Source organism: Helianthus annuus, chromosome 3 (assembly GCF_002127325.2).
Source record: "Helianthus annuus cultivar XRQ/B chromosome 3, HanXRQr2.0-SUNRISE, whole genome shotgun sequence".
Lineage (NCBI taxonomy): Eukaryota > Viridiplantae > Streptophyta > Magnoliopsida > Asterales > Asteraceae > Helianthus > Helianthus annuus.
In genome coordinates this window covers 122444012-122514813 of record NC_035435.2, presented here as the reverse complement: position 1 = coordinate 122514813, position 70802 = coordinate 122444012, and the positions used below count along the sequence as shown (strand labels likewise).

General features: G+C 36.6%; 6 protein-coding genes and 1 long non-coding RNA gene across 8 annotated transcripts; 2 read left to right on the top strand and 5 right to left on the bottom strand.

The window, feature by feature from the left end:
* Positions 1 to 26487: 26487 nt before the first annotated feature.
* Positions 26488 to 31240, bottom strand: LOC110878542 (vacuolar cation/proton exchanger 3). 2 transcript variants are annotated; one of them, XM_022126866.2, is made up of 13 exons: positions 31114 to 31240; positions 30920 to 31025; positions 30431 to 30667; positions 30270 to 30337; positions 30154 to 30182; positions 29764 to 29960; positions 29419 to 29631; positions 29215 to 29343; positions 28991 to 29107; positions 28164 to 28217; positions 27555 to 27671; positions 27276 to 27372; positions 26491 to 27190 (listed from the first exon to the last, which is right to left on the bottom strand). In XM_022126866.2, the coding sequence occupies exons 2-13, from the start codon at positions 30965 to 30967 to the stop codon at positions 27174 to 27176; spliced, it is 1323 nt and encodes a 440-aa protein (XP_021982558.1). In that variant the 5' UTR covers positions 30968 to 31025; positions 31114 to 31240; the 3' UTR covers positions 26491 to 27173. The 2 variants fall into 2 exon arrangements, with proteins under 2 accessions (XP_021982557.1, XP_021982558.1); XM_022126865.2 differs by having other exon boundaries at positions 26488 to 27190; positions 29215 to 29631.
* Positions 31241 to 34886: 3646 nt separating this feature from the next.
* On the bottom strand, positions 34887 to 37339 carry LOC110878541 (ras-related protein RABB1c). Its single transcript, XM_022126864.2, has 6 exons — positions 37113 to 37339; positions 36091 to 36230; positions 35832 to 35914; positions 35490 to 35694; positions 35343 to 35411; positions 34887 to 35222 (listed from the first exon to the last, which is right to left on the bottom strand). The coding sequence occupies exons 1-6, from the start codon at positions 37156 to 37158 to the stop codon at positions 35130 to 35132; spliced, it is 636 nt and encodes a 211-aa protein (XP_021982556.1). The 5' UTR covers positions 37159 to 37339; the 3' UTR covers positions 34887 to 35129.
* A 1817-nt stretch (positions 37340 to 39156) lies between these two features.
* Positions 39157 to 40043, top strand: LOC110876275 (protein FAR1-RELATED SEQUENCE 8-like). Its single transcript, XM_022124453.1, has 2 exons — positions 39157 to 39268; positions 39631 to 40043. The coding sequence occupies exons 1-2, from the start codon at positions 39157 to 39159 to the stop codon at positions 40041 to 40043; spliced, it is 525 nt and encodes a 174-aa protein (XP_021980145.1).
* A 1016-nt stretch (positions 40044 to 41059) lies between these two features.
* On the top strand, positions 41060 to 42146 carry LOC110876274 (protein FAR1-RELATED SEQUENCE 12-like). The gene is made up of 2 exons (XM_022124452.1): positions 41060 to 41920; positions 41987 to 42146. Exons 1-2 carry the CDS (start codon positions 41060 to 41062, stop codon positions 42017 to 42019), a joined length of 894 nt encoding a protein of 297 aa, XP_021980144.1. The 3' UTR covers positions 42020 to 42146.
* A 672-nt stretch (positions 42147 to 42818) lies between these two features.
* LOC110878540 lies at positions 42819 to 54198 on the bottom strand. Its single transcript, XR_002558055.2, has 3 exons — positions 54084 to 54198; positions 44452 to 44639; positions 42819 to 43005 (listed from the first exon to the last, which is right to left on the bottom strand). It is a non-coding gene; the product is annotated as an uncharacterized LOC110878540 (long non-coding RNA).
* Positions 45405 to 53798, bottom strand: LOC110878539. The gene is made up of 5 exons (XM_022126863.2): positions 53671 to 53798; positions 53144 to 53197; positions 50409 to 51552; positions 46174 to 46227; positions 45405 to 45677 (listed from the first exon to the last, which is right to left on the bottom strand). Exons 3-5 carry the CDS (start codon positions 51550 to 51552, stop codon positions 45661 to 45663), a joined length of 1215 nt encoding a protein of 404 aa, XP_021982555.1. The 5' UTR covers positions 53144 to 53197; positions 53671 to 53798; the 3' UTR covers positions 45405 to 45660.
* Positions 54199 to 55882: 1684 nt separating the features above from the next.
* Positions 55883 to 65410, bottom strand: LOC110878538 (probable glycosyltransferase At3g07620). The gene is made up of 4 exons (XM_022126861.2): positions 64990 to 65410; positions 64401 to 64666; positions 57364 to 57712; positions 55883 to 56774 (listed from the first exon to the last, which is right to left on the bottom strand). The coding sequence occupies exons 1-4, from the start codon at positions 65230 to 65232 to the stop codon at positions 56109 to 56111; spliced, it is 1524 nt and encodes a 507-aa protein (XP_021982553.1). The 5' UTR covers positions 65233 to 65410; the 3' UTR covers positions 55883 to 56108.
* Between the last annotated feature and the right edge of the window lie 5392 nt (positions 65411 to 70802).

Here is a 70802-nt window from a genome sequence, read left to right as displayed (position 1 = left end):
ACACAAATCAAATACTACAAGATTTACACAACAAACAAGCTTTTAACCATCACTTTTAGTGTTTTTAGTAGACTTTTATGCTTCATCTTGTAAGATTACGAGTTTTAACCGTTACATATCATTTTACCACTTCAAAATAGTTCGAGAAGGTGATTCAAGCAACTTACTACTAGCTCGAGGCTAGGGAAGAATCTAGACGTAAAATGAGAGGATAAAAGCAACGAGAAGAGGTCCTTCGCCTTCCGAGTGCACCAAGCCTCCTTATCCGTGATCCTTAACACTTGAATGATGTTGGAATGACTTGAAAGAAATTGAAAGATGGATGGTTGGTTGTGGTGTGGTTCGGCCGAGAGTCTCTAGAGGGAGAGAGGAGAGTGTTTGGTGAATGTTAGTGGTGAATGATCAAGTGTGTAATCTCTAGTTCTTATAGACAAACTTACGTCCTTTAACCATTGGATTTCATGTCACTTTGATATTAAACAAGTGTAATTAAATAATCAAGAAGGACAAAAGGGTGTCCCCCCTCTTGGGGACGGTTGGTTAAGGGGGGGGGGGTAGCTAGTTCATTTCTAACCAATTAGTTAGATAATAGTTAGGTTAATCTAGGTTAGTTAAGTGATTAACCCGGTTAGTAGTGTGTTGTGCTTTATGGCGGGTGTTAGGGTATTCAGTGACCCTAACTGGCTCAGAAAAAGATAAATAATGTTAATGGTAATATTTTCATGTTCTGGGTATAGTCCGGTTGTTCGGTTGGATAGTAATCCGTTAAAGCGCTTAAACAAGCTTTAAAGTGTCGTTAATATATATTTTTAGTGACACAACTTATTCCCGACACTTTGGAAAGTGTCTAGTAATACTTTTCTCATGTTTTGGCACTTTATTAGTTAACCAAATGCTGAATTTTGTGCTTATAGTACGTTTTAGGCACATCTGATCACTGTAACTTATTCCTAGAGACGCGGTTCTACAACCCTTGTATCCCTACACTCACCACTAGTGTAGTAAAATATTTCTGGCTCATACAGGCCTTAGAGGCAATATCTGCCTGATGCTGGCTTTATCAGCATGTTCAATAGGTTATCCGTTCATAGTGCTACTGTGCTTTTGTGCATCATATTTGTCACTAAGGTTCAGCATGTAAATAATGTAGTGACGGTAAACAGAGTATGATGCAAGTATGTACATGTATCAACATTCAAGTAGCAGGTTATCCACAATTTCAGATAAGCGCAGTAATTAAGCAGTAATTAATTATTAATTAAGTCGTACGGATACCTGGTTTAGTGAGGGTTGTCACATTCTCCCCCCATTAGAAAAATTTCGTCCCGAAATTTTAAGTTCTGCTTCTAGATGCAGGGTTCTTGGGAAATAAGTGGGGGTACTTCTCTTTCATCCAGTCCTCACGCTCCCAGATGAATTCAGGACCATGTCTGGCATTCCAACGAACCTTGACGAGCTTGACACTGCTCCGGCGGGTCTTGTTCACTTTCTAATCCGTAACCTCAACGGGTTCTTCAATGAAGTGGAGCGTGTCGTCAACATGAATTTCGTCGGTAGGAATGACAACGGTATCTTGCGTTGGACTCTTCTTCAAATTGGATACATGAAATGTATTGTGAACTCCATTCAGTTCAGCAGGTAAGTCCAGCTTGTAAGCTACTAGCCCAATTCTTTCCAAAATTCTGAACGGACCAATATATCGCGGATTCAGCTTTCCACGCTTCCCGAAGCGTGCCACACCCTTCCAGGGTGAGACCTTCAACAAAACCATATCACCTACCTCAAACTCTAGAGGTTTCCTTTTTCGATCAGCATAGGCTTTCTGACGGTCACGAGCCGCACTAATGCGATCTCGGATCTGTGCAATCTTATCTGTGGTTTCCTGGACCACATCAGGGCCAACCAACTGTCTGTCACCTGCGTCAGACCAACAAAGCGGTGACCTGCACTTGCGTCCATATAAAGCTTCGAATGGCGCGGCACCAATACTGGTGTGGTAGCTGTTGTTGTATGAAAATTCGACCAAAGGCAAATGTTTATCCCAGCTACCGCCCAAATCCATAACACACGCTCTCAGCATGTCTTCCAAAGTCTGTATCGTTCGCTCGCTTTGACCATCGGTCTGCGGGTGAAATGCGGTGCTCATATTCAGTTGCGAGCCTAAAGCTTCTTGGAAGGATTGCCAAATCCTTGATACGAACCTTCCGTCTCTATCAGAAATGATTGAGAGACGCACTCCATGGCGTGTAACAATCTCTCTCATGTAAATTTCGGCCAACTTGCTCGTATTATCCTTCTCTCTGATAGGTAAGAAGTGCGCTGGCTTCGTTAATCGATCCACTATTACCCAAATAGTGTCATGGCCTTTTGGCGTTCTTGGCAGCTTTGTAACAAAATCCATGGAGATTTGTTCCCACTTCCACTTGGGAATCTCTGGTTGTTGCAGAAGCCCCGAAGGCTTCTGGTATTCCGCTTTCACTTTAGCGCATGTTAAACACTTGCTCACATAAACAGCAACATCGCCTTTCATCCTAGGCCACCAATAATAATCCTTAAGGTCTTGGTACATCTTATCCGCTCCTGGGTGGATAGAGTACCGCGATTTGTGAGCTTCATCAAAGATAACCTTCCTTAAACCTCCAAACAGAGGAACCCAAATCCTTTTCTCAAAACATAACGTTCCTTCCTCGTTTGGCACTAATTGCTTCTCCATCCCACAGAGATATTCCTCTTCAAGGTTCCTTTCCTTAAGAGCTTCTTTTTGCGCGGCACGAATGCGCAAAGAAAGATCGGTCTGGATGATCATCTCTAAAGCCCTAACCCTTATGGGCTTGATCCTCTCTTTTCGACTTAGGGCGTCGGCGACCACATTCGCCTTCCCTGGGTGATACTTAATCTCGCAGTCGTAATCATTCAGCAACTCAACCCATCGTCTTTGCCTCATATTCAGCTCCTTCTGGTTGAATATGTGTTGTAGGCTTTTGTGATCTGTAAAAATTGTACACTTCGTACCATATAGGTAGTGTCTCCAGATCTTTAAAGCAAAAACCACTGCGCCGAGTTCCAGATCATGTGTAGTATAGTTCTTTTCGTGCACTTTCAGCTGTCGTGACGCATAAGCAATAACCTTTTGGCGTTGCATCAACACACAACCCAATCCTTGACGCGAAGCGTCGCAGTATACCACAAAATCATCTGTACCTTCCGGTAGTGCTAAGATTGGCGCATTGCAGAGCTTATCTTTCAAAAACTGGAACGCTTCTTCCTGTTTGATTCCCCAATCAAACTTCTTATCTTTCTGCGTGAGGAGCGTCAATGGTTGAGCGATCTTCGAAAAATCCTCAATGAATCTCCGATAATAGCCAGCCAAACCCAAGAATTGTCGAATCTCGGTTGGCGTCTTTGGCGTTTCCCAATTCTTGATCGCTTCAATCTTGGTTGGATCCACGTGGATTCCATCTCCATTCACCACGTGTCCAAGGAATTGTACTTCACGTAGCCAAAACTCGCACTTAGAGAACTTAGCATACAACTGTTCCTTCTTCAGCAGCTCCAAAATGGCTCTTAAATGCTGTTCGTGCTCAGCCTTCGTCTTTGAATAAATCAAGATATCGTCGATGAACACAATCACGAACTTATCCTAGTACGGCTTGCAAACTCTATTCATCAAATCCATGAATACTGCAGGTGCGTTTGTTAACCCAAACGGCATAACTAGGAACTCATAGTGTCCATAACGAGTTCTGAAGGCTGTCTTTGGGATACTCTCCTCTTGTATCCTTAACTGATGGTATCCAGATCGAAGATCGATCTTTGAATAAAAGCTTGAGCCTTGCAGTTGGTCGAACAGATCATCAATCCTTGGCAGAGGGTATCTATTCTTGATCGTCAGCTTGTTCAACTCTTGGTAGTCAATGCACATACGGAAACTACCGTCCTTCTTCTTGACAAACAAAACTGGAGCTCCCCAAGGCGAGAAGCTTGGTCGGATAAATCCCTTGTCTAACAACTCTTGAAGTTGTGTCGACAGTTCTTGCATCTCGGACGGAGCAAGTCTATAGGGTGCCTTAGCCATAGGCGCGGCGCCTGGAACTAAATCGATGTGAAACTCTACTTGCCTCAGAGGCGGCAATCCAGGCAAGTCCTCTGGGAAGACTTCTGGATATTCCCTCACGACAGGGATGTCTTCGATCTTTGGTTCTGCAGCTTTCTTATCTACGATGTGTGCCAGGAAGGCAGCACATCCCTTCTGTAAACACTTTCGCGCTTTCAGGCAGCTGATAATTCTTAACGGCGTATCACGCTTCTCTCCGTGAACCACAATTGTTTCACCATCTTCGGTTGGGATACGAACAACCTTTTCATGATAAACTATTTCAGCCTTGTTGCCTGATAACCAATCCATTCCTACCACCACGTCGAAGCTTCCCAACTGGACTGGTAGTAGATCCAGAGCAAACTCACGCTCTCCCAATTCGATCACACAACCCCTGATAACTTCATTGGCTTCTACTAACTTTCCATTAGCCAATTCGATCGAGTACGGAATATCTAATTTACTACCGGCTAAACCAAGCATATTCTTAAACTCTAACGACACGAAGCTATAATCGGCGCTAGTATCAAATAAAACGGATGCATAGCGTTGGTTTACAGGGAACGTACCAGTAACGACATTGGGATCCTGGCGCGCCTCCCTTGCTTCAATATTAAACACTCTTCCCCGGGCTTGGTTCAACCCTGGGCAGTTCCTCTTGTAGTGCCCAAGATCACCATAGTTGAAGCATACGGGTCTTTGCCCGTTTCCACCAGCTTGATTATTCCTCTGGTTACGATTCATAGCGCCCGCTTGATTAGCATTGTTGCCTCGGTTTCCATTACCTCCATTGTTTCCTTGTGGGCGATTTCCATTCCCACCCCGGTTGTTATTTCTGTTTCCGAATCCTCCCTGGCCTCCATGGCCAGCAGTGGCCCAACAAGTGTCCTTCAAGTGGCCAGGCTTTCCACATGCTTTGCATACTTTCACACTACAATGGCCAGAATGGTGGCGTTGGCAGGTATTACACTTGGGCTGGGTGCCCATATATCCTTTTCCTTTCTTTCCACTACCAGCTGTAACTTGAGCTGGCGTGCTTGTTTCTCCTTTCTTAACCACCCCGCTGGTGCCTTGCTTGAAGTTCGAGAACTTCCGCTTGTTACCTCCCGATGACTCAACGTGAGTCTCTTTCTTCTTTGGCTCAGCTTCATCAAACTTGTTCAGGCGAATAGCTTCCTCTGTGAGAACCACGCTCAGATCAATCGCCTCAGTAATTGTCGCAGGCTTGGAGGAGGTCACCATGCTTATGATTTGAGGAGCTAATCCCCAAATGAAACGTTCAATCCTCTTGAACTCTGGAGTGACCATATAGGGTACCACATGCGATAAGTCATGGAACCTCTGAACGTATTCTGCGATCTTTGGACCTTCCATTTTCAATTGCCAGAACTCAGTTTCCAATCTGTGGATTTCCGCGCGGGAACAGTACTTTTTGCGCATAAGTTCCTTCAATTCGGTCCAGGTTAGCGCGTAGGCAGCAGCTTCACCAAGTGTCTGTACTTGCAAGTTCCACCAAGATAGGGCTCCATCCAAGAATAGCCCAGAGATATATGTGACCTGCTGGTCTGGTGCACATTTGCTCATGCGAAGAACGGATTCAGTTTTCTCAGCCCAACGGACAAAGGCGACAGCACCTCCTGTGCCATCAAAGTTGACCGGCTTGCAGTCTAGAAACTGCTTGTAGGTGCACCCATGAGGTGGGTTGTTGTTGTTGCCAGTATTGCCCGAGTTGCTTCCACTAGTCCCTTCCTGAGAGGCGGCGTATTGTGCGATGGCAGCAGTGATGATTTGCTGGAGTTCTGCCTGATTGGTAGGCATTTGTGGTTGTTGACGTCTCGGCGGCATCTTCTAAAAGATGGGTTTACGTCGGTCAGGCCATAGTAAAACGTACGTATATAATGATAGTAATAGTACATAACATCTCATGTTATCAATATATCATTCACATAACATCTCATGTCACAAATATCATTCACACAACATCCCATGTCATAAAAATATAAATAATCAATCAAGCATCAAATATGATGAGAATACTGCGATTGTCATATATCGAGACCACATAGTAAGTGTACAAGTACATCACAGTGTCATACAATCATCAATCGACTAAGGGCTACATCACCCCAGTCCAAAAACTAAATCAAATCAGTGCCAATACAACAAATACATATCATCAAAAGTCAGAATCAAAATGTAGTCTCCAAAAATGCTGTGCAGTCAAAAGCAATCGCCGTCTTCTCACCAACGTCTACCCATACGGTACTGAGGAGCTCTACACAGATGGCGGTGGAGGAGGGGGAAAGTGAGTGTAAAACAAGCGACGCAAATGGAGCCAGTCCTCCTCCATGGCTCTCTGGGTACGCAAGAAAGAAGCAACCTGCTGCTCTAATGCAAAGAGGCGTGCAGTATAGTCTGGTGGCAGTGGTCGAGAGGGCTGCAAAGGAGAGTGGGTCTGACCCTGGCACTGACACGACGGCGGCTGAGCTCTCTCAAGCTCCTGAATGCACCGTGTGTGTGCCTCGTGCTGGGCGACAAAAGACATCAAGACATCCTCAATGGAGTACCCCATGTGGAAGGGATGGTAGGGGTCGGTCGGTGGCATAACAGGTGGTGACGACCAAAGGAATGGCTCACTGGTGGGATCAAAAGGTGCCACATGAAATGGAGAAACAGGAGGAAAAGTAGCAGAAGACGGTGGTATAACAGGGATAGATACCGGTATGTGTCCAAAAGGGTGAGCCGAAGAACCCTCTCCAGGTCGCGCTGGAGGTGTAAACTGAGGGAATGTAAAAGAGGTATCAACGTGACGAGTATCAGTGATCTGAGGGGGAATAGGTGGAACCTCATCATCAGCAGGAATCCACCCGTGCTGGGCGTGCTCATCTCGAGGGTCCATCTGTGCCTCAAAAAGTGCACGATCAAACTGAACAGGCATAGGATCATGGTGGGGTGCAACAAGAGGGTCAACAGGTGCAGCAGCAATAAGTGGGGGATCAACGTGATCAGCAGCAATGACATGATCGCCCTCCAACAACGGAGCATCCACAGGGTGATCATCAATAGGTGGGTCAGCAATGACAGGCTCAATAATGGGTGCGCCAGCATGAACTGGGTCATGCTCAAACGCAGGGTCTAGAGCGGCTACCTGCTCAGGGGCCATGGCAGGCTCGGGATCATCAAAGGCCATCTCAAAATCAAACTCAGGGTCGATGGGATCAACTGGGTCTACTGGGTCGACTGGATCCTCCATAGGCTGATCCATAGGTATAAACTCTATATCCTGATCTGGGTCGAATCCTGGAGGAAAGACAGGATCGGAATCCTCCACATCATCGTGGTCGAAGGCAAAGCTAGGAATAGGGGCAACAGAGGACGCTCTATCTGGGTCTGATCCGTGTGAAAAGTGCTGCGCACTCTGAGTGTGTGAAGGTGCGGAAGCCACAGACTCGAAAGAGTCTGGGACCGGAGAGTGAGCAGGTGACTCCTCAGCGGGAGCATCTGCGATCATCAAGAGATCACCAGCAGCAAGAAGGGCCTCGCCCTGAACATCCTCCTCTAAGGGCTCGTCATCAAACAGATCGACGTCGCCATCAACGTCGGCGTCGAGAAGCAAATCGTACGCAGGATATGAAGCAAGTGGTACGGGAGCAGGGATCTCCACTAGCGGTAGGTCCCCGGCCAAAGGGCCATCAGCGAGCTCATCAGCACCATCAGGTAAAGCAAAGGGCTGAAAGTCATCCTCGTCTGTGCTAGTAACGTCGGATGTGTGAACCTCGCGCTCTGAAGACTCTAGGTCATATGATACTATAGGTCTAGGCCCTGTGGGGTCTGAATCACCAGTGTTGGTCGAGTCCATGTGTCTGTAACATAAACACAAATATGCACAAATAATCAGTCATACAATCAGGTAAACACATTAGTCACCAAGTAAGCAATCAAATAATTCTCCTAGTCCCACTAGCCAAATTCTCCCAGCCTCTTAGACTGCACCTCCTAGTCTCACTAGCCATCTACCTCGATCTCTTAGATCGAGCCTCGGCCTCCAAGACCGAGCCTCAGCCTCCAAGACTGAGCCTCAGCCTCCCAGACTGAGCCTATAAATAATAAAGAAATAAAATGTGCTCAACATTTGTTTGTAAAAACGTTTTGGATCTGGACTTAAGTGGTATGCAGTAAAAATGTTTTCGTGAGAGCCCTAGTGATCATAGTCTAGACTCGAGAAGGAATCCTAGTTCGCTATGATCAGAGCTCTGATACCAAGCTGTCACACCCTGGCTTTGCGGAAGCGTGGTTAATTTGGTGTGACTTCTTAATACCATAACTTAATCATAACAAACCTATATGAAATAAAACCATGCAAGATCATCCATTTAATTAAGTTTTAAAGACCAAATACAACAACATTGTATCAATGGAAACACATCCTAACGACATAAACATTGTTCCACAAACACAAACATTAACATAACATAAACACAGTTTAAGGACTGTGACTTGTCCAGGAAAGAGTCACATTCCCTATACCCGGATGACCTCGTAACTAGTGCAGCAGGAAAACGTGTCATACCGCGCCAGATCCTTTAATTCCCTGAAATACATGTAAGTTGAAAAATCAACAATAATGTTGAGCGAGTTCATGTGTATGTGAGTAAATAAACCTTTGTATGTATAAAATCCTGGTATGTAGCAAATAAGGGAATTGAGATCACCAATGGTTTGCAAGGCCATTGATATGTGTGAAGTGCAAGTAGGGAGACTCAAACCTAGTGTAACATCCGTCAAAAGCGGTTTCCAAAATCCGACCCGTAATGAAATTCGAATCCTACCATTTTTGGAATCGCGGAAATATTTCGTGAATTAATGAACAATCGTTCGCTAAAATTAATTCAATTATGGATTTAGTTATTTTTTTTATATTGAGATTTAAAATTAATCATTTTCTTAACTTAATAGTTAAATTATTTTGATACAAATATAAATAAGTTGTAACTAATATAATAAAACTGTAATCTCATAACATAATATATTTTAATCTAGTTGTATAAGTTACAATATATTTTATGTTCATATTTCGTTTGATAAACGATGACCATGTATTAAAGAATTAGTCAAGTAACATTCCATAGAAATTAATAAACATGGAAGGCCACTTTAACAATATAAACTATAATTTCTAAATGTATATTAATTTACAAAGTCACCAATCTTACAAAAGTCATCGTTGACTAATGGCCATTTTTTTAGTATAAACCTTCATGCAATTTTAAAAGAATTGCCGCCCAAACCGAAAACGTATACAGCTTCACATTCCCTTTTTCTACTTCATTTCCTTTTTCTTTCCTTCGCTGATTTCGGGAATTTAATTCTGTTTCCGCGTTTCCTTCTTGGTCGATCAATCAAATCACTATCTTTCCAAACTTGCATACGGTTCTCGAACACTATATAAGCCGAACCTTCATCACCGATTACCCACACACAACCTCTACATCTTACACTTCTCTCGACACCCTCTCGGTTTACTAACACACTCGCCGGTTAAACAGAGCTTTGTCGGAGAAAGATACACGTCGCCGGAGATCAAGAAGACGACCGGAAACCTCCACGCCGTTCACGTTTCGGTATATACTTCCTTATTCCGTTTGGTTTTTCTGTTTTTATATATTCTGTTCCATTCGATTGTTTAATCTTTTGGTATAAAACATACATAACAGTCCGCGTTCTTCTCTTGTTCGCTCAATAAACGTTACGACGGAGAACAAACCGGAGAAACACCAAAGCCGTCGGAGTCGCCCGAAGTTCGCAACAGCACATCTTGTTCGGTATACCTTTCTTCATCTTTTAAACTATCTTTTTTATCCTATATCAAAACACCAACCTTTCACTGATAATTATGAACTGTATTATGGGCTCCGATTGGATTGGTTATAAACAAGAAGATGACCATCTGTTAAAGTTTTAGTATTATATCAAATCAAAACAACACTTTCAAAAAATGATGGATCTAATGTTATACAAATGAATCCAAAGATTGGTTCTCATCAAAGTGTTATAGTAAAACACAACAGAACTTGGTTGATAAACTGTATTATGTTTTAAGGTGGGTTGGTACCTTCTGTTCGAATCTATGGTTTTAGTTTTATTATTTTACTTATTCATATATTTTATAACCAATAAATTCCTTTAAACAAATAGGTTGGAAGTAACATTTGATTGTTTTCGAGAAACTATAATCATCAGTTTATTAAAAATAAAAGATTTATTTGATTAGTTTTAAATAAATATCATTTTTATTCTTTTCATATAAAACCTTTAACTTATTTTAAACAATTAACAAATTGTTATAATCTTTTATTAAAATCTAATGTTAATAATGGGTTAAATTATGATATATAATTATAAACTTTTGGAATAATATTTAACCTATAAATATTAATTATATCGTTTACGTGTGGTATTTCACGTCTAGGATAACTCCTCTTGTTCGTTATCTTGGATTGTTCCAATTTTTACTCGTACGTCCTTACAAGAAGCGCAACGCAATCAATGTGAGTATACTCGATCCCATTTTCGTTTTAAACACATTTGGGTGCAACATGTATTCCATATTCAAAATTACACAACACTTGAGTCTTGTTTTAGTCACACTCTATCCACATTTAAACATGAAACAATTTGATGCTTGTTAATCTCTTATGCTATGCATGTTGAACATGTTAATCTCAATGCCCTTGAGTCTTGGGGTATTGCGATGTTGAACGATATGTGAACGATATGCGAACGATATGTGAACGATATGTGAACGATATGTGAACGATGTTGAACGAGGTTGAACGATATTTGAACGATGTTGAACGATATTTGAACGATATTTGAACGATGTTGAACGATATTGAACGATGTTGAACGATATTGAATGGCAAAGTAGTAACTTGTATCATTGTATTCATGTTGGATATGAGTACATTTAAACACTTTATTCTACTATATTATGTATCAAACTTGTATACTCGCCAACATATTTTTGTTGATGCTATTTTAATACATGTTGCAGGTTAGACGAAGTGATCAAGAAAACAAGCTAGGATGAACCTAGAAACCCATTTCAGCAATTAAACAATGCTTGAATTTATGTTTACTATTTGAAACGATGTATCACTCTTTAGTTTTAATAAAATGGTTTAATCTATATTGTCACAATTGGTGTTATGTTGTTTTGAGCAATTTGTACGTCTCATCCCGATGTTTCCGCCATCGGTTGGGGTGTGACACCTAGCAGATTTATGCGTCGGGCACAAAGTCACCCTGAGGTCCGTTTCTAGTTTGGCCTGGGGCTGGGCTCGCTACACCCAGATAGATCTACCGCTCCTGTCCCTCGGTCCTACCATGAGGACTAATGGCCTCATGTTGCTCCTACCCACTCACATGATCTAAGTAGTAAACCTCCTTACGCTAACCATACCATGTATAAAGTACTTGTAATCAAAGTAACATGTATTTCACCCCCGCAGTTTATAAAACTGAAAACAGTTAAGAGAAAAGGGGGACATGAACTCACAGTGGTGCGTCTCTACCAAGTATACCTCCAAATCAAGCAGCTGTGCGACGACCTACATGTACTAACTCTATTAGACGGACGGCCGTGCCTTAGTTTTATGGTTTAAGTTTTTGGGAAATAGTTAGACAACTATTTCGTGTTTACTTTCTGTATATACTTGGTAATCATTTTCCTTCCCAAGGATGGGGGATTTAATACATGTGTGTTCGTATATCTTTGAAATATATTATTAAGTCTCACTTAATACATATTTATTCCTAACTCCAAAATATAATTATTCTTCTCAAAAATATTATATTTTATATTACACAAAATTTTCCCAAAATAATACCTTGTCAAAATTACGCGTTCATAAATATTTCTTTAAATTGCGTAAGTTACGTTTTAACGATCGAGTGGTAATAATAATTACCGGTGTAACTTATATATTTATCGTGAAAGCGTTCGTATTATTTTGGATTCGTTAACATTCGATAATATTATTTTTACCCTAAAAATAATATTTATACACTTCACAAAATAATCATAAACACATATCAAGTGACTTTATGAAAAATATATACTAAATATATATTTACCAAGTTTTATTTTGTGAAATCCCACCTCCGATTTTTTGTAAATAAAGTCGTGGCGAAATCTATAATTTGAAAACATGTCGAAAAGTATTTCTAACACTTATAGTGAAAATATTTCTAGGTGTTAGGTTTTTGGGAAAATTTCGCCACGCTTTCAAGCATATCATTTTCTTTTATAAATCAAATCAACCATTTCCTTATTCAACCAAAACAATGTTCAAAACAACAAACTAGTCAATAAATATATAAATCGCAAAAATCACATGAACTTGTGATTTACTCAAAAATATGAAGTGAATACCATTACATTTAGTGGATCTTTATATAAAGCAATTCGATTTCGTAAAAACCTCGTTTTTAGAAAAATTCCGTCTTTACAACTTCTCGTCATCTTTTACAAAATTAGTTATTTTGTCGAAACTTCGTGCTACACAAGTGTTTACACACTTGTGTGTTTTAAAAATCATTCTTGTTAATGTAAGATCCGTCTTTAGAAAATATGATTTCTTTGATACTTGGTTCTTTGAAAATACCGCTTGTAGATCCGTAGATCTACTAGTTTTAAACACTATTTCGCAAGTAAAATCATTTTACACAAGTTCATGATTCGTGTGTGGTAGAGTTTCATCCTTTAACCCTTGTTACATCCAAAACAACTCTATGTCATGATCCATGATCATGACCAACCCGGGTTAAACAATGATCCGAGCTACCACAACATAGATCGGGTCCAAACAACTACACAAATCAAATACTACAAGATTTACACAACAAACAAGCTTTTAATCATCACTTTTAGTGTTTTTAGTAGACTTTTATGCTTCATCTTGTAAGATTACGAGTTTTAACCGTTACATATCATTTTAACCACTTCAAAATAGTTCGAGAAGGTGATTCAAGCAACTTACTACTAGCTCGAGGCTAGGGAAGAATCTAGACGTAAAATGAGAGGATAAAAGCAACGAGAAGAGGTCCTTCGCCTTCCGAGTGCACCAAGCCTCCTTATCCGTGATCCTTAACACTTGAATGATGTTGGAATGACTTGAAAGAAATTGAAAGATGGATGGTTGGTTGTGGTGTGGTTCGGCCGAGAGTCTCTAGAGGGAGAGAGGAGAGTGTTTGGTGAATGTTAAGTGGTGAATGATCAAGTGTGTAATCTCTAGTTCTTATAGACAAACTTAAGTCCTTTAACCATTGAATTTCATGTCACTTTGATATTAAACAAGTGTAATTAAATAATCAAGAAGGACAAAAGGGTGTCCCCCCTCTTGGGGACAGTTGGTTAAGGGGGGGGGGGTAGCTAGTTCATTTCTAACCAATTAGTTAGATAATAGTTAGGTTAATCTAGGTTAGTTAAGTGATTAACCCGGTTAGTAGTGTGTTGTGTTTTATGGCGGGTGTTAGGGTATTCAGGGACCCTAACTGGCTCAGAAAAAGATAAATAATGTTAATGGTAATATTTTCATGTTCTGGGTATAGTCTGGTTGTTCGGTTGGATAGTAATCCGTTAAAGCGCTTAAACAAGCTTTAAAGTGTCGTTAATATAAATTTTTAGTGACACAACTTATTCCCGACACTTTGGAAAGTGTCTAGTAATATTTTTCTCATGTTTTGGCACTTTATTAGTTAACCAAATGCTGAATTTTGTGCTTAGAGTACGTTTTAGGCACATCTGATCACTGTAACTTATTCCTAGAGATGCAGTTCTACAACCCTTGTATCCCTACACTCACCACTAGTATAGTAAAATATTTCTGGCTCATACAGGCCTTAGAGGCAATATCTGCCTGATGTTGGCTTTATCAGCATGTTCAATAGGTTATCCGTTCATAGTGCTACTGTGCTTTTGTGCATCATGTTTGTCACTAAGGTTCAGCATGTAAATAATGTAGTGACGGTAAACAGAGTATGATGCAAGTATGTACATGTATCAACATTCAAGTAGCAGGTTATCCACAATTTTAGATAAGCACAGTAATTAAGCAGTAATTAATTATTAATTAAGTCATACGGATACCTGGTTTAGTGAGGGTTGTCACAAATTATGGTTGTCATATTAAGCAAAAAAGGAGTAAAGAACAAATACACATTAGATATGTTTCTTTCTTTTGAGGACTAAAATTGTAAAGTGAAAGAAAATCATGTGGCCATCTTCAACATTTTAAAACTTTACTATTACTTGTTACGTTATGGATTAATATATATATATATATATATATATATATATATACATATATTGGTTAATTATAATGAGAAAACTCACCCCAGTTAAGAAAACCCAGTAAACCCTCATATGTGGCTAGGATTGAGCCACATCACCTTATGTATAAAAATGAGACAAGGGCAATTTCGTCATTTTCCCCTAATGTTGACTAAATGTGTATGAGAGACGACACAATGTTTGCTTCTTTTCTCCTCTGGAGCATTGATTATGAATCCTACTTGTACTATGACATCTTTTAGTTCTTTTTGTTTTATGTAAGATAAATATGCTTTCAAATCTCTCACATCTCATTTCTCCAAAACAGAAGAGGAGAGGAGTGAAACCCAGACACACCATTGAGAAGGTTTTGCATTAAACATGGTTGAGTTGAATAGCCAACCACCATAGAGTGTTGCCGGTGGTAAGACGACATTCAATGAACATACGGGTTCACCCTTAAATGTTGTCCCACATAATCTTTTACCTGATTTTGCATTTAATAAAGATGAAGATGCATTGGTTGAGAGTAGAGTTGTTGAAGATGCATTGGTTGAGGGCTTTAAGAAGATGAAGTTGTGGGGTTTTTGCATGTGTGTTTGAGGGCTTCGATGATGCGATTTTTGGTTCAAGAAGGTGTGAACCAGTCACCAAAAGATCTGAAACAACAACCAATATTTGAACTGAACCTCCAAGATCTGAAAAAAAGTTTTGGTCGGGTTCAGCGACCAAGATTCGAAATCGGACAACCACCATCAAAATCAAGTATGTTTTTAGGTTTAAGAAAATATTGTTTAAGAGATCCGATTTTCTTATATGTATTTGTTTAAAATTTTAATTTTGTATCATTTTCTTGGTTGATTTATTTTGGTGTTTATGGTGGATTCAAATGGCACAAAAGAAAAGCAAACTAGATCTGATTATTGTTTATTTTTGATGTATTTTTTGGTGTTTATGATGTTTAACCTTTTAGATTAACTGGGTGTTAGTAGATAGAAACATAACACTACGTATGTTGGTGTATTTTTTTGGTGTTTATGGTGTTTATCCTTTTAGATCTGATTATTTGAAGTTATGTAACATTTTATGTCAAATGTATCTTTAAAATTTTAATTTTGTATCTTTTTCTTGGTTGATTTATTTTGGTGTTTATGGTGGATTCAAATGGCACAAAAAGAAAAACAAAGTAGATATGGTTATTGTTTATTTTGGTGTTTATGGTGTTTATCCTTTTAGATTAGCTGGGTGTTAATAGCTAGAAACATACTTGATTTTGATTATTTGAAGTTATGAATCTTCAAGATCTGGTCTTTTTTTTATTGTAACACTACGTAACAGGGTGTTAGAAATGTAACAATCAAATAAAAAATGCCGGTTACTTTTTTTTGTGTTACAGAAAATAAAGTGCAGTGTTACACTTTTTCAGATTATTGTGAAAATAAAGTGCGTTATTACATTAGTTTTCTTCAACTTATTGTAAAAATAAAGTGTCTGTTATGGAAACAAAGTGCGTTGTTACATTTTTTGTGTTACAAAAACAAAGTGGTTGTTACATATTTGACGTAAAATTGATCATCTAAAAATGTATGTTAACATTTTTATGTTACAAAAATAAAATGTGTCATTACAAATATGGCGTAAATTGAGCATGTAAAAATGTATATTACGTTTTTATGTAATATAAAAACAAACAAGATCTGATGTATATCAAAAAAATGTAAAAAAAAGAAGTATATGAAAAGTAAAAGTATGGGAGAGAGTATAAAAAGTAAAAAAAAAGTACAGAATACCCTTCTTGATAGATGTCGCCTGATGGGTACAAATTACCTTATTTAAGCAATTACCAGAAAGCTGCCCATTACCAGAATACCCTTATGTAGCTTTTAGCAATTATCAGATTTTTTTTAATATGTAAAAATGAGATATTTGGTCATGATAAAATGAGAGCCATAGATCGAAATTAATCAATGGTTGAAATATAGTTTTCATAGTTTACAGTGTACTTCCATATCACTAGCTATTTATCAAAAAGTAAGAAATTTATCAAGACAAGAGTTTATCAGCGTTAATGTTACATATACCGAAAAGTAAGAAATTATGTTACATTACATAATATCGTAATAAAAACCAAAACAAGAAATAATAACATTATTATGATCACTCAAAATAGTAAGAATTTTATCCACACTACATTCGACTACTCCTCATGAGTTCCTATGTTTTTCCATTCATTTACTTGTAACATAATATATCTTTATTTTTTTGTACTAAGCCTTGTGCTAAAAAAATAAAGCATGTTACAGTACGCTTTTTTATTGTAACAAATTTTGCGCTAAAAAGTAAGAAATTTATCCGAATGACAGTTGTTACATTTTTTTTTCTCAAGCGAATACATGTTACAGTACATAGCAAAAAATGTAACATCACATTTTTTGTTTTTGAAGAAATGAAAAAATGTACAAAAAGTAGTTAGTTGATAAAGATGACACTTTTTGTGATTTTGTTAAATTTTTGCCCCCACAAATACTACGTTACATTAATTACATATCAATGTGTGTGTTAGACTACATCAATCATATTTTATTGTAGGTGTACTTTATTGGTTCTATATAGGTTTTGACTTTTTTTTTACATTTTAGCTCTAAGCTCTATGTACTTTTTCAGTCATATTTTATTGTAGGTGTACTTTATAGGTTCTATATAGGTTTTGACTTTTTTTTTTTTTTTTACATTTTAGCTCTAAGCTCTATATACTTTTTTCTTTGTAAAAGTAGACAATCTTTATATAATATTAAAAAAAAATTAACTATTGTTTTATTTCAAATTCTACTTCTAATTTTCTTTTTTAGATTTTTTAACCTTCAAATGTAACCTTTAATTTATATATTTTTTGAAAATATGCATCGCCAAAGTAACATTTTCTTCCCCATAGAATATTTTTTGTAACAACTTTAAAAAATAACATGAAAAAAAGCTATTTGTTTATTCAAACCTCAAACGTGTACTGGTGGGGGAATCTAGCCCTAAATAAATGCCCATTTGTATTTTACATTGGTTGGTGTATTGAGAAATCCACACCTTAATTAAAAAGTTTTTTTTTTTTTTTTGTTTTATCAAATCAAAACCCTTATAAACAAAAGCCATAATAGTTTTTTTTTCAACAAAATATCTTGTAGAAATGTTAAAAGCCTAAAAATTTCTTATCTCATTGTTAAAACCACATAAAACCCTTTCTTTGTAGCACCTTTAAAACAATAACAAATAAAAAATGATACCAACGCACTTTAGTTTTACAATAATCTAAAAAAGTGTAACAATACACTTTTTTTTCTGTAACGGACATTATTTTATGTAACACGAAAAAATGTAACATGCATTTTTTTCTTCGATTGTTACATTTCTAACACCCGGTTACATAGTGTTACATAAAAAATGCCTAGATCTTGAAGCTAACACCCGGTTACATAGTGTTACATAAAAAATGCCTAGATCTTGGAGTTTTGTAACTAAGACGCAAAGAATTGTTACATCAAAAATAAACTTCATTAACAATAATCCAACATAAGTAATGTATCTAGAAATGTTACAAAATGTATATAAAAATATATCTTCATTAACAAAAATCCAACAACAACAGATTTTTTAGATTCAATCATCATAACAATAAACAAGAAAAGTAACTTAGATTTTAATCCAATATATAAGAACTTAAATCAAATCGTTTCCATTTATTCAGATCTGAAAATAAATTTTACACAAAAAATTGTTAAAATCAGTAATAAAAAACAACATAAAAAATGAAGATCTACAAAACACAAAAAATTGCAAATTTGAAAAAAAAAAAAAAACTGAACAAACATACTTATGGATATGGAGGATCTTTTAGACCTGGAACATCATGTTCAACATCGAAAATCTCTTGGATCATCTTCAACATCGAACCGCCATCTGAAACATCATCTTCAACATCGAACACCTTCAAGCGGATCTGGAGCATCTTTTGGATCTGGTAGCATCTTTCCAGAGCATCTTTTGGATGTGGATCATCTTTTGGATTCAGAGCATCTTTTTGGGTCTGGAGCATCTTTCCCACTCACAAAAAATCAGAGCACTTTTGGATCTGGATGATCTTTTAGAAGATGAATGTTTTTAAAGAGAGAGAGATGGAAATGTATATAAAGAGAGAGAAAGCACAGACCTATGCTTGCCTTTAATGTAACCAGACGGATAAGTAGATAGATCTTGAACTCTTCCTCGAAGCTGGGATGAAGACGAGAGAAAGAAGGGTTTTGTGTGGTTTGTAAACAATGTGAAAATTGGGAAGAGTCTTTTTGTGGTTTTGATATTTTGTATCCAGGTTTATGATGAAAGTAGTACTGGCGTATGGACTTTGGATGTCACCAGTACATGCACATGGAGTTACAATTATCCCAATTCCCAAGGCATCAAATTTCACATTCATACCAAAAATACCCTTGCATGTACTTTGACTTATTATTATATTAAAAGCAACATCAACTGTACATACAAGATGATCACAACCATTGATCATATTAATTAATGGTGGAGATGGGGTTTCCTAGGTTTTCTCAACTGGAGTGGGTTTTCGATTTATCATTGCGCTATATATATATATATATATATATATATATATATATATATATATAGGGTATGGATAGTGTACATTAATTCAGAAGTGTGAGAAGTGTATTATAACACTATATATAACACTATATAACACCATATAAACACCGTATAACACTATGTAACACCATATAACACCGTGTAACACTATGTAACACTATATAACAATATATAACACTATATATCTATCATAGACATGTTATCAGACAAAATATAGTGTTATGTTTGTTATATAGTGTTACATAGTGTTATACGGTGTTTATATAGTGTTATAATACACTTCTCACACTTCTGAATTAATGTACAGGATTCTCTACCTGTATATATATATATATATATATATATATATATATATATATATATAGAGAGAGAGAGAGAGAGAGAGGCCGATTATCATACAAATAACCTAATCGTACATTATGTACGCGTCGTCCACAACCGTCGGATCATCTTTCTTAAACAGCGCGTTTTTTCTATTAAATTTATCAACATAGGATTAATAAAAAAGAAACCGCCAAGGTTAAAATCGTCAAATTTAAGATCAAAACACCTGATAAACGGCGAACAAAACCTCAAAAATCATAACGTAAGATCCTAAATCAAAACCAAAAACGAAATTATAACAATTAACCAAAAATCGATCGATTCTTATTCACCAAATCGATCGATTCCTATTCACCAAACTCTTCTGAGAAAATGAACTTCTGATGAATTTAGAAATTCTGTATGCACTGACTATCGAAGAAGATGATGCAGGTTGTCAAATCATGTGCGAAAACGTCGACAATGCAAATGCGAATTCGGTATAAAAAGAATTCTTTGACATTTCATATAGTTTGCGAATTCATGGGATACATATGCGATATCAGTAAAAAGTTAAGAATTCTTTGAGATTTCATATAGTTTGCGAATTCATGATAATACACATGCGATTTCAAAACCTTTCAAAAAAACTCTTCATATAGTGTGCGATTTCAGATAATTTACACATGCGATATCATAAAAAAGGATATTTAAATGTTTGTTTCTTACAGTTTGCGAATTTCTTTCGAATCAAGTGCGATTTCGAATAAGGAATACTGCAAAAAAAAACTTTAAAAAATACTTTGTAACAAAAATGCAAAAAAAAAAAAAAAAAAAAAAACTACCAATCTTAAAAACTAGAAATGATATTATTTTATATAAAAAAACTTAATTTATTAACGATGTGACTATAATTTGACATGTAATGATGAATTTTACAATAAATACTACTGAACTTACCACCCTACCTATATAATAAATTTACTATATTAATATAAAAAACCTTGATAACTACCTTCCATATTAAGACATAGAAGACCAAATAAAACACACACAAAAACACAGACAAAACAAAAATGGCATCTGAAGATATGGAAAAAATCAAAAACATTGCAATCAAGGAGCTATTGTCAACTCGCACGTTGACAGAAATAAGCACTGATGTCACCTCTTCTCATCTGGTTCTTGATGTGCAGGGCAAAATCCTTGAACAAATCAAGAACAATCAAGCAGTATGGGAAAAGCTACTTCAAGAACCACCAACAAGCTTCAGAGACAAAGCTTTGGATCACATAAAAGAGCAATCTCGAGCTGATGACTTAGCCTTCTCTTTCCTGACAGATGCTCTAAACACTGTCAAGGAGAAGATGGAGTTCAGCTCTACTGAACGTGATAAAATCTTTGCTTCAAGTAACTAAATTTCTGTTTAATCGTTTTATGGTTGTAGCTGTGTTTGACAATAACAACTATTTTGTATTTTCGATATATGTTTTGAACAAATCTTATGCTTTATTATAATTTAAAATCGCATGAATGAATTAGATATCTTTGAACAAAACTTATGCTTTATTATAATTCAAAATCGCATGTATAAAAAAAGAAATCGCGTGTGAAAAATGATATAAACTAAATATAAACTGATGCATATAAAATAGCAAGTTTATAATACTAAAATCGCATGTGAAAAATGATATACATAAATGAATATAAAATCGCATGTGTTTCGTATAAATTCGCATTTACATTTAAAAAAACATTACTCATCCTCGTCATCTTCATCTCCAGACACCTCTTCCCACTGATCTTCTTCTTCAGATCCATCATCACTACTGTAATCTTCAAAGTCATCTTCCTCTTCGTCGTCTTCACCCTCATTGTCTTTGTCTCTCAAACCATCTTCAATCTGGACACCCTTCATCTTCTTTTTTCCCTGTTTACCTTGTTGTTTGGCTTTAAGCTCGCCGCAAGTCCGAATGTCATGACCTTTTTCATTGCATACGCTACATGTCCTTGACCTTTTCCCTTTGCGGCTGATCATTTGTTCCTTCTTGGATTTAATCCTTCTATGCGAGCCGCGGCCTTTGTTTCTTATACCAGCCGGCACACGAACAGTAGGGGGAGAATTAGTTACTGGTTGTTGATAACCAATCAACTTTGAAAATCGGTCAAATTTTGGATCAAGTTGCCTGGTTATGCGACTCTGATCAACTCTCTCTTTAAGCTGCATCATTTGATCCCTCACTAACACAAGTTGATCAAGGTCGGAAATCAAATTACTAACCAAATACTCCCCTGTATGGATGATTTCACGAGCAATCCGTTTAGCCTTGTGTTGCACATCCTTACCACCAATATTTAGATTATACTTCACATTTAACTCATTGGGCACCACATCCTTCATCCATCTCTTCGTAACATATTTGTTTGGAATTTCTTTAACACCAAACATCTTGAAAAGAAAATAGATGTGTTTACATAGCAGCCCATACTGCTCAAAACGCAAACAACTACATTGTGCAGTTACATCATTTTCAAGATTCTTGAACCACACCTAGCAAATAACCAAAAAAAATAAAAAATAATAAGCTTTAAAATCGCAAGTATAAACATAACAATTTCGCATGTCTAAACAATCATGTAAGTGAGTAAAATTAATATCGCATGTGGAACATAACAATTTCGCATTTCTAAAAAATAATGTAAAATAAATAAACTAAAATCGCATATGTAATGTAACAAATTCGCATATCTAAAAAAACATGTAAAATACCTCCAATAAACCATCTCCATGTGCTTTAAAGTCCTTCAACAATATTCTGATACGTGGACCTTCAACTTTGGTGTCCATCGGTAAACATTCGGAAATTGTTCCATGTATCTCTAATTGCTGATCAAAAAATATAGACCTGGTGTAGATCTTAGCAACATCTTTTTCCAATGTAGTTTGACTCCAATCAGCTGGCTCAGTATATCTTGAAATATGATCATTTTTTCTATGATTGAACCTTTGAACATCCATTGCCCCATCAAAATGATTCATAAACTCTATGAGTGTGAGTTGTGAATTAGCAACCTGACAAAAAAAAAAAAAAATGGTTCTCACTCTCTGATCTTGAAGTTGTTCTCATAAGACCTGACATTGGCTCATGCCGGTAAAAAGCCAGAATCCACATGGATCTCATCCCAAACATATCATCAATCCATTTGTTTTCAGTAAGACCAAACTCAATCATCACCAACTTCCACTGTCTCTCGAATTCTTCGGGCTCAATCGAATCAGTCCAAACAATGTCGCACATCCTCCTTTTAAACTCATCATTATTGCACAACTCGTGTCCAACCTTTAACAATAAATGCATTTTATATCAGTCTATTACAAAAAACTATAATAATAAAAAATAACACCAACAAAAACACAAAAATATTGCATGCTCTACCTTATCTGCCACTTTTTTCATTGTGCCACATACACAATCTGTGTCTGCTAATAGGGAAAGCCTCCTCAATAGCCTGTTTCATAGCAGGGTCTTGATTCGTCACTACAACATTAGGCTGCCGACCAAATGACTTTAAAAATGAATTTAGAAGCCATTTATATGATTCAATACTCTCTGATGCCAACAACCCAGCCGAGAGTGTTACATTCCGACAGTGGTTGTCAATGCCTGTGAACGGAACAAACACCATCTTGTACCTGAACAACAAATGCGAAATCACGTTTATTATATGCGAATTAATAAAAATCAAATGCGAAACCAGGGGAAAAAGGCATGCGATATATTCAACACCACTCTGTTGTCTACAAATGCGATATTGAACACTCATTAGCAAAAAAACATGCGAAAAATCAGTAACAAAACATTTTTGTCTTTGAAACAGTTACCTGTTTGTCTTGAAGGTTGCATCGAACGATATCACATCGCCAAATTCCATATAGTTAAGCTTGCATAAACCATCAGCCCAGAACAAACCAGTTAACCGTTTGCCATCATCAACAGAGTATTCAAACGAATAATCAGCTAAATATTTTTTTTATCAGTCATCCTATTTATGACCATGTCAGCGTCATACTCTCCTATATAGCTGTTTATTCGCTTCCTAAAATTTTTGCAATCATCAACCGTGGCACCAACATTCTCGAAACCACCATAACGTTTCCTCATTATATGGAAAGCTTTGACAGGACCAAGGTTTAAAGTGCCTAGTTCCCATACCATCTCCTCCTGTACATCTGACAATTGTCTGTAAGCTGGGAGGATGTGAATGTCATTTTGACAAACAAACTTATGATTATGACCATCAACAAATCTCTTTACTGTATATAATCTACCATCCACAGTGCAAATCATAAGTTGAGCTTTGCATCCGGTCCTAATAGTCCCCCTGTTCCTTGTTTTGAATTGCTTTTTTGACTTCGAATAATCATCAATACACACAGGCTTATGTCCCTCTTTGGAACAAACAAAATACTTAGTTTTGATTATACCACCACTGTATACTTCACCACCTTTCCGAATAGAAAAACCAGCTAACTTAGCATATGATTGATAAAACGCATATGCTTGTTCAATGGAGATAAATTGCATTCCAACAAGAGGTGTAGCTGATGCCTGAACCTCCGGAGTGTAAACCCTTTCATCTACATGAATCAAAATAAAAAACATAAAACGTCATATAAACCACATGCGAATCGTCTGATCAAAACATGCGAAACGATGATATTGATTAATCTGAATTACATATGCGATTTATTACATAGTAACGTGCGAAAATTGCAAAAAAAAAAAATCAAATGCGAATTGTACATGTAATAACATGCGAAGTTATACATGTTGCTTCTCAAAAAATACAAAAGTGTAATCAAACATTCAAACTACAAAAACATCTACAACAATGCTACGATTAAACAAAAAACAATTATACGAACAATTTAGATATCTGAATTAACATAATTACCAATAGAAAACTTGTTTGCAGCACTTGAACTTGAAATTGGAATTGCAATTGGATTTGCACGTCGCGGATTTAAAACATCCTCAATCGAAACTCTCTGATAAGCAGATAATTGAGCATGATCACCGATCGGTCGATTTTCTTCAAAATCATCTTCTGTACGTCCAGTGCTACTCTGTGGATCCATCGAAATAGACAAATTGAATGAAACCCTATCACGTACGAACGAAAACTGCAAATTGTGAATTATGGAAAATTTGAAACTGATTGAATAATAATTACCGGGATATCAGTGTAACGAACTTCTCGCTGAATGAATGAAGAGACGAATTTGCCCTCTGATGGTTAGGTTAATTGTCTGATTTAACCTTCTTAAACCGAACTGAATCAGGACACGTGTACGGCTCACAATATAGCGTACATAATATAGGATAACCATATTTGTACCATACTCTTTACCTATATATATAAAATCTTTCTATACTAATAAACAAAAATCTCTTTTGGACACGTGTCATTCTCTGGTAATTTCTCATCAAATAATTTAATAATAATACTAATATTAAACATCAATTTAACTAAATCTATTTATCTCTTTTGTTTAATTGATTTCTTTTTTAACTCTAAAGTTTCAATCTTTGGCAATTTAAGTCTAAAGTTTCAATCTTTGTTATTTTAACCCCTTTGATTAATTTGATTTTCCACTTCTAATTCAAAACTTTTCATCTTTTGCAATTTAACCCCTTTAATTTTTTTACTTTCAACCCAAAACTTTTCATCTTTTACAATTTAATCTCAACACTTTTTTTTTACTTTCAACTTTAGTCTCTTATATACTTTTCATCTTTCATAAATTATCCGTTTAACGTGTTGTTCTAAATTTACGACTTAACACGCCGCAACGTGCGTGTAGGGTTCAACGTTTTTTCATCTATTTTTTTTCCTGTTTGACATGGCCATCGCAGCGTGAGAAACATGTGCATTTCATCTAACATGATATATAACTAATGAATTCCCCGCCGCATTACGGCAGGCGATAATACTAGTAATATTATATAACATAATACAATATAATATAATATATTATAAATTAAAAAAACTGAGAATTTAATCCTAATTGGTTGTCAGTTGGTGAGGTCCACCAATCTTCCTCCTCACACCCATCATCCTCCTAATTACCTTCCCCACAGCCGGTATGGTGTTTAACGCTAGTAACGCCGGCCACCATTGACACATGGCATGGGTGTTGGTCGGTTACGGACAATCTAAGATACAAAAACAAACAAAAATCATGCTATTAAACAGGCAACCAACATTGCTTTGACGCTCTTCACCAATGATTTTGATTATACCTAGGCCAATAATAATTCTCACTAAAGTCTAATTCATATCTTAATCATTTACTTGCTTTCTAATATCTTATATGATACGTATTCTTTGTTATTTCAAAAACCTTGAAGGTGTGATGATGTGGTTACATTACCCCCGTAACAAGACTTGAACTCGGAACCCATAAACGAGCCCAGACTGTGCACAAGTGGTTCAAAGGGAAAGGTTGTGACACAAGGCAGGGCGCAGCTCAAGCCTCAACACAAGGATCAGGACGTGGCACAGGTGCATAGGTAGCACCATCATGAAGTAACACGTTGGTAACATCACAAGCGAAAGTAGCAAAGGGTTAAGCAAAGAAACACGACATGTGGTAAACCGTGACACAAGGCTTCGGTACAAGCCCAAGCATGGTCATGGCAATGCAAGCCCAAGTTGATGCAAACCTAAGCCTCGTCTCAACTCTCAAGGAGAATCAATATGAAGATAACAACCGCGAGTTCCACACTTAGAAATATCCATGAAGAAGCAAACGGCAAAGCAAGTTAGACAAGTGAGAATTATAACGAAAACCATTTTAACGATAAAAGTTAAATGTTATTATCATTTTTAAGTTAAATATTATTTTAATTATTCATAACTTCTGTCAAACTGTTTGTTTTTTTTTCTTGATAACTTTAAATCATTTCAGTAATAACTTTTTTTAACAGTCTACAACAATATGACCAAATTTTGTGCAGATCTGGTAGGTAGCAGTATTATTCCTCACTTTCTTTAGTACAAATTTATGTTTTCGAATTTCAGTGTTTGGATGCAAATCATACTAGGCAACAACTCACAAGTTTCTTCGTCTTAGTAATTGAATTTCGGTTCGTAGCTAGCTCTAGCAAGATGGGCGCTAAACGAGTCCAATATGGCGTATTGGCATTCATACAAGTTGACACATAACCATGTGATTTTTGGCTTTTTTCGAAGACGTAGATAGAGTTCTCCATTCAGTTTCGCTAGAAACGAAACTTGTAATATTTGTCATTTGAAAACCAGTTGCCTGAGGCAGGAGTACCTTCCATGTCGTCTTCTTCAACAAAGTGATTTAGGATAGTCGTTTGCGATAAAAATAAAATTTGGATGACTCGTGACCCGTTTGACCAATATCCCGTTTAACCTGTTAGAGGTAAAACATAACCCAATTTGACCCATTATGTTGAAATTGGCACCTCTACTCAAGTCTGAATATCTGCTATATACCCTGATCCCCACCTAAAGTTATGGAACCCGAGATCTACGACCAGCTTCAAGGTGACAAAATCTAACAATAACGTCATGATTCATGGAGGTCAAACTGAAAATTCAAAACTCTACAATTGACTCAAGTCAAACCTAGGTTTGTGAAAAATGCTTCATGATTCTGACAGATGATCAATGGAGTAGTGAAACACTATTTTTTTTTTCTCAGATATTGTGTATCCAACGTGTACGCGATTGAAATGTGACTACTCAATTCAACTATAGTGCTTATTGAGGATTATCTTCTGCAAAACCAGAAATAAAGAAATTCGGTTTAATAAAAAGGAACAAACTTATGATAATAAATCCTATATGTACGAAGAAACTCACGTATAGATGCAGGATCTACATGTACATAGAAACTTGCAGCAACAATCATATAACAAAACAAGAGCATTAATCCTTTGAAGTAATTTGATGTTCCCTCCTGAAAGTTTAGTAGGACTTTTTGGTCAAAACTTTAGTCAGTTTGTTAGAATAGATTTATCCAAGGACAGTCAAACAGTTTCCTTCAAACCATGTAGGTCAAACTTTGCAGTTTTCATGGGATGAAAGAAAAAAACTTAATGATAAAAAAATGGGAATGAAATGGTGATTGACAAGTCAAACCTGCAATATGAAGGCTACTACGAGAACTGTCATAAAAAGAGTGGCCGTCTCAAAAGGTTCAAAATCGAGGTCCAATGGGCGTTCAATCATCCACCCAACAACCACACAAATCGGCATCTATAAACGAATACAATAACAATGGTGATGAACATTTTTTTTGTCATTGTACTTAACACTTGTCATAGTTTCAAGCATACAAAAAACACAAATTTAATTGGCAAGAAGTAGCTAAAATACAATCATTAGACGTAGATTTGTATCATTAATACAGACATAAAAAAAGATACTTTATTAATGGCAAGAAACAGCAAAGCTGAAGAAAAAGTTAACCACAATGGCTGTCTGGCTGTGTTATCCAACTATAACACAGTAAATATACTAAAATGCCGATAATTTACCAAGAAAGTTTGTCACCTTACAAGCCCATGTCACTTACATCTCACTTGACTTTTCTTTATTAAATATATGCTTCTTAAAAGGGTGTAATTCAAAAGAAACAGATGTTGGATACCAATCTACCATACATGAAGAAAATTAGAGAGACATATACAGATTTGGAAGAAAATCCCCTTGATCTTTTCATATTTTAATTATAAGCAAATACATTACCACAAACATGGATATTTGTGTTGAAGATCCAATCGCCACTCCTAAAGAAATGTCCTGCAAATATAATCATTAAAAGATAATGTGATATACATCAGGCTCAGTTTCTAAAATGGATTAATTGGGTTATATTTTTACCCGCACCCGAACCCGAAGACCCGCCATGATCCCACCCATCTGCAGCAAATTAGAGCCATGTTTTTATTTTTAGTTTATTTCCAATTTACACAACTTAATTCCCACGTTTCCTTCTTTTTATTTTCTGCATTTTAATTCAAAGTTTGAGGTAGTGGTCAAAGTCAGTTTGCATGTTTTAGGTAGTGGGTAGGTAGTTAATTTCTTTAGGTAACCATATTTTTGTTTTATATTAATTAGGATCAATGAATGTAAAACGGAGGTTAGTGTGTTTTGAGTATGAGATTTTTCTCTTTGGTTGGTTTATCTCAATGGATTTTGAGTTAAATTGATTGGGTCTATGCTAGCTCAATTGTGGCATATTGAGTGGTGTTCTTAGACCCGAATTTATAACCGGAGTGGTGATTTCTGTATCTTCGGGAGTGATTCGCAGCCCTACTGTTGGTTTTGGTGGTGTATCTGTATCCAAAACGAACCGTAGATCTATCTTTTATTTGACCGTTTTATTTGAACCGGTGATTCGGGGTCTTACTCCTATCATAATGGGCCTTGCATCTTTATACTTGTCACTGTAAAAATCCATGATGCATGTCATGAAATCCTTTTTTTTATAGAACACCTAACAGCTTTTAAGTTCCACTTGTGTATAGAAAGTAGTCTTAGGAATAAACAACAAGCAAAACAAAAACACGTACAAGTTTGTCTTTCACTGCAAACATGATAGCACTTGCGTGTTCTGCTGCATTTCCGACAATGGGAAGCAGAATAACACTAATGAATGCTACCGGGACATCCATTGCAACAGATGCACCCTGAAACATGGAATCATTATATAGTAAAAAGGCTCCACTGTGTAAGCGATACTTACAATTGAATGTCAATGATCAGAATCAAACTAACAAGATTTTAATTTAACCACCTCTATTGCATTGACCAAATAATCCGAGAGAATTGAAATGAATAGAGTCAAAACGCCAAGCCATATAATCGATTCCCACTTTGTAATATCAGCAGATTCTTCGTTATCCGAACTTGCAGTTGGAGAATCCTGATGTTTTTGAACAATTAACAGAAAAATATAAACATATTGCACAATCCTATCTTTATCAAGGTGATTATAAACCTCTTTAAGCGATGCATAGTCTTGCTTCTGGTTTGTCAGCAGAAAAAAAATATAGACGACATATGCTACAAGCATTATACAGCTACAAAATCTTGAAAGGGCTAATACTGACGTCCCAATTTGCAACTCGGTGTTTGTGACACGAAGAACAGTTGGGAAAATCAGCGCCATGACCGCCATCAAGAGCAATCCTACACTCATCCCCACATTTGACTGACAACAAAGCTTAGCTCAATCAATTTCAATGTTCAATTAATCACACACAATGCATTCATAAGAAACCCATTCGTAAGTTAATGGGTCAAAAGTACCACCTCTAGAATTGAGCTATGGCAATTAACTAACCTTGTTAAACATTTGTTCCTTGTTAAGATGAGTGATGCCTCCACCAAAAAGTGCGCATCCGAGAACGAGCAGCATGTTGGACAAAATCGAGCCTAGCAATGACTGCTGCACAAGGCGTAACATGCCTTGCTTCATCGCAAACAGTGAGATTATCAACTCTGTTGCGTTGCCAAAAGTGGCGTTGAGAAGACCTCCCACTGCAATTCCAAATTTTTTTAATTCACACAATATGAAAGACTAATCTATTTTATCTATCACCTCCTTGTTCAGTTGAAAATTATATATAATATAATTAAACGAATACTATGCAGTTGAGACCAAGAAAATGTATATAAGTGGAAAGTAGAAACAAACAGACCATTAAAATTTGAAAAAAAAAAAAAAACAAACCTGTAGGTACGGTGTAGTAAACTAGTTGCCTGCACAGTAGAGAAGTCAATGATATATTCAACTATATAAATGATGTCGCGCAAAGTTATTGAAGAGCATAATTTACAGATGATTACTCTGTGGCCCAACCCAAACGCTCTGCCAAAGGTATGATGCCCAATAAGCTCAACATGAAGACCCAACCCTGATATCATATCATATAAAAACAAATCAAAACAACGCTGCAAAAATGACAAATCATGCTAAATGGTGACAATACATGTATAAGATAACTCACTTGACGATGGGTCAATTGATCAACCAGCATTGCTAATGGGCCACAAGGTAAGAGTAAATTTATTTTATCAGAAAAGAAAGCGGTCTTTATACTGGCTTTCATTATGCTCCATGCAGAGTTGGTGCCAAAAAGTTCCGGTCCGCCTTTTAGGGAAGGCAAGTTTCTGGTGGTTGCGACGGGTATAGCTCGACTATCATCTTGTAACTCAATCATTGACTTTACACTTGATGATTTCATCTGTAACCATTCTTGATTCAGAAACTAGAAACCGCAGTTACATTGGAATACATTATTATTTAGGTTTATTAGTATGAGCGCATGGGGCCGGTTTATCTCTATATATTATAATACTTTCTTATCTCTATATAGTATATGGTATCAGAGCACCCTAGGCTCTCTACCTTCTTCGCCGCGCCACACACAAATAACCAAACCCTAGTTGCCACCGCTTAAAAAAAACACAACATCAATTTAATGTAGATATCTTACTAGGGGGGGATTGAACCCTAACATCCGCAGATTGTTGTTGTAACCCATTTTTTACTTTACTGGTGAGACAGAACTCTCGTTCAAAACGTGTAACCAATTGCTCCAGCTATAATAAAACAAATGAAGATCAATCAATACAGAAAACGCACATCAGATTACTAGAAGAAACTATCGACGAATAGAAATTATCATACAGGTAATGTTCTTCATATAGATGATAAGATAGTAAAATTGAACGAAACGAGAATGGATCTGTTCTTACAGAAACCCTTTTTTGTGTTTGCATGATGTAATGCGAGATTCATGCAACGAGTGGGTGTATTATCGATTTTGAATTTTATTTTGACTTCATTGCAAAAACTATCGTTTGGTTTACCACAAAAAAAAATCCTAATTAGTTCGTGCTTTTTTTAACGTCAAGGAACAGGAACGACGTGTTAACCACCGTGACACCGGACGCTGTGGCCAAGATCGACTACTCGACCGCCGCCAGCCCCTTGGCTCTCCCAGATGCGTGGAAACCCGACATCCACCCGCCCAAAGGCACGACAATGAAATAATCGGTAAAACCTCGCGTTCCATCCAAGACGAACTGGTGCCACCCGTATTCGTACTTCACTAGGATGCCGCAAAAAATAATGGGGAGACTGGGAGTCGAACCTGAGTCACAAGGAACACCAAGTCTTCCCCCAACCACTCCACCACTGCCTCATTGGCATTAGTTTGTGCTTTTAACTATCTTATTTCATTATTAGTAATTTAGATTGGTAAATGAGTGGAGGCTAGGCGGGATCGGCTCTTTAAAAGCTCGAATCCATTTCAGGTTAAATAAGTTCGAGCCTAAATTGATTGAATGTCATTTAATAAACGAGCGTGAGCATGAGCTTTATATACTAGTCTTGACTAAGCTAGCGAGCTTAAATTAAATGACTATCTTGTGACAGTCTAAGAGCCATGTGTAAAAAATTCCCACACAATAAGAACCATGTCCGTGAATTGATGATAGACTATGTTTCCAACATAGCATAAGCAACATGGTAAATAGACAAATAGTTTTTTTAACGACAAATAGACCATTTTTAGGATCAATACCAAGTTATCAACATGTTAAATAGACAAATAGTATTTTGAAATTGCCTAATTACTAAGTTTCTTGTAATAACCAATTTGATAGTTTTGACTTGTTTGTTAAGTGTGCCTATCTCTATGTGATGCTAAATTCTAATTAGATATGTGGTACCTAATGGTTACTTGCAAGTGAACACATGCTCCTTTGTTTACTAGAATTTCAAAATTTTCCTTTAGCGTGGGGAAAGTGAAATACCGACACAAGTGTGTAGACATCAATCATGATAGACGAAGATATCATTAGTAATTGAAACTGATGATATACGATCATTGTCTAACTCCCAACTCTGCCATATTTACATACACTTGGTTCTTTATATATTACAGCAATGGGCTCTGTGAGTATTCTTCACCGAATACTTAAGACACTTGAGCTCAGGACCGGACCTATAGTATAAGTAACCTAGGCTTGGGCCTAGGGCCTCCAATTAAAAGAAAATTTATATGCCAACTATTAATATTAGTGCAAATTTATTGTTTTAGATTTGTTCCATTTATTATACAAACAAACCACTCTGTGTTATAGTTGTGCTAGACGTACTCCATGAAAATTTAAAAAAAAAAAAAAAAATTGGACGTATTATCTGATATTCGGGTCATTCAATTCAATTGATATCTTCAGTCATCTATTGATTGTTGTCTTGTACCGAACTAGTAGTACCCATTGAACAAACCGACAGTAATTTGATCCTTAAACATTAAACTAGGATTTTGCCCGCCGCGCGTTGCGGCGGCGCGCAACGGGTGGAAACATATAGTAAGACAAAACACGATTCGTAAAACGCAGTGCGTAAAAGACAATTACAAAAAAAAGTGTAAGTCACAAAGGTAGACACAAAGTGTACAACACAATGCATAAGACATTTCGTAAAACACAATGCATTGGCATTTGTAAAAGTAGGAGTTGTAGTCTAAGGGTTACAATTGCAATTTTTTAAAAGTTGGGTGGGGGTAAAAATGGAGTAATAGTGCAAGGGGTAAAAAAGCAAAGTCTAAAAAAGCCAAAATTTAAAAGTATAGGGGTGGTAGTGGAAATGTGTAAAAGATGAGGGGGACGTTTAGGAACTAAATTTTGTCAATTTGTGAAACTTTGAAGATGCTAAAGTCAAAGGGCTAAAATTGCAACATCGTGAAAGTACGGGGACAGGGAGGCAAAGCCAGTGGGAAACCCACCGACTTTCTCCTTTAAGATTGTAGTAGTATTTTGCCCGCCACGCGTTGCGGCCGCGCGCGACGGGTGGAAACCTATAATAAGACAAAACATGATTCGTAGAACGCAGTGCGTAAAAGACAATTAAAAAAGATGTAAAACATAAAGGTAGACACAAAATTTAAAACGCAATGCCTAAGACATTTCGTAAAACACAATGAATTGGCATTTGCAAAAGTAGGAGTTGTAGTTTAGGGGGTTACAATTGCAATTTTTTAAACGTTGGGCATGTGTAAAAATGGAGTAATAGTCCAATGGGTAAAAAAGCAAAGTCTAAAAAAACAAAGTGTAAAAGTTTAGGGGTGGTGGCGGAAATGAATAAAAGATGAGGGGGTGTTGGTAGAAATGTAAAAGAAGATGGTTGGTGGCGTAACTATGTAAGAGCTAAGGGGTTGATGGTGAAAAACCAAAGTAGAGGGTTGGTACTGGTAAAGTTTGAAAGATGAGGTTGTGGTTTTAGAAATTCAAGTAGGAGGTTTAGAGGCTAAATTTGTTATTTTATAAAAGTTTAAAGACAAAGTAAAGGGCTAAAATAGCAAAATTATTAAAGTGAGGGGGCATGGAGCAAAGACAAAGTAAAGGGCTAAAATTGTAAAATTATTAAAGTGAGGGGGTCATGGAGCAAAGCCGGTGGGATTTCCCACCGACTTTGTCCTTTAAGTCTTTAGGGTAACTAGGATTACGACCCGCCGCAATGCGGCAGGGATTCTTTATTTGTAAGTAAGTCGATCTACGACCCACACGTTATGTTAAACCTGTCAAACGGGGTAAAAATAGACGATGTAAAAACGTTCACCCACACACGCACGTTGCGTCGTGTTAACTCGCAAAATTTAGAACGAAACGTAAAAACGTTAAGCCAAAGACACAGCTGTGATGTGTTAAGCCACAAAATTTAGAACCAAGCATAGAGCGAAAAATTTGCGAAAAATGGAAACTATAAATGACCAAAGTTGAAAGTAAAAAAAGTTATGAGGATAGATTGCAAAAGATAAAAAGTTTTGGGTTAAAAGTAAAAAAAAACAAATAGTTTTGGGTTAAAAGTAATTTATGAAATACTTTTGGGTGAAAAGTAAAAAAAAAAAACATTTTTTTTGAAACCCCCAAAGCCAACGTTACGACAACAATATGCATAACAATTTTTTCTTTGAAAACCCCCAAAGCACACCCCGCGTTGCGGCGGGGCGTAAAACGGTGTCAAATAGTACTAATGTCACACAACCGTCATCGACAACCAACACTGACTTGACCTATAATATGCGTATTGCGACGAACCTGTCAAACATGGAAAAATAGAGGTAAAAACGTTAAACCACACATGCACGTTGCGTCGTATTAACTCGAAAAATTTAGAACTATACGTAAAATGAAAATTTGTGAAAGATGAAAAGTATAAGTGACAAAAGTTGTGAAGTTAAATTGCAAATAATGAAAAGTTTTGTGTTAAAATTAAAAAAACAAATTATGTAGGGTTAAAATTGAAAAAGGTACAAACCTTTGGGTTAAATCTAAAAAATCAAGTTTTTTTTTTTGAAAAACTCATAAAACATAACTTACAACTAATAATGCACAAAAAGTTTGCAAACTTATATAGGTTTTAATTTCAAAGCAGATGCCAAACTGAACAAGTTGAACTGAACCAAATGCGCGATAACAATAGTGTAAAGAAACAACATATTCATAAGAAGGAACATACATAAAACCCCAAATTCAAGAATATATACTAATTCATGTGGTTTCAAACTGACACCAATTTACATGCTCGATTAAGTAAGAACCGATGAGAGCTATTCGTGTACGTTGAACCAACACAAGAAAGGTAGCAATAGCATGGTCAAGAATGTATCAAATAATAAACCAGGTAGTCTCGATTTAACTGCAACAGGCTCCTCCTTGAGCAGGAGCGCCATCTCGTCCTCCCGATGGCCCAGAATTGCCACCGTAACCGACTTTAATCCCATAAGACTGTCATAAAACAGACCCAAAAAGAAAAGAAAAAAAAAGAAAATAGTTGATGTTAACTGAGACAGCAAAAAAATAAATGTTCAACAAAAGATGATTAAAAATATATGGAAAAACACATGCCTCGTTTGATACGTCAAAAACTCCATCTTGAATCTTTTTATAGATTGTTCCAGCTGTGTTTATAAATGCCTGAAAGAAAACATGTAGATCAGAAAGGGATATTTTCAGAAACGATCAATTAGTTAAAAAAAAAGAATACGAAGCCACCTCCTCGACATTCTGTGCGGTTTTTGCAGAAGCTTCCATGAAAACTAGACCGTTTTCCTTAGCAAACTGTTCTCCTTCTTCAGTGCTAACAGCTCTTCTGTGTGCAAGATCACACTTGTTACCGATGAGCATTACGGTCATATTTGCATTTGCATGCTGCCTAGCATCCTCCAACCAGCTTGCAAGGTGATTAAAAGTTTCCCTCCTATACACAATACATAAACACCATGTTGGGCGCATATCCCGGTTATAATAAGCTTTCAGGATTGAGAATGACATCATTAGTTAATGGCGTAAAACTCATCGAATTAGTAAAGGAAAAAAACGAGTTTGACATCATACCTGGTGATGTCATAAACCAGAAGTGCACCAGCAGCACCTCTGTAGTAAGACCTTGTTATAGATCTAAACGACTCCTGGCCCGCCTGTTAAACCACAAGCAAAAAAGAGAAGGTCAAAGATGAATACAATTTTAATGAATAGTCAGAAGACTACATAACAGATGTGTATTTTATACGGAAAACAAAGATACATGACAAGTGTAATGTAACAATCAAATGTACAAGTAGAGAAGAAAGAAAGATAAAAATAAATGACAAACCGTGTCCCATATCTGCAGCTTTATTGGTTTGTTGTCGATGGTGATCATTCTGGCACCAAATTCAACACCAATGGTTAAATCATGAACCGGCTGAAAACGCTTGTCTGTGAACTGCAGAAGAAGGCATGATTTTCCAACTCCTGCATAGTAAAGATGGTTAACATTTTCTGTTTGATTGACGGCAGGGGAGGCTTAGATGGTGTGCGGGGAGGACTTCCGCACAGAGCCCGTGATTTCGAGGGCATATGTTTTATTAAAAATCTGATCTACACATGTCATTTTTTTAAAATAGTAAACCCATACCAATTTCAAGTAAGGCTCGTTTACAAATCATTTTTCTTATGGTCTAGACTTTAGAATTTAACCCACTAGGTTAATTGAGCCCATTACTAATTGAAAACGAAGTCTTAGATAATATAAATTGTGAAGAGTTGATCCACCAATTTGCTATGAAGAATGCAAGAAGGGCTGCATGAATCATTGGTTAGCTATTAGCTTATTACGGTATGTAACTCATTCGAATACTATAATTTTCTCATTTTTCGTAATTGCATACTACGATTTTTTCATTTTCGTAATTGCATTGTTTATCGTTAACGCATAAGGGCACATTTTTTGAGCTTGAACAGGGTACATGAGTTCTCAGAGACGCCACTGATTGACGGCAATACATATTAACTTATTATTGCAAGAAAAGTTATTTCATATTTGATACAAATGCTACAATCTCTGACTATCAATCAAAAGCAAACCAAACAATTCCAACGATTCAAACAATATTTCATTTACCAATCTAAAAATCACTAAACACGATCATAAGAATATTCACCAAATTATATATAAGAAAAAAGAATAACGATTAGACATAGCATAAAACAATTAATTACAACCACTAACATCATGGCAGATAAACATTAATCATATCACATTATACAAAACAAACGCAATAAACACAAAGCGAAATCATACGCATAGGGCAACGATAATAAACGACTGAAAGATACATTTGAACATAAGATTACCGGTATCACCGATGATGATGTACTTGAAAAGGTATGCGTAGGACATGATTATGCAGATCTTACAGAATTCACGACGAAACAAATCAAATCAAATCGATGAAATTGAAAATTAAGTGTTTGTTGCTAGTGTTTTTGTTATCAATGAACTCAACAGAGATCAGATATGATCATCGTCTGTCTGGAATGAAAAACTTTGAGATGCGAATAGAACGAAATTTTGGAATCGTGTTTGCTTAGCTGTCGTGGATGCAACCTTTACGGATTTTCACAAAGCCCAATACCTAAGGCCCAAATGTTCAACTCCTGAAGGCCTACTTAATTTCTCTTTAGACTTTTTAATAATAATAACAAATGTTTTTTTTAACGGCAAATTTCTTTATTCCTGTCGTCTGTAGTGGGACTTGAACCTAAAATCTCATCCTCCCAAGGTGTTTAAAGACATTGCCTAACAAAAATTTTAGTTACTTGGATTATAAAATTACATAATTTGTATATTCAGACTCATGTAATACACGTGTCTATAATCAAGTATCATGTATGATAGGAGCCGAACTTAACAAGTTTCGAGTTTTATATTTATCTTGATTCCGGCCTATGAGTAATATTATAAGCTCAATAGCTCATACTCAGATTCGTGTTTTTATCTAAGTATTTTCAATTTTATGTGTAATCAGTAATTGTTTCTTTATACATTTGTAACTTTAACTGTATATGTTACATATAATATAATCCTTTTGTTATCGTTGATTATATAATACTACTTATCTTACGATTGTGTATATTATTATTTATAAATATAAATATTAAATTATAATATTTGGAAAAGATCAAATAGGAAGTATAATCTAGCTAGGAAGGATGGGAAGTAATCTTAGCCATCCACGTGACAAATAAAAATACAAGTGGAAAGTGTATTTTAGTCCAATATAAAAATTAGTCTTATCTAAAAAAACCGAGAATATCAAGATCAGATCTGAAACAGTTTCATCTCCATGGCCACCTCTACACCACCACCACCACCACCACTCACCTCCGCCACCACTCTCACCTCCTCCTCGCCACCAGTACCACCAACACCATCTCGCCACTTTCACCCTCACCCGCAAGTTTGCGATTTTCAAATCTGAAACCCATTTCACTATCCACCTCCACCGCTCCACCGCCCACCACCACAACAACCAGTTTCCGAATCATCAGAATCGGAGTTCGCACTCGCTTCTAGAAGCTACCGACGTTCACATCAGATTCGATTTCACAAGCGTATTGCAGTAACAGCGTCGTCTTGTAGCGTGTTGCGTTTTACTCATTTTTTTTTGTCTATTTTGATACCCTGCTGTATGAAATCACCAGGAGGTGAAAGAAGGAATTTTTTGAATGTATTGATAGCAGGTTTGTGGTTTTTTATGAATTGAAGGGGGTGTTTGGCCTAGCTTTTTTAAGAAAGCTTATAGCTTTTTTTAACTTTTTTTACAAAATAAGCTTAACTTGATGTTTGGTTTAGCTTTTTAAGCTTATGCTTATTAGCTTATATAAGCTAATTTATAGAAGCTAAGTTGAAGATGGTTTTTTAGCTTATTTGAAGAAACTTCTTGGTGTAAGGGCTAATGATATAAAATAAGCTATAAGTTAATCCAAACACTTAAAAAAAACTTATCAAATGATAGAAAATAAGCTATAAGCTAGTTTAAAATATAAGCATAAGCAAAAAAGTAAAAGCTAGGACAAACACCCCCGAAATATAGCTATCGTTCCCAACAATACACTTCTCCTTTAATGCTTATTTTTTTCGTCTTTTTTCTAATATATAGTTTACTGATGAGCATAAAGATTATTATAGTGTTATACGGTGTTGTTAGACGTATAACCTTACGGTGCTGTTAGACGTATAACCTTACGCGTCAAACCCATCAAAACTACGTAGTTTTGATTAAAATCTTTAAAAAGTTAAAATAAATCTTTTATTTTTCAAATCCCTAAATAACAAACCAAAAAGAACGTGGTTCTGGTTTCTGGTTCATCCCCAAATCCAAATTCCCAGCCGGCCATGGATATCGATCTCGAAGAACAAAGCTTTTCGCTCGACGATTCAGGAAGAAAGGTACCATCAATCTCTCCACCTACCTCTGAACCTATCACGCTGGAGGTTAATCCATCAGGTATTTGCTGATAGATCAAGTATTCACTTAATTAATCTCTCTTTTTCGGCTCTTATCTGTGTTATTCATGTGCTGTATGTTGACCTTTTAGGTTCTTGCTAAATTCTTTTTTTGGGTTGAATCCTTGTTTGGCTGGTAAAAAAAAAAAATTAATCTCCCTGTTTTTTATTAAAAAGTTCCTTAGAATGGATTTAGTTACTGGTGATGATTTGCTAATCGATTATGTATTCTGCAATAAATCTCCATGTTTTGACTAAAATTACCTTAAATATCATGATCAGACATGTTTTTTAGAATGTTTTTTTTCCCAGGTTGTTCATCAATTTATCGGTTTCGACATTTTTGTACTTTTGTTGATGCAGAACATTCAGAAGCTAAGCTAATGGATTCAAGAGTTCAACCAGAGAAGGAAGCTTTAGAATCGAATTTGATTGATGATATTGATGCAAATGGGTATTTAGTTGTACATAGTGATTCAGATGTTGAAGTAGAGAATATAAAAGACTTCGACATGGATTTTGAGTTTGAGAAAGAAGTAAATGATGATGTGATCGGGCAGGTTTTTGATACTCTTGGTGACGCATATGATTTCTACAATCGCTATGCATTTGTACATGGGTTTGGAATACGTATTCGTTCGACTTTTAAGGATAAGACAACAAATGAACCTTATAGAAGGAAATATGTATGCAACAAAGAGGGGTTTAAAGATTTAAAGCGTGATAGTTCTAAAGGAGATGTCAAACGTCGTAGGGAATTAAGGACCGGATGTTAAGCATTTCTTAGGATTTCAAAAGGTAAAGATGGAAAATGGCTAGTAGATAAATTTAATGATTCACACAATCATGAACTAACTGTTACTCCGACCAAAGTTATGAAACACCGGTCTCATGGGAAGTTTCACCGCGCAGAAGCTTGCAAATCTCTAATGTCGGAACTTAGTCAATCCGGGTTGAAACCTAGTCAAATCAGGAAGGTCGTAAACACCATGAAAAGTCCATGTGAAAATGATGTCACATCAAAGCAATGTGCTGATATCTTAGCTGTTGAAAGGAAACAATACAAAGGCAAGGAGTTCTATGGGCTTATTAAGCATTTCCAAGATAAACTAATAGAAGATTGAAACCTCTATTTTGTTGTGGATTTATTTGAGGATGGATCTCCAAGAAATATTTTTTGGGCTGATGGGAGATCAAGAGATGCATATATAAAGTTTGGAGATGTTGTTATGTTTGATGTCACATACATGACCAACAAATTTAAGATGCCATTTGCTCCTTTTGTCGGGGTGAATCATCATCGCCAGTCAATACTTTTTGGTGGTGCGCTATTGGAGAATGAGAAGCAAGATACTTTTGAATTGTTATTTAAAAATTTCTTGAAGTGCATGTTTGATAAGTATCCCTTAGCGATGATTACAGATCAAGATAAAGCTATTTGTAATGCAATACAAAGTGTTTTTCCAAACACTCAACATCGTTATTGTTCATGGCATATTAAGAAACATGAGACCGAGCATCTTCGACCTCTAAAAGTTCATTATAGTTACTTTGAAGAGTTACATAAGCAGTGGGTAAAGAGCAATACAATTGAAGAATTTGAAAGTCGTTGGGAATTTTTATGTGCTAAATATAATTTTCAAAGCGGCAGTTGGATAACGGAGATGTATAACCAACGTAAATATTGGGCTAAAGCCTTCTTGAAAGATTGTTTCTTTGCTGGCATGACATCAAGCGGAAGAAGTGAGAGTATTCACTCTTTTTTTGATGGATATGTGTAAATTCCAAGACCATGTTGAATGAGTTCGTAGTACAGTATGATAAAGTTGTTGAGGCTCGAAGGGCTGCCGAAGAAGATGAAGACTTCAAGACCATGAACTCCAAGCCAGTTCTTTCTTCTGTTAATTTGATAGAGGCAAAAGCGAGTTCACGTTACACAAGAAAACTCTTTGATGTATTCAAAAAAGAATGGATTGAAGCTACCTTCAATTTAACTCATGAGACCATAAGCAAAACTTCTGAACAAATCATATATAAGGTTGGACAAGTGGATATAGATAAAATATATTGGAGAAATGTTAGCTTTCGTGTCTCAGATAAGATAGATGTCACATGTTCATGTGCAAAGTTTGAAACATATGGGATATTATGCAAGCATATCTTGTATGTCTTGAAGAAGAGACATGTTGAAACTCTACCTGATCATTATATTTTACCTAGGTGGACTCTAGATGCAAGGTATAAGGTGGATAATTGCACGATTGGCCTCGAAGACACACACAATGAGAATGAAGTAAGTGCGTTAACTTTATGGTATGTTCAATCAAATTTTAGAAAAGCGATCGAACAAGCAAGAGACTCCCCGGTTGAGATAAAGAAACTAAACATTATCCTTTTGAAGTTTTTAGAAGAGCAAAGTATTCGAACAAGGTCGAAACAATTAGAGACCGCTTCACAAGATTCTATGGCAGGAAGCTCTCAAGTGAACATGATACCTCAAATTTCTATTCGGGATCCACTAGTCCATACTAATACTAAAGGTCGACCTAAAAGTGCAACTAGAATCAAATCATCCCTTGAAGCACCAAAAAAGAGAGCTTGTTCTCACTGCAAGAAAGTGGGTCATTACATCAGCAGTTGTCCAAAAAAGAAGGTAAGATCTACATATTTATAAATAATTAATTGATGTTAGTATAATACTTATATTAATTTTTTTCAGATGGAAGAGTCGTTACTAGAAAGAGAAGGATGAAATGTGAATCGGCTTGAAGAATCAGCAAGTTTGCAAATTTGTTATGGTGGCACTTGTTTCAGTCTTGTAGAAAGTAAACTTATTTTTGTAGTTTTGCAATTTCTTTATTACAATAGTTTTGATATTATTGGGTCAAAATATGGTGAATTAAATGAAACGGGTCAAAATATGGTGAATTAAATGAAATGGGTCAATATATAGTGAATTAATATGAAACGGGTTAAAATATAGTGAACTAAAACAAAACGGGTCAAAATATAGTGAACTAAAACGAAATGGGTCAAAATATGGTGAACTAAAACGAAACGGGTCAAAATATGGTGAATTAAATGAAACGGGTGAATATATAGTGAATTAATAAGAAACGGGTCAAAATATAGTGAATGAAACGAAACGGGTCAAAATATAGTGAATGAAACGAAACGGGTCAAAATATAGTGAATTAAATGAAACGGGTCAAAATATAGTGAATTAAATGAAACGGGTCAAAATATGGTGAATTAAAATGAAACGCGTCAAAATATAGTTAAGTAATATGAAATTGGTCAAAATATGATTTTAACATGTTTGTTGTACAGATGTTTATGTCTAGAGATGATAATAATGTCAAAATTGAGTTGATGAATGTTACTGAAGCAACAAAATATGAATAGGAATAAACACTTTGTTTCGTGACATCACTAATGCTGTAACTGATTAAAAAGGCATGTAACATGATTATACATTATTGATTTGAACTTAAAAAGTTCTATAAATAAAGTGTAATCAATTAAATTGAGAAACCTACTGGACAAGTCAATTTGAGCATAAACAAATGACAATTAACATTAAAATTAGGCATGTGACATGTTGTTTTATGTTCGTTTGTTAACAATATAAACAAACGGTTCACAAGCGTAAATGAACAAACGTAACTAATTACCAAACGTATACAATCTTCTTTAAACTACAAAGTACACGCTACATTTGTTAACAACTTTTTACTCCTAATGTCACAACCCCCCGGTTCCTAGTTCCCGGGAACGGGCGGCCGTGAGCCAGTTTCGGTGGTATCACATGTATTTATCCAATTTGGCAGCGGAAATTTTCATCAGGACCGTAGTTAGGAAATATTTAATCAGAGTAAACCACCATGTTTTATAACATTAAACATATGGGTAAAACCCAAGTTTTCAATACACACATTTCATAGGAATAAATCCTATTTATTTAATAAAAACATCCGTTTTATTTTTAGGTAACTTTATTGCCACTTTTCCAAGCCTCCAGTGCTGTCCAGCTGGCTTCTATTTGGCTTTCACATTTTGTTACCTGAAACGCGTTTTAAAAACATTTTTGTCAGTGGAAATACTGGTGAGTGAATCCCAGTTTAATCAAGTTTAAATAAAATTCACAGTGAACAGTATTGAGGGCGATCCCGCAATTACATTTGTTTCCAAGTTATATCAATTATCACCTGTTGGTACTGTCGACACCCGACTTGTGGAAATGTTACTCCTTAACCAGGTTGTAACCAATTTTGTATACAAAACCCCAACATACCCACGATAATTGTATTCTTACAAATACTCAATAACTGTCATTCGCATGGAAAGGTATTTAAGGTTTTGTAAAAACATTTAACAAAAAGAGGATTACTCACATTGCTGTCTTAGGTTATTCTTTAGGGTTTCCTGGTGAATATCTATAATTTACACAAATGCACGTGTGTTAGTATAATAACCCATTTTAACATTAGTAATACCCTCCCCGAGACGGCATTCCAACGACTACGTCGGGCAGAACCACGACAGCCGTTACGGAACCCTAGATCAATCGGGCAGCGTATCTAATACGTCTCCAGTGGTTATAATACTTACATCGTAGCAGAACCTCGCTATTTTAGGGGGTATAACGCCCGGGTATAATAACACTACTACAGAAATTGAGAAAGAAAGAAAGGAATTGAGCGAGCAGACTGAAGGCCCGTTGCCCTCTTTATATAGGGCTGTAATCGCGTCTCCACGCGACCCGCGTGAAGTAAGGCTAAACCTTACGCGGCCCGCGTCAATATGCGGTCAACGTATAGCTTGGTCCGGTCATCTACTAGGTTCGACACGATGCTGACACGTGTCATCACCGGGCTGTGCCACATTCCAGGTCGCTCGCGGCCCGCATGAACTTAAACGAAGTTATACGCGGCCCGCATGAACTTAAGATTTTAGCGAAGTCTGGTTACACCCTTACACGGCCCGCGTTAAGTTGAGGTGAGGCCTTATGCGGCCCGCCTCAGCTTAATAATTATTGTTTTTAATTTATTTTATATATTATATTCTAATTTGGGCTCGGTTTTCACATACGGGGTGCATATAAAGACATATTGATATATTTAAAGATATATTAGGGTGTCAGAAATATTATGAGGGTGTCGGTTTTACCGAGGATTGTTATACCTAAATACCACCTAATCAACTTGCACTCGAGCTCACGGCACGTTTGACCCATCCTCCCTGTTTACGCCTCATTCGTCTGAACCCGAAGCTGCTGAAGATTAAACTTTAATGATGCAATTCCAGCTGGGAGATAATCTTCCAATAGTTGTTCAACAGATTATTGCCACTGCAACTTCAAATTAATGCAACTGCAAAAGAAAGATATTTACACTATTTTAGTGCTACAAAGTTAACATGGTCATCTTAAATTATTGCCACTGCAACTTCAAATTAATGCTATTATTACAAGTATGTCAAAAAGTAAACACCATCATGTTAACAACAAATGTGTCAATGCAGCTCCTTGACCCTCCATTCAAGCCATATGTTCATTGTCAAGATATCGTTACGCTATTATAAGGTTCACAGTATGCTTAACAGGTATATTCAGTTCAACTTTATTTAAAAAACATGAGTAGATGAAGTGAAACAAAATTCCAGCATGTTTGACTACAAACAAGAATTTCAAAGTGTTTGACTATTACGGTCAAGCATGAGTTCTTACCGAATGGAAGAAACACATAGGTGGTTGTGGTTTGACCTCAAGTCAAAAATCCCGCTCTTATCCTAAAAACCGAAACTCGTGTAGTTACGCGTTAACATATCAGATTTCGTTCAAGAACCATTGCAGCTTAAAAGCCAACGAAAATCAGAGTCCATCCTCAGCCTCACAACTATCTTTACATCCTATAACTAAACCTAATAAAATCAACATTGAAAAAACCCCTAAAGTAACATTTCTTGAACAAGCTATGATCACTGATCTATCTAATTTCAGTCATACAGCTCTTAATTAAACCCTAAGTAAACAAAATCAGTGGCAAAAGTAAACCCTAGTGTTACGCCCCATTTCTTTTAAATTCGACATATAAAATAAATAGGTAAATTTTTGGAAAATTCGGCATGACCTATTCGTTTAAAACCATTAACACCCTGTTATACATACCAAACTTCAACGCTTAACATCCTTGACAAAAACCCAAAACAACAAAGTCTATATTGGACACGACATGACTTTGACTACCAAGTTTTTACCCAACAACGAAGTTATCAACATACTACATAGACCTAGATACATATGACCAAAACTTAACCCATTTTAATAGACTTAATAACGGAAGCGTGAGGCGGGCGTAATCCAAGTGTGCACATCCCAAGCCGTCCATACATCTAAATCGAGGATTTACCTACATTCAACAACAAATTCAATAGTGTTAGTCTTATTACTTATTTCGCTCACAATGCCACTTACTAGCCGCATTCGTTTGAATTCAAGATTATCATTACGCATTCAATTTACCCCTTTTATGGGTAAGCTTATCTTCTCATCAAGAGATTCAAGCATATCGTTCTCAACCCGGTAATAACGGATTGGTTTCTTTCAACATAAACCTTACATTCTACCCGCATAACGGGTTGGACTTCAAGCATCACGATTTTTTGCTTACACGACCACCCGTTCTAGTCGGGTGGCTTCATACCCTTACTCGACCTAGTTACATGAACCGGTCGACTAGCATAACATAGCATAATTATTCGTTAGCATAAGCAAAATCCGCAAGGGATTAACTATTCGTTTACTAGCACCATAATCACTACAACATAGTATAAACATTATAATAAGAGTTGTCCAATATAAATATTAACAATTAAAAGTAAACTTTCGTATGCAACGGAACATACCTCGGTCTTGGGATCCTTCCGCTTTCTTAGAATTCGAACTTTCTTCCTTCACGCCTACATCAACAAATTCAACCCTTCGTTTAGCACCCACATTCCATTCCATTATGTTCCAATTTACACATAATTACCCTATCAAGCATTTCATCGAGCACCTAGTGTGCGTCACATTAATAAAGCATAGTGTACAACATTTAAAGCATAACTCACCAAATCATCCTATGTGCCATCAATAATCAATCTAGTTCTCACAATTCCTTTAATCTACATCAATTTATCTAGCATTCGGGTACTACAAACTGAACTACATATCCAATTACATACATTCTCAATCCCTATAATTTTTATATTCATAACAAAATTTTCACAAAGTGGGTTTATAGAGGCTTTCTTTCAATTAACCAAAACCAAGCATGATTTCTACTCTAGGGAGTACCCTTAACATCTGAACAACACAAATCATATATCAATTTCACGATTGGGTCGAAACCCTAATTCTACAATTTATCAAATCCAGAAATTCAACTCACCACTTGATTGGGTATGGGTAATTGATCGAGATTTTACCACATGCAACTGATTCACATCGATTTTCCTTGTTAATTTGGTGAATTTTTACAAGAACAAAAGGGTAAACCCTTGTTCCCTGCTCCTGCTCGATCCCAAACACGCACAGGGTGTGTGTTTTGTGGTTTCAACATAATTAAACCCTTACTAATTATAATTTACATATTACCCCCTTAAGTCTTGTTATATTTGTAACCATTAATCTTTAAAATAAAACCCCCTTTTTAGTATCATATTACCATTCACCTTCAATCTTATGATATTTATTATTATTTATCGCGTTTTTCGTTTTTGGGGTGTTACAAGTCTACCCCCCTTAAAAGAGGTTTCGTCCCCGAAACCTGGACATGTAACAATTTTAAACGTGTTCATACCAAAAAGAAATGGATAGTGCCTCCTTATTTCATCTTCCGCTTCCCATGTGAGTTCCGACCCCTTTCGGTGTTGCCATTGTACCAACACTTGTCGGACAGCCTTGTTGCGGAGTTTCTTCACCTTGACATCTTTGATGGCTATTGGTCTTTCGACATAATTCAACCCCTCGTCTAACTCAATGTCATCGAGAGGTACTAATGCAGTCTCATCCGCAAGACACTTTCTCAATTGCGACACGTGGAAGGTATTGTGAATTCCGTCTAGAGTAGGCGGTAATTCTAATTGATATGCAACCCTTCCAACTCGAGCCAAGATTTTAAACGGCCCAATATACCGAGGGCCTAACTTACCCCGTTTACGGAAACGGATTATGCCTTTCCATGGTGACACCTTCAATAGAACGAAATCTCCAACTTGAAATTCGATAGGACGCTTCCTTTTGTCTCCGTAAGCTTTTTGCCGATCCTGGGCTGCTTTCAAACGTGCCCTAATCAATTCAATCTTCTCATTTGTCATTGTTATTAAATCGTTTGGCGCGAGCTCTCTTTGCCCCACTTCACCCCAACACACGGGAGTTCTACATTTCCTCCCATATAGTAATTCGTAAGGTGCCATCTTAATGCCACTGTGGTAACTATTGTTATAAGAAAATTCCACTAGTGACAAATGGTCATCCCAATTCCCCCCAAAATCTAAGGCACACGCCCTCAACATATCAATAAGGGTTTGAATGGTTCTTTCTGACTGGCCGTCTGTTTGAGGGTGGTAGGCGGTACTTATGTGCAACCTCGTTCCCACGCTTTCGTGAAACCTTCGCCAATAGCGAGAGGTAAATCTAGTATCGCGATCCGAGATGATTGACACGGGCACCCCGTGTCGAGACACGACCTCGTTCATGTAGATTTCCGCCATTTTCTCGGAAGAATAAGCTTCTTTAATGGGTAGAAAGTGGGCGCTTTTCGTAAGTCGATCTACGATTACCCATATAGTATCATGCCCTTTTTTCGTTCTTGGAAGCTTGGTTACTAAATCCATCGTTAGTTCTTCCCATTTCCACAACGGTATCCCCAATGGTTGAGATTCCCCATAGGGCTTTTGGTGTTCCGCCTTCACTTGAGAACACGTTAGGCATTTTGCAACATACTTGACGATATCGCGTTTCATGCCCGGCCACCAATAATTGGTTTTTAAATCTCGGTACATCTTTGTAGCCCCAGGGTGGACCGAATAACGTGACTTATGTGCTTCGTCGAGTAGTGCGGTCTTGACTTCACAAAATCGGGGTATCCAAATTCGGCCGAATCGCGTCTTGAGCCCGGTCGAATTCTCTTCTAATTTATCAATAACACCTTTTAATCTTTCTTTCCTTAAGTCTTCTGCTCCAAGAGACCTTCTTTGAGATTCCCGTATCGTTTCAAGTAGTCGTGGCGTAACTACCATCTTCATGGACTTCACACGGAGAGGAGACGGATATTCTTTTCGGCTTAGCGCATCGGCTACCACATTTGCTTTCCCCGGGTGATAGAGGATATCACAATCATAATCTTTGATAAGTTCTAGCCATCTTCGTTGCCTCATATTCAAATCTTTTTGTTCGAAGAAATACTTGAGGCTCTTATGATCCGAATAAATTGTACATTTCGCACCGTATAAGTAGTGTCTCCAGATCTTTAAGGCGAACACTACTGCTGCCAATTCCAGGTCGTGTGTTGGGTAGTTCACCTCGTGAGGCTTTAGTTGCCGCGACGCATAAGCAATAACCTTTCCCCTTTGCATCAAAACACAGCCTAACCCCTGATGGGAAGCATCTGAATAAACAACCAAATCTTCAGTTCCATCTGGCAACGTCAGGACTGGAGGACTCGACAATTTCTCCTTTAGTATACGAAAAGCCTCTTCCTGTTCCTCACCCCACACAAATTTTTCTTTCTTTCTCGTCATTCTGGTTAGAGGTAGAGCTATCTTCGAGAAATCCTGTATGAACCTTCTATAGTACCCGGCAAGGCCCAGAAAACTTCTTATCTCTGTCGGGTTCTTCGGAGAGACCCACTTTATTACAGCATCAATCTTTGAAGGATCAACTAAAACACCTTCCGCATTGATCACGTGACCCAGGAATTGCACCTCTCTGAGCCAAAAGGCACATTTTGAAAATTTTGCATAAAGTTTCTCCTTGCGGAGAATTTCAAGTACTTCACGCAAGTGCATTGCATGTTCAGCTTTGCTTCGCGAATAGACTAAGATATCATCTATGAACACGATTACCGATTTGTCTAACATGGGTCGGCACACCCTGTTCATAAGATCCATAAACGCAGCCGGCGCGTTCGTCAATCCAAAGGACATGACTAAAAATTCATAGTGCCCATAACGGGTTCTAAATGCAGTCTTTGGAATATCCTCCTCCCGCACTCTAACTTGATGGTACCCCGAACGCAGGTCTATCTTGGAGAACCAGCTCGCCCCTTGTAATTGATCAAAAAGGTCGTCAATTCTAGGTAAAGGGTAGCGGTTCTTTATGGTTAGTTTGTTTAATTCTCTATAGTCGATGCACATGCGCATCGACCCATCTTTCTTTTTAACAAAAAGGACGGGTGCTCCCCAAGGCGACACACTCGGGCGTATGAAACCCTTATCTAGAAGATCTTGCAATTGTGTCATTAATTCCCGCATCTCGGTGGGGGCTAGTCTATAGGGAGCCTTCGCAACAGGCTTCGCACCCGGAGTTAATTCGATGCGAAACTCTATCTCCCTTTCGGGAGGAAGTCCCGGCAGTTCTTCCGGAAATATATCCGGAAATTCGTTCACGACCTCAACGTCTTCAAGCTTCGGGAGGGTTTGTCGGGCATCTCCTACATAAGCTAAGTATGCTCTACTCCCGTTAAGCATATACTTATAAGCTTGGACCAAAGTACACAACTTGGTCTCTACGTTTCTCTCTCCTTGAATACTTAATTGTTTTCCGCTTGGAGCTCGAATAAGCATCACTTTATTTTCACAATCAATCTCCACATGGTGTCGCGCCAACCAATCCATCCCCACAATCATTTTAAATTCCCCCAAAACCATAGGTATAAGGTCGATGTCAAATTCTTCATCTTCTATCATGAATTTACAATTTCTACAAACCTCATGTAACATATAGATCTTACTGTCGGCTATTTCTACTTCTAGAGGTACTGGCATTCGTTCGATCTTAAAGGACGGATGTTGTATAATTTCATTCGAAATAAATGACATAGTAGCTCCAGTATCGAATAGAACATAAACCGGTATGGAATTTAGTAAAAAGATACCTGAAATCACATTCGGGTGAGACTTGGCCTCTTCAGATGTAATTTGGAACATTCTCCCTTTTGCCCTCGAACCTTCTTGCTTCTTATCTTCTTTTCTGGACTCTTGTTGAAGTTTTGGGCATTCAGATTTGATATGCCCCTTTTCGAAACAATTGAAGCAAGTCTTCGGGCTAGTTGGACATTGGTAAGACGAATGTCCTTCTTTACCACATTTGTAACATCCTTTCTTGCCCAACAAACACTCTCCCGTATGGAGTTTTCCGCACGTCTTGCAGGGAGTTATTCCACCTTTTGACTTATCTTTCTTTCCATGATCTTGAAACTTTCCCTTTTTTGATGGACTCGAACTTGCACCCTTTTCACTTGGCCTCTTTTCACCACGCTCTTCTTGCCTTTTAATCTCAATCTCCCTATCCCGTGCCAAGTTAATAAGCTCGTCGAGGGTCTCGCATTTCGATGGAGTGATAAATTCCCTGAATTCTGCCTTCAATATGCCATAGAAGCGATTGATCTTCATTCTTTCAGTTTGTACAAACTCCGTACAAAACTTCATCTTATCCAAAAATATACCAGATATCTCATTTATCGTTTCGTTTTTCTGCCTGAGGCGTAAGAAATCTTCTTGAATCTTATCAATGGCTGACTGAGGGCAGTGGTACTTCATGAAAGGTTCCTTGAATTCTTGCCAAGTCATCGTCTGAAGTCTGTCCTCACCTATCTCCTTACTATAAGCATCCCACCAATCTTTCGCTTGGAAGGTGAGTTGTCCCGTAGCGAACATCACTTGGTCCTCCTTATCACATCGACTTCGTTTAAACACCGCCTCCATGCTTAAAATCCACCTTTGGCACATTATTGGATCGATTTTACCATCGTACGTGGTAGGCTTACATGCCATGAAGTCTTTATATGTGCATCGTTGTTCATTGCCTTTACTTTTAGACCCTTCAATTAATTCTTTCAACTCTTCGATTCTGCTTGCCATCATGGCATCTACCACTCCCAACACCCGACTCTCTACTTCTTGAGCTAATCGCGGAAGATTAGCTTGCAGAACCTCCTCCGCTACCTCCGCAACCCTATTATGAAACACTTCTTGACGGGCCGTGTCATCATCTTCATTAGTGTTTCTTGCATCAGCCATCTATAAAACAACATTTTCATTCATCATTAACACAAGCTTTCAGTACATCATATTTCATAAGTTCGACTTTACTTCATTCGTATTCCATATTTTAGACTTTACTCGCTTTTTACGCTTTCATCATTCGTTTACATTATCCAACTCATCACTCTTTATCTCTTCTGAGATCATTCCTTGTAATTACTATTTGTGGTTACCTACATCTATGAGGCCTTATATGGATTTCATGCAACAATTAATAGGCCTTCGGATAATGCAGAAACTTTAAAATGTGAAAAACAAAGCAAATCAGCGGACTGGATTTACACTAACCGTCGGCGACGGCAAAGAAGCCCGTCGGCGACGGCTTCTAAAAATGGGCGTCGGGTGAAAAACACCGTAGGCAGGAACTTAGGCCGTCGGCCATTTTGGGGGCGTCGGCGACGCACAACAGCGGCGTCGGCGACGGCTTGTCCGTTGTCGATTTGCTGCAGCTTTGTTTAAGCGCTTTTTATCACATTCTCGAGCCGTTTTCAGCTATATAGTTCCTGGAACTTCCCCTTTCGCATCCCCTCATTACATACAAAATACTTATCTTCAAAAATTTCATTATAGGCTTACTATGCGTACTTACGTTTACCGAAACTTAAATTTTTACCTCGTAGGCGATCTTGGAACGAGCACACTTTCGAGCGAGCCATTGGTTTGAGTTCAAGCGTTGTTACTCCAGCTCGAATCCCTCAAACCTAGGCTCTGATACCAACTTGTTACGCCCCATTTCTTTTAAATTCGACATATAAAATAAATAGGTAAATTTTTGGAAAATTCGGCATGACCTATTCGTTTAAAACCATTAACACCCTGTTATACATACCAAACTTCAACGCTTAACATCCTTGACAAAAACCCAAAACAACAAAGTCTATATTGGACACGACATGACTTTGACTACCAAGTTTTTACCCAACAACGAAGTTATCAACATACTACATAGACCTAGATACATATGACCAAAACTTAACCCATTTTAATAGACTTAATAACGGAAGCGTGAGGCGGGCGTAATCCAAGTGTGCACATCCCAAGCCGTCCATACATCTAAATCGAGGATTTACCTACATTCAACAACAAATTCAATAGTGTTAGTCTTATTACTTATTTCGCTCACAATGCCACTTACTAGCCGCATTCGTTTGAATTCAAGATTATCATTACGCATTCAATTTACCCCTTTTATGGGTAAGCTTATCTTCTCATCAAGAGATTCAAGCATATCGTTCTCAACCCGGTAATAACGGATTGGTTTCTTTCAACATAAACCTTACATTCTACCCGCATAACGGGTTGGACTTCAAGCATCACGATTTTTTTGCTTACACGACCACCCGTTCTAGTCGGGTGGCTTCATACCCTTACTCGACCTAGTTACATGAACCGGTCGACTAGCATAACATAGCATAATTATTCGTTAGCATAAGCAAAATCCGCAAGGGATTAACTATTCGTTTACTAGCACCATAATCACTACAACATAGTATAAACATTATAATAAGAGTTGTCCAATATAAATATTAACAATTAAAAGTAAACTTTCGTATGCAACGGAACATACCTCGGTCTTGGGATCCTTCCGCTTTCTTAGAATTCGAACTTTCTTCCTTCACGCCTACATCAACAAATTCAACCCTTCGTTTAGCACCCACATTCCATTCCATTATGTTCCAATTTACACATAATTACCCTATCAAGCATTTCATCGAGCACCTAGTGTGCGTCACATTAATAAAGCATAGTGTACAACATTTAAAGCATAACTCACCAAATCATCCTATGTGCCATCAATAATCAATCTAGTTCTCACAATTCCTTTAATCTACATCAATTTATCTAGCATTCGGGTACTACAAACTGAACTACATATCCAATTACATACATTCTCAATCCCTATAATTTTTATATTCATAACAAAATTTTCACAAAGTGGGTTTATAGAGGCTTTCTTTCAATTAACCAAAACCAAGCATGATTTCTACTCTAGGGAGTACCCTTAACATCTGAACAACACAAATCATATATCAATTTCACGATTGGGTCGAAACCCTAATTCTACAATTTATCAAATCCAGAAATTCAACTCACCACTTGATTGGGTATGGGTAATTGATCGAGATTTTACCACATGCAACTGATTCACATCGATTTTCCTTGTTAATTTGGTGAATTTTTACAAGAACAAAAGGGTAAACCCTTGTTCCCTGCTCCTGCTCGATCCCAAACACGCACAGGGTGTGTGTTTTGTGGTTTCAACATAATTAAACCCTTACTAATTATAATTTACATATTACCCCCTTAAGTCTTGTTATATTTGTAACCATTAATCTTTAAAATAAAACCCCCTTTTTAGTATCATATTACCATTCACCTTCAATCTTATGATATTTATTATTATTTATCGCGTTTTTCGTTTTTGGGGTGTTACACCTAGCAATCAAATTAACCAACATATGATGAAAATCGGAGCAAGATATCAACAAACCCTAACAATTAATTACCTTAGCGATTCGTTTACTGCTTCGATACCTCATCATCTGACGGAAACCAGCCATAACCGATTAAAGTAGATCAAAGCTTAAAATGGTGTGTTGTTGTTTTTTGTTTCTGTCTCTAAAAGTCGCAATCGGCTTCGTTGTTGAGTTGAGTTGGATTGGTTTATACAACAGTTAATGGGGTCGGTGTATTGCTTCAGTTGCAGAATATCTTCTTGATGGCTGAATTTGAGAGAGAGAAACAGATAAAAGGTAACGTTCACTTTAATAATATTTTAACTTTTTAAAGATTTTAATCAAAACTACGTAGTTTTGATGGGTTTGGCACGTAAGGTTATACGTCTAACAGCACCGTATTCACTTTCCCCTTATAGCATTAGGAAGTTCTTTCGTTAGTTATATATTCACTTATTACCGGAAAACGCAATTGTAGAGTTGTTCGTAAAACGCAATTTGTAGAGTTGTTTGTAAAACGCAATTTGTATAACACAACTCATTTTTTTGTGTTTGTATTTGTCCATTCCGTTTTAGGTAGTGTTTTAGTCCATTGTGTTTTACAAAATAGTGAAAAAACACAGTTTTTTATCCATTGCGTTTTACAGAAGAATGAAAAAACATATTTTTTTTGGTGTTTTTTGTCCATTGCGTTTTACAAAATAATAAAAAAACACAATTTTTTATTCATTGCGTTTTACAAATTAATGAAAAAACACACTTTTTGGGTTGTTTTTGTCTATTGCGTTTTACAAAATAATGAAAAAACATATTTTTTTATCCATTGCGTTTTACAAAAGTATGAAAAAACACATTTTTGAGTGTTATTTGTCTATTGCGTTTTACAAAATAATGAAAAAAACACACTTTTTATCCATTGCGTTTTACAAAAAAATGAAAAAACCCACTTTTTTGGTGTTTTTTATCCATTGCGTTTTAGAAACTACACTTTCTTTTGAATTTTTAGGCTATTGCGTTTTAGAAATAACACATTTCTTTGTGTTTTCTGGCCATTGCGTTTTACAAATAAGACATTTCTTTGTGTTTTTGGTGCATTGCGTTTTAGAAAAATGTTATTTTTTAGGTTTTTTTTTCCATTGCGTTTTACGCAACTGGGTTTTCAATTTTTTTTTTCGAAAATATAGTAATAGTATACTCGTTTTAAAGATAAAAAAACGCTCGTTTTTTTTGTGCAATTTTTATAAAAAAAATAATGTCGTATGAAATAGTTATTAACGTTTTAAAAATATGGGGGAATTGGAGGAGAGAAAACTATTGCCTTTGATTGACTAGAATGCCCCTAAACAAACTCACGCGCCTCTTTTCTTCCCGTTAATTTCCATCATTTAATCTTAGCCCTTGATTAACTAAATGGATGATCAAGATCACTTCCTAGCCTTCTTAGCCAAATAAACTTTCTATTGTATCTCCACCCATTAATAGACTATCATTCAGTAAAAATCAATGTTAAGAAGCTCTAATTTAGTAGGCGAACTTGTTTAAATTTTGTTTGATTCAGTGAGCCGATATCAAATAAGTCACCTAGAATTATTCTCGTTTACACCTCGTGAGTCTCTACCCATAATTTGAAATACTACGAGTACGGATGCAAATCCGGGCCTTTATGTCGCGTGGCTCTTGGGCCACAGTCATCTGGTAATCGGCCCAATCCACCTTTTAAACTTGTTCATCTACAAGTAGAGGTATACAAAACCCAACTTGGGTGTCTGGTTCGGGTTGTAAATCGATTTTAGGGTTGAAAAACATATACAATTTTATATATTGCCTATTGTACCTATAATCAAACTTGATATCACAAACAGATACAATTCATACATTTTCTGTTACATGTGATGTATATTTTCTATAAAGATGCATCAAAATTCAAAATTACAAAAGTTGTGACAGGTGACCACTAATGGATCACTATAACTTTCCTATAAATACTCAACCACAATCGCTAGCCCGTTAACACGTTCTTGCTGATACATTGGACATCTATAACTTGATATTTGAATTCATGGCAAGATCAATTCATCAACCATAAATATGTAAGTTTAGTCTTCTTAACCATAACGAGTGTAGAATCATATGATAAATATCATATCTTTTCGCTGGATTATTCACCAAAAAGTGTCGTTGCACCCTCTTGACATTCTCCTGCAACCTAGTGTATTCATCATCTGATATTCCCAACAAAATTCTCTTCAAGTTCGGTATTTCACTCACTGACACTCGAACCGAAAATGCATCCCAGTTAAGAACATCACTAAATGGTAGCACATAGTTCTGAGAGATCAACACAGGCACACACTCAGCATAGATTGCTTCCACTATTCGCGGGCTAGCCACTTCATATCCACTAGGACATAAGCAAAACCGGCTTGTTTGCATCATTTCATGATACGAAACATTGTTAGGCACTCTATTGTACACAAGTATGTCTTCATCTTTTTCTTTCCAATGTTGGAAAAGTAATGGTCTTATCTTGCCATGAAACTGACCGCCTGCAAAGAATGCCAGTGTTGTACGGTTAGATGCTGGCAGGCCTCCAGGAACCATAGCAGGCTCGCCTCGATGAAGATTGATTTGTGGGATTGATGCGTCTTTTCTCGGATTGAAGTACTCTGAGGTATTTGCATTGCATAGTAGTCGTATGGACGTGAAATATAAGGAATGAACAGACCATGATGCTCTAGGCCCCTGCACCATAACAAGAAAACATAGCCCCATAAAGTTAAGCTCATTAGTCACTAGCTAGTATGTGCGTAGATTCTTGCAACAATCACAAATGTACAAGTTTCAAAGTACGTTTGGGTTAGCAGTGACACTTTCGACCCTTTCACTTATAAATGGGCCAATTTTTATTTTTATTTTTTTTACTTTAAAACCTCATACTAATCAAAGCTAAAAAGAGAACGCGCCAACCAGTTTGAAAAACACACAAAGTTTGTTTTTAGTAAATACAAACTCCTAATATGTTTGTTGCAATATGTTGTTTTTCTTCTTTAATCAACACATTAAATATTTGTAAGGATAAAAAAGTGTGTGTGGATCAACCTAACTGCGAGCCCATCCTGACCCTATTTAACCAAACCTTGTTATGACATGTTACCCAACATGCCCGACCTGCCTACTTTGACACCTCAAGTGTATATGCATTGGCAAAGCTTAGTGAGGGCTAGGGGTCCCCCCTCCCCCAGTCCCCCCTCTCGATTTTTTGTTCAAGATCCGCCAGTGAGTGTATGCACATAGTAAAACTCTTGCATATAGGATTTGAGTAACTACCTACCCAATCATGGCAAGCTAGCATGAAATGGTTGGATCCTAGGCTTTGGTTCCAGTAAGGGTACCTTGATGAAACCATGTGTACATAATCACCAATAACGCGCTCTAGGACAGCTTTATCTCGGATGACCGGATCAAAAAGGTAGTTGAGGATCATGGTGACACTAAATGGGAGAAAATAAACATGAGCTCGATCTGGGTCGGATATTCGAAAGTTAGGGTCTTTCTCTATTAAGTTTAGAAAGACACCTTCCATGGAGTAAATGTCAAAGGTAGGGCCTTTGTGAAATAAGGGTGGCTCTCCTTCTTCATAGATGTATACTTTGAATAGCTTCTCCATAAGCAAGTAACTCCTGCACAAGAAACATTTTTAAATGACATATCTAATAGTAACTCAATTATCTTAAATATTTTTTTCTAATGTTTTCGGGTTTTAAAATCTTTATGCTCATGTTTGATGATGTATATTTTCAGGTGATACTTTTAACATAGTCAAATGTGAAAAAATGAAGCCTCATTATGTTTTGCTCGTAGAGTAAATTACAAAAATCGTCTTTTATGTATGTCACTTATTGCAAACTGTGTCCTTTGTCTTCAATAATTACAGAAAACGTACTCGATGTTTGCAAACCCTTGCAAGTTATGCCCTTTAGCCCTAACTCAGTTAATTTTTGTGGTTAAATCTAACCAAATAGACCCCATATGAGGATATTTTGTGGTTAAATCTGACAAAATGGACCTCACATGAGAGTAAAATGACCAAAATACCCTCATGTGGGGTCCATTTGGTCAGACTTAACCACAAAAAATTAACTGAGTTAAGGTTAAAGGACATAACTTGCAAGAGTTTGCAAACATCGAGTACGTTTTCTGTAATTATTGAAGATAAACGACACAGTTTGCAATAAGTGACATACATAAAGGACAATTTTTGTAATTTACTCTTTGCTCATGTAATCAAACTCATTTGTAGTTTGTTGTAATTGACGAGCTACTTTTCTACTATGGTTTAAAAACAATGTATTTGATCAGTATTCATTTTGTAATGCATGGTAATGTAAACGTCTTCATGGTTCCTAAACGCATGGATGAAGCAAGTCAAGGTTTTTGTTTACTAGTTACTTTTATAATTTAAAATATATGAACTATTTTTATGGAAGTATTTATCAAGATAAGTGTGATATGGTTTCACTTTTTTAACTGTTACGTCATAAGCTGATTGTCACCTCACTCACATATCACCACAACACTTTCATTTATTTGAGAGTGTAACGGTTTCACAAGTTTTTCATTGTCCACAACCCACAAAAATATTTTTAAATTATTTAAAATAAAACTTAAAAACAAAAAAGTAGTTAAAAGGGGTGATGTGTTTTTTATTAGAGTAAATGCAATTTGCCTCTCTGAGATTTGGTATAGATTTGGTATAGATTGTCGTCTGACTCCCTGTCTTTCACTTTTTGCCTTTTGAAACCCTGACGTGGGTATTTAATTGTGATTTTCCCTTTATCTTCGGTGAATGCTAGTTAGGTAAAGGACAACTAAATAAGCATTTTAAAATACAAATAACTTTTGTAATTTTTATATTTTGTAAAAAAAAATCTATTGTATATATTTCTTTGTGTATTTATAGTTTATACAATTTCGAAATTATCTATTAAGGCAATTAAAAGTATATATTTTATTGTTGGAAATTTAGAAAAGCACAAAGCGAACCGACAAAGCATCCACGATTCTTGTGAGGCATGTGACATCACTTGTTATAGTAAACATTTTATGTTTTGTACTACTACATCACATGTATTAACGAATGGGGCAACGTTAAGGGCCGAGAATCCAGCTATCTTATCACCAATGTATGGGTCTCGTGCATTTAATTGTCTTCTAAAGTAGAATAACATTGATATCATGTCATGATACATAATAAAATATTATATAAAATCTAATTGATAATTAATCATGTTCCCACATCGATTGAATTTATTTGTAAAAGTACCGTGGGAGGCAAAAGATTTATCCAAGCACAATTTATTTGAATCATGTTCTCACTTGTAGAGGCTTGTTTCTCTAAATGAGGTTTCGGGTTTAATCTCAAATAAAATGTAAATTAGAAATAATTTTGATGTAATTTAGAAGTAAGTAATATGTAGTTTATTGTTAATTGGTTCATGGTTTACTAAGAGACTAGACTTATTATATAATCAAGGTTAGAGAAGAACTCGAATTCATCCGTTTTTATTGAGGGATTTTTGATGGATACCTTAGTCTTCAAAAGCCTTTTGTTAGACTGGATGGTGCAGCCCCAACACCATCTCACCATAGCCAAAGGAAGTGCTATGGCATGCCTCCACCATTGGGTTAGCGAGCGTGAGAGAGGAGAGGGTGAGTGAACCACAATTAATAAGATTTTTATTTTTTTTGTTTTTTTCCTTTATTTAGATAGTTAATGAGGGCTTTAAAGGGGTTTCATTTCACATCATGCAAGTTTTACGCCCCTACTGCAACGTGAGAGTCTTAATTCTAGTTAACATGTGAGGAAAAGTAATTAAAAATAAAGATATTAAATTATCTTTTTCTTTTCACACTATTTTTTAAATTGTTAATTAAGTTAATTACAATATTATCTTAATAAAAATATAGCATTGCACACATTTAGATTTAGTGATTATTCATAGTAGTATCCTTCTAACAACCTAGCTATGTCTTTTGGCATAGTAAGATTAGGTGTTTACTCTTAACAAAAGAAAGAGTGGTGTATGTTCAATTTTCATAAATAAGCGTTACATGGATTGAGTTCAAAAGAACAGATTTTAAGGGGTTGTGTGTGTTCGGTTAAAAAAGAGCAATAGTATCATTGATTGGTTGTGACAGTGTTGTTTTGTAATATCCCATCAAATATATAAGTCGTCTATTAAAAAAGAGTTATAGTATCATTGATTGGTTGTGACAGTGTTGTTTTGTAATATCCCATCAGATATATAAGTTGTCTATTAAAAAAGAGTTATAGTATCATTGATTGGTTGTGACAAGTGTTGTTTTGTAATATCCCATCAAACATATAAGTAGTCTATGATAAATTCCACCCGTCACTTGATGAGAATTATATTTCAAGGTGGCCCGTACAATTTCCGTCACAACCTATGGCCCTCCTCTAACATGCAGTGGTAGAATTTGAACAAAAAAATCGGGGGGGGGGGGGGGGGCTCTCAATATATTCAAAATAGTGAGGGTCGGACTCTTAAAAATCAAATATTTTACACTAAAAAGAAAAATCAAAATTTTCGGTAAAGTTAACACTACGAGCAAAAATCGAGAGAAGCTGGAACCCCCGCTCCACCAAGATGCTCCACCAGTGCCCGCATGCATGTACATAAACAATTTTAAATAGAGCTTTACAACAACATATAAACATAGTTCTTAGTTTCTTATAATTACAAGGTTAGTTACGTAACTACACAACTACCCTTTTTTCCTCCATCATATTCATATATAACACTACACATATATGTACGTATCTCATTTCTATGTTTCTCTCGGGGCAGACCTACCTACACCCGTGGGCGGTCGCACCCTTTGAAAAAAAAATATTAGTGTTAATTTTTCGGTAAAATCCTGATGACACCCCTTGGAAATTTTCACCACACCCCTTGGAAATTTTCAACCGCTCCCTTAGAAAAAAAAAATCATATTGATAATTTTTATAAAAAATTGAAATAAACACTGCTTTTTATAAAAATATAACCTAAACACTGTTTTTTTATAAAAAAAAAATATAACCTAATTTATAAGTTTGTAACCCGCTCAATTTGATTAAATAATTTAGCCCAAACCCACTTAACCCAACCCAATAAAATTTGAAGTATAATAAAATAACCTAACCCAAACCGCCATTTCCTATTTTGTTTCAGCCTTTCTCTCGTCCATGATTCCCAGCTTCCCACTGCCTAGCGGCGACAACAGCAGCGAACCCCAATTTCTATCCGGAATTCGTCAATATCCGGCCACCAAACCCACCGGAATCCAAACAATACAAGGTACCTTCGTTTTTTCATGTTATATTGTTTTTAGAAGAAAAAAAGTTATAGAGATGATAAAAATGTTTGAAATTTTATGTCTTTTGATGTTTTTTTGTTGTTCTAGACTTTAGTAGGATGATTTTGTTGTTTACATGATTTTTTGGTTGTTACAACTTACAATATAGAAGTAATCAACAATTACTAGCGCTCGAAAAATAAAATTGAAAATTATGGAGTGACTCGTATGTTTAGTACTTTATTGTTGTTTTATAAACTTGTGGAGCGATTTATATCTGAGAGGAACCATAAGTAAGAAAGTTATGGAGCGATTTCTCAATAGGAAAAATAGGAAAGGAGTTGGTTGATGTTCTTTTATGAACTTTAATGTTGTTTGATGTTTTTTTTTTTTACATGACCCGACCCGGATATGAACCGATTTTTTTTATAGGGCTTAGGCTATGGGGCTTGGGTTGAGGCGTGGCCCTTGGGGCTTGGGTTTCAAGCCGGGCGTGGGGCGGGGGAGCAAGCTGACATGGCGGGCTGTGAATGGCCCATTCAAACTAGCCGTTGGGCTAGCCGTTGGGGGCTACTTAAAAAAAAAATTCCTTTATAAATACCTTACCATATTTAACATTTTTCTCACACAATATCAAACACATAAAATACAATCTTGCCATGAGTTCTTCAAGTTATAGTGAATCGTCATCATCATCTGACGATGGTGCGGAAATATTTCTACAAACGATCGCGGCGGTGGTGAAAACTATCGTGGAAGACGAAGACGATGAGGAAGAGACTCAACAACCTAAACGGAGGTGAAGGTACATCGCTCGTGAACGGCACACCGCTAACGATTTGTTGGTAAGCGATTACTTCTCAGCGGAACCTAAGTATGATGAAAAAATGTTTAGGCGTCGTTTTCGTATGAGTATAAACTTATTTTTAAGGATATCTAGAGATCTTGAGAAGAAGTATGTTTATTTCCAACAAAAACCCGATGTAACCGGGCAATTAGGATTTAGTACGTGGCAAAAGGTCACGGGCGCACTTAGGCAGTTAGCGTACGACAATAGTTCGGACATTATGGATGACTATTTAAAAAGTGTCTGCACGTGTAGCTAGAGAAAGTCTTCACAACTTTTGTTCGTGTATTCTAGAACTTTATAGGAAAAGATATTTGAGAAAGCCCTCCTTCAGTGACATGCAACAAATATTGGAACATCACGCAGATTATCATGGGCTACCCGGGATGCTAGGTAGTTTAGATTGTATGAAATGGCCTTGGGAACTTTGTCCTACCCAATTGCAAGGCGCTCACACTAGTGGATTTCACGGGATGCCAGCCATCATGCTTGAAGCGGTTGCCTCCCAAGATCTTTGGATATGGCATGCGTTCTTCGGTATGCCAGGTTCACATAATGATATTACCATCATAAACCACTCGCCCCTTTTCAATGATCGGGTAAATGGTATATGACCCAAAGGAACTTTCTTTGTAAACGGGGTTGAGTACGTGTACGGGTACTACCTAGTTGATGGGATTTACCCAGAGTGGGGGGGTTTTCGTAAAATTGTTCACAACACACGGTACCACAGATCCAAAGAGATTAAAGTTTAACAGGGTCCAGATGACGCACGTAAATACGTCGAGCATTCGGTGTTTTGAAGAAAAGGTGGCGAATATTGGCAATGCCTTGTCGACTATGGGACAAGGATCAGATTGGAAGCGTGATGTACACATGTATCATTCTTCACAACATGATTTTAAAGGATGAAGGTAGAGCGGTCGTTACCTACTATGATGACGATGACCCCCAACCAGGTAATGTAACAGACGAAGATAAAGCGGCAAATGAATTTATGATAAAGTCAAGGGATATACATCACAACCTTCGATCTGATTTGGTGGAACATGTTTCAACGATTCCTGGGTTCGAAACCGACGAAGACGACGAACAATGATAGTTTTTTATTTTGATAATTATTTTGTATGTTTATTTAATAATTATTGTGTATCTTTATTTAGTTTTTGGTTATATATATATATATATATATATATATATATATATATATATATATATATATAGGGGAGGGTTTAAATGAGAACGCTAAATATTGTGAGAACCGTGAGAACAAATGAAAAAATCACGAGAACTTGGTCAAAAACAATTCAAATTCAAAAATTTTTTCTACACTTATCATTATTATTCGAATACAATGTTAGAAATTTAATTTACACGTTGAAATTTACGTGAATTCGTAAATAAAGAAAATTTACACATGTGTAAGTTTGTTATTTACACATGTGTAAATCTGTTATATTTACACATGTGTAAAAAATCTAAAAAGAGTGATTTTGAAAGGAGAAATGAATTATTTGATGTTGTAAATTCTTTTTTTGATGTTGTATATTAATTACAATGAGGTTTGTATTAAAAAAATTGGTTTTGATTGGTTTTTTATTCGTTCTCACGGTTCTCGCAATATTTAGCGTTCTCAAGATAACCCTCCCCTATATATATATATTAAAAAAAAAGCTGATGTGGCTTGGCCACGCCAGCCAAGCCAAGCCACGCCCACCATACCCCCTTCAAACTTCAAAGTGGGTTTGAGACTTGAGTTTTGAAATTACACGTGTCAACCGATGCTCCAACCCAAGCCCCACCATACCCCACGGTCTTAAAATCTTTAAAATTATTTCGTATTTCAAGGAAAAAATTCTTGGGTCCTCCACTGGTTTCTGTATGTTATATTTTGTGTATTTGACGACAAAAAATCAAGAAAAAAACATCTTTTTGATGTTTTAAAACAACTTTAATGCAGTTTGTTATATATAGTCAAGTGATGTTTTAAAACAACTTTAATGCAGTTTGTTATATATAGTCAAAGATATAAATGCACTTTAATTATAAGTGAAAAATAAAGCGATTTGTGCGTAAAATATGTGATCCACCGGCAACTCACATAAAATAAAAAACGAATTGATTAATTAATATCAAACATTGAAACTGAAATGTAAAAATACCTGTGAAAAAGGTAAGCATTTCTGTAGATATTCCCATTTGGAACATAATCAGGATCATTAAGCGGAGAAGATAAACTACTGTTACGTTTTCCGGCGGCATCTCTCATCGCAACCCTAGCTCCGGCGAGCTCGGCTTCAACCTTCTCCAGCTTCTTGTCCCTCTTCTTGTTTCTCCTCAACATGGTCTCATCTTCAAGTTCTTTAATCAGTTTACTCACCAACTTGTTCATCTTCCCATTCTGCTTCTTACACGAATCCGAATCACACTAATTCGGAACAAAAAAATATTTACCAACCAAAGTAATTAAACAGTTATTTAAGGGCCTGCTAATCCTACGCCACCCCCAAACTCAAACAGACATTTGAGTTTGGAAAAACTCAAATGGCCGTTTAAAGGTAGGGGCTATGACGCAAACCCTGACTTTCAAACGGCCATTTGATGAATCTTAGCTCAAACAGTCGTTTAAAAGTAGAGGCTATAACACAAGCCCTAACCAAACGACTGTTTGAGATTGGATTGTAAGTGGCGTGTGTATAGCAGACCCTTTATTAAAGTAGTAAAATGAAAGTAGTGAGATTGATGAATTACATTGAACATGGAGTAGAGTGCGGTTTTAGGGTTTAACGGTGGTGGTGATGATGGCGTTTGGTTGAGATTGAAGGAGGGAATAAAGTTGGTTGATGAAGGCCATCGCCATGACAATGGTGAGGCGGGAAGAGAGAGGAGAGAGAGGCCGGTGGAGGCGTACGAGACAGCTGCAACGATAGCTAGGGCAAGTAGTGTAACGAAGACAAGTGTAGACAATTGATTGTTTGATCTACAAATTATCATGTTTCTGGATGGATCTGGTAGGGTTTGTTTCTCTCTCTAGAGAGGAGAGAGAGAGAGTTGGGGACAGAAAACGTGAAATGGATGGGGGATGAAAAAACCCCAGGTGGTCTGGTTTGCATGCAATTCGGAAACTTCCGATTCCTAAGAATGCGTTACATGTTTTTGAGGATATATAAATAATTGCTTTTATATTTTAATAAATATTACTAAATTATTTTGGGAATCGATCTAAATGTATTTAAACTAGAGTTATGCGCCGCCCGCGTTGCGGGGCGCTAAACCAAATATTTCTTAGTTTAATAACATATACGTATTTATTTCGGTTAGTTATACATGCGACTTATAACCATGGTTGCAAAAGTCGTTAGGCGCTCCCTAGTCGGTCGACCGGAGAGTTAAGAGTACTCGGTCTAGACGGAGAGTACTCGTGGAGTACTCGGACATGTTAGATTATAAAGAAATTACTTTTTGGAGGTTAAATATATGTCAAATAGCATAAATTTACTAATATTTATAAAAAAATATGTTTAAATGATATTCATTCTTTAATATGATGGGCACATAAATTATGTTTTATTATTATTTAAGTCAAACTAGGCCCAAGTTGACCTACTAGATCCAATTCTGGCCGAGGTTGACCGCGTTTGACCGACTCCGAGTAATTAGGCGGAGTCGAAGAAACTCGCCTCGGCAGCCTACATTGTAGCGACTACTTGGAGAGTACTCGGCCTTGAAACCTTGTTTTACAACCATGCTTATAACACGATATAAAAAAAGATGCATCGAGTTAACCAAATAAAGAAAAACACTATCATAGTTATGATAATAAAAAATAAGTAAAACGATGGCAATCGTGTAACTTAGAGTTGGGGGCAAAACAATAATTTGTCAGGATCAATTAGCGAGTGTTAGGCAACTGTTTGGTTGAGTAAACCAAGTAAAATAAAACACTACCATAGTTTTGCCCAAAAAAACTATGGCAACATTGCAATTTTTAGCTTGGGTAAAATCGTAATTTTAAAATGGAGATAAAATAATATTTTGAACCGAGGGCAAAACCATTTTTTTATTTTGAATTGGGGGCAAAATCGTAATATTTTTACTAAGGGCAAAATCGATATTTTTTAGCATGGGGCAAAAAAAATATTTTATTTTGAATTGGGGGCAAAATTGTAATTTTAAACTGAGAAACAAATTGTAATTTGACATGATTGTAGCAGTGGGCAAAAGTATAATTTTTTTTTTAACTAATGCAAAATCGTAAATTTAAGTTGGGGGCAAAGTATAAATTTAATTTATAACCGGGGGCAACATTGTAATTTTAAATAGGAAATAAAATCGTTATTTGATAGGACCTATAAATAACTATTTAAAAAAAAAAAAAGCAAAGCTGGTTGGCTGGCCGCCACTTTTGGCCAACCACCAATGACAACTATTCCCGCCGACACATAACAATCTTATGTTTGTATGTATTGAAAATAAACTAGTCTTGGTTGATCAATTGTTTTCCTAAGGCCAGGGGTGTGGTATACCACCCCTGGTTACATCACCTTCGTTAGCGCCTCACGCCCACCCATGGCACGCCAAAGAGGGGACGCTATTGATGGCCCGCCAGCACACTAACGAACGCTAAAGGGGTGTGCATGTGGGGCCTATTATTTTCAACCAATCAAATCTTTTTTTTTAATTTTGTTTAATAGGGAGACTTTAAACATTGCATGCAAGTTAAAGGGAGTGACTTTAAAAACCCATATGAGACATGGCACTGATGTGAATCTAACGTGACACTATAAAACCCCTAGGAACTTTAAACCACACCCCTAACCTAAATGTATTTTAAAGAAACTAGTCTTAGTTGTGTTTTCCAAAAATGAAAACTATACATTGAACTATACTCGTCCATTATTTTATGGTAGATAAATATTAATTTATTATTTTCGAAAAAGAAGAGAAATTGTCATGTTTAAATAGGTGTGTTTTAAGACGGTTTTGTATTACTTGAAAAATATTGTAATGGTTTCTTCTTTAAATTCTCATTTTGTTTAAAAAAGTTTTAAATTACGTTTTAATTTATTAAACTTATAATTAATACATTACTATTTGGTGTATGATATAAATAACCGTTATGATTAGACTTTTCTTTGTTGTATTTTATTATTTTGTTTGGTGGATTTTATGTATGTCGATTGTATTTTATTGTTTTGTTTGGTGGATTTTATGTATGTCGAGAGAGAGATGTAAACGAGTCAAACTATTTTTAAGTTATTTAAGATCAACTGGTTAAAAATCTAAACTAAGTAGGGTGGGATTTGATCTAATTGGCAAAGTCATTGGAGTTAAGACGTTATTCTCCTTAAGGTTAAGGGTTTGAGCCCGTTGAAGACGGATTTAATATACTTTAAGCCGATAAAAAAGAACCTAAAGTGGATGTTAAACAAGCATGACTCGAGCTTAATTAAGCATAGATTGAAACTAATTTAATAGACTAGCTCGAGCACTTGCTTATTTATACAATTTGGCGTAAGTTTAAACAAATATGTTTTTTATACAAATATTTTATTATTTATATAAGAGTAAACTGTCATTTTGGTCCATGTGGTTTGGGCATTTTTGGCATTTTAGTCCAAATCTCAAACTTTTTACATCTGGGTCCCTGTGGTTTGCATTTTGTTGCCATTTTAGTCCAAAATCCAAAAACCCTCTATTTTGACTATTGAAAACTGATTATTTTGTCCTTTAGTGCAGGGGCATTTTGGTCATTTTTTAAATTTCATTTTTTTAGCAATAAAACCCAGATCAAAATAATCAGCTCTCTCTCTCTCTTCTCTCTCTCTCTTCCCTCTCTCTCTATAGCACCACCACCACCACCGCCACCTCCTCCTTCTCTCTCTATAGCACCACCACCACCGCCACCTCCTCTCCCTTCTCACCACCGCCACTCCGGCGTCGTCCCATCCAACAGTCACACCCACACCTCCTTCTTTATTAACAAAACCCACATAACAAATACCCCCTTCCCAATTACATCATCATCTTCAACCCTTTTTCAAACAAACAGACATTTCAGTGCATATTAACTTCATTAAATCTGAAGATATCGAGGTAAATTCGTCACAAATTCCACTGAATCACATAAAAGTAACCCGAATCAGCAATTGAAACAACAAAATTCTACAATAACTCACAAACAAATAGACATTTTAGTGCATATAACTTCACTAAAACTGAAATTGTTGAAGTAAATTTGTTACGATTAAATCACAAACAAAGATACATTTCATAGCAAATTAATTAGTACGTCGAAGTACCTGAGAAAAAAGCCTTGAATTACATGGCAGCTTACAGTTAATCACCGAATTAGGTCTAAAACGTGACCTAATTTGAACCGATGATGCTTCGGTGTACTGTCTACAGACTGAGAAATTCAAAGCCGCTGTTGACATTTGGAACTGAGAAGCACCACCACCTGCCTCCACCCTCTCGCACCCCCTGCAACCACCGCCCTCTCTCTCTCTCTTACATCACAACACCGTCACCTCCACCTCCACAACTGCACACCAATCCGGTGGCCAAAATGGCTTTCCGATGAACCTGCAACTCAATCCGGTGAGCACCTCCACCCAAAAAACGACTGGGCAAACACTATAGACCCTACCGCTATCTTCACAAATTCACCCTAATCTTCCACTATTCTCCACCACCTTCCCCTTATCCCACCTTCAAAACCCTTATCAGTTTACCATGTGTTCTTGAGGCGGAGATCTGTGTGTCTCATTCCGGATTCATCATCGTCTTCAAAATCTTGAGGCGGAGATCTGTGTGTTCTTAGGGTTAGGGTTTTCGAGTGTTTGAGCTTCGATTTGAGCACCAGCAGAAGATGCCATTCGTGCCCTGCTCGTTGCACAAGATGCCATTCGTGGTGTTGGCGGCGGTGGAATGGTGGTGGGGATGATGCGATGGTGGGGGTAGTCGTGGTGGTGTGGTGGTGGTATTTTAGAGAGAGAGCAGAGTTATATGTTGAGAGAGAGAGAGAAAGAGAGAGAGATTTATTATAATTGAGTTATAATAAAGAGATAATAAATCTAAAATGACCAAAATGCTCGTGAGGGTAAAGACAAAATAGCAGGTCATTAATGGGAAATCTGGTCAAATTTGAAATTTGGACCAAAATGGCAACAAAAACCAAACCACAGGGCCTAAGATGTAAAAAGTTTGAAATTTGGAATAAAGTGGCAAAACTGGCCAAACCACAGGGACCAAAATGGCAGTTTACTCTTTATATAACATGATAAAATATTCAAACAAATACATATTATCACATTTTTCATGATAATAAATGAAGTAAATTCTGTATATAACATTATATATTCTTTAAGTTATAAAATAGTTAAAAAGGAAATAAACAATAATGAGTGAACACTAACACGACATAGAGCTCGAAACAAGTTAGACTCGAGCCTTGATGTTGGTTATGTTTAATTCGACTTGATCATTTGAGTAGGGTGTGAAGGGGTTTTCACCTCGCCATTATCTTTGTGTATTCTATTGTTTTGTTGGTTGAGATTTAGAGGGGTAGGGGCGTCCATCACTCACCACACATTTATCATTCACAGCATTCAATCAAGTTCCGTCATGTCATCAAACATTATTTCATCACTAGTGATGGATTTTAGTGGAAATGCCCATCACTCACCATACCCAACAATTTCTCTTACAACCCAACAATTTCCCTCACATTTTCACGCGTGATAGTGGCCACGCGTTCTCGGATTCACGCGTGAAAACAACCACCGGCGGCGGGTACCACAATGATCCAAGGTGGTGGATGGCCGACAACGGGGCGCCCCGTCCCCCCTTAATGTTTGTAGATAACTAGATATGTAAACGAGGCAAGCTACTATTAAGTTATTTAAGATCAACCGATTAAAAACCTAACCCAAATGAATGTTAAGAAAGCATGACCGGAGCTTTAATTAAGCATAGATTGAAACTAATTTAACAGACTAAGGGGTTGTTTGGTAGCCTCTGAATGGTCATTAAGAGGCTACCTCTTAATGGTTTAAAACCTTTGAATGAATAAAAGGTAACCTCAAGTCTGAATGGTTAAGAGGTAACCTCTGAATGGTAAATCATCACATGTCACATTCTTCTACCTTCTCATTGGTAAAATTCTTAATGGTTCCATTAAGAGGTAGCATCTGAATGGTCATTAAGAGGCTACCAAACAGCCCCTAACTCGAGCATGAGCTTATTTATACCCCAAGTTTAATAAGGCTGTAAGTTTAAACAAATCTGTTTTTATACAAATATTTTATTATTTATATAACATGAAAAAATATTCAAATAAAATACATATTATTACATTTTAATGATAATAAAAGAAGTAAATTCTATCGATAACCTTATGTATTCTTTAAGTTATAAAATAGTTGAAAAGAAAATAAACAATAAATGAGTGAACGCTAACGTGAAATAGAGCTCGAAACAAGTCGACTCAAACATCGATGTTAGTTATGTTTATTCGACTTGATTATATGAGTATTTGATCCTTTGATTAATTTGATTTTTCA

Coding starts and splice junctions, on each gene's coding strand:
- LOC110878541 (XM_022126864.2), bottom strand. CDS start 37,158: ATGTCCTACGCATACCTTTTCAAGTACATCATCATCGGTGATACCG. Junction 35,412..35,489: donor CCGCACAGAATGTCGAGGAG/GTGGCTTCGTAT, acceptor GTTTTCTTTCAG/GCATTTATAAACACAGCTGG. Junction 35,223..35,342: donor TTTTTGACGTATCAAACGAG/GCATGTGTTTTT, acceptor GTTTTATGACAG/TCTTATGGGATTAAAGTCGG.
- LOC110878539 (XM_022126863.2), bottom strand. CDS start 51,552: ATGGCTGATGCAAGAAACACTAATGAAGATGATGACACGGCCCGTCAA. Junction 46,228..50,408: donor TCACCCGAATGTGATTTCAG/GTATCTTTTTAC, acceptor TTGTTGATGTAG/GCGTGAAGGAAGAAAGTTCG.
- LOC110878542 (XM_022126865.2), bottom strand. CDS start 30,967: ATGGGTTACAACAACAATCTGCGGATGTTAGGGTTCAATCCCCCCCTA. Junction 30,668..30,919: donor TAGGGTTCAATCCCCCCCTA/GTAAGATATCTA, acceptor GAATGGTTACAG/ATGAAATCATCAAGTGTAAA. Junction 30,338..30,430: donor ATCAATTGACCCATCGTCAA/GTGAGTTATCTT, acceptor ATATGATATCAG/GGTTGGGTCTTCATGTTGAG.
- LOC110876275 (XM_022124453.1), top strand. CDS start 39,157: ATGGATATCGATCTCGAAGAACAAAGCTTTTCGCTCGACGATTCAGGA. Junction 39,269..39,630: donor GCTGGAGGTTAATCCATCAG/GTATTTGCTGAT, acceptor TTGTTGATGCAG/AACATTCAGAAGCTAAGCTA.
- LOC110876274 (XM_022124452.1), top strand. CDS start 41,060: ATGTTGAATGAGTTCGTAGTACAGTATGATAAAGTTGTTGAGGCTCGA. Junction 41,921..41,986: donor GCAGTTGTCCAAAAAAGAAG/GTAAGATCTACA, acceptor AATTTTTTTCAG/ATGGAAGAGTCGTTACTAGA.
- LOC110878538 (XM_022126861.2), bottom strand. CDS start 65,232: ATGATAATTTGTAGATCAAACAATCAATTGTCTACACTTGTCTTCGTT. Junction 64,667..64,989: donor CACTCTACTCCATGTTCAAT/GTAATTCATCAA, acceptor GTTCCGAATTAG/TGTGATTCGGATTCGTGTAA. Junction 57,713..64,400: donor AATGCTTACCTTTTTCACAG/GTATTTTTACAT, acceptor TTTCTTGTGCAG/GAGTTACTTGCTTATGGAGA.